Source organism: Pyrus communis, chromosome 10, assembly GCF_041283825.1.
Source record: "Pyrus communis isolate YQ-2024b chromosome 10, ASM4128382v1, whole genome shotgun sequence".
NCBI classification, from domain to species: domain Eukaryota; kingdom Viridiplantae; phylum Streptophyta; class Magnoliopsida; order Rosales; family Rosaceae; genus Pyrus; species Pyrus communis.
Window position 1 is genome coordinate 18,338,867 of NC_142574.1, and position 72,089 is coordinate 18,410,955.

Here is a 72,089-nt window from a genome sequence, read left to right on the forward strand (position 1 = left end):
TCAGGGCTTATGATCTTTTTATGCTGCCTAATCCCGTAACCTACATGGACACACCCACACACACACATACGTAACTCTCACCCTCACCATTTCTCTCGAATTTTTTATCGTTTGCATGACTGAGCCTTCCAACCTTCAAATACCAACGTCATGGATTGAACCCACTGAGGTTATCATCACCCTCATCTTGACTTCATAAGCCTGGTGGTACTGTTGGTTCAAAGAAAGGACTTTAAAAACCTGAGAACACACGAGGTTCTACAAGGTTTTAAGGTTCTAAAGGGTTATAATCAACTCTAATGGGACCCTAGGTTAGTTTTGGAGTGATAGAACATCAGGATAAAAAGGATTCACAGAGTTGCAGGTTTAGCCGGAGGTTTTGAAGGTTTTTCTGACCACTTTTCGTCGGTTTTAGGACTTCAAATAGGTATGGCTGTGTTCTATACTTTAAGAGCTTTGAATCTATATTAAATTTGTGAATTTTGGTTGAGAAATGAGAGAGATATTGAAGTTTTAGATTTTTCCACAAATCGGTGATGCAGCGGCATTGGTGCTGGAATTCGATGAACCACCAGAGAAGAAAGAAGAATATTCTATCAACTTTGACGGAATATACTAACGGCATCAGGTAAATATAATGGTATATGCTTCTATTTAACGGAATATTCCCTAACGCTGTTAGGGATTCTGTTAGTGTGCCAGGCACGTGCTTGCGGGTGGTCGGTGCGTGTGGTCATGCCTTGGCCGGCGCGTGAGGGCACATAGGGCGTCGAAAAATTATTCTAAAAATATGGGGATGCTCGTGATGTTGAGTAGGCCACGATGACATATTCAAATACCCCAATTGAGCAACTAATGAGAAGTTGTTACACGGTTTTGGTTATGTGCTTAAAACTAACGCTAAAATAGTTGTTTCACATATAGGTGAGACGTTTTCGGAGGACGAGTGCAGCCAAGCGAGACTCGGGGGTTACGACCCTGCTACATACGAGTGAGTGGGCTTTTGGTTTATATATATATATATAGATGCATTTCCCAGAATTTGTTTTTAAACAAAATTTTGTTTAAAATGCCATGTCATGTTTGCTTTACATTTTAGCATATGCATTAGTATAGCTTTGCGTAATAATGCATGACGTTGCGGAGGTCCAGGTAAGTTTAGGTGAGTTTATATTGACAGTATGGTTGCATGGTAGTTGATTATGAGTTGATGCACGTAAAGCTCATTGTCCTGTACCCCGGTGTTAATGCTCTGCCCATGGCCAGGGCTTAGCCTTCACGTGATCGTTCACCTTCTGCACCGCATGCTTAGCTTGGATCTAAGTCAGGTGTAAGCCTGTCGTACAAACCACATTAGGTGGTTTCGACTCGTAGGTGACCTACGATTCGTCACACAACCTTTACGTGATCATAGCACTTGAGCGTACTTATTTACACCCAGCCTGTCGTACATACCATATTAGGTGGTTCCGACTCGTGTGTAGGTTTAGTGCCGTACAAGTCACATTAGGTGACTCCGGTTGGATTAATGAGCAATAGGTTCAGTCGTACAGGTCACATTAGGTGACTCCGGCTAGCATATCATTTTTACATTGATTTATATCGCCTAACTTACATATTTACTGCTGAGATAGTGACATGGCATATACTTGGTTTCCATTGCTTTCCTGAATGATTTCTATATACGTATGTAGTATTATTTTATGAGAAATTATAATGGTTTTACAGTGAGAGGTTATTACATTTCTAAAGGCAAAGATGTTTTTAAAAACTTTGCTTTTGCCCACTCACACTTTTTGTTTTGCGCCCTTCCAGGTTCTAGGTAGAAGTTCGTGTTGGTGGTTTACGAGGATTCTACAGCAGTTCTGACAGACTTCAAATAATGTAGGGATTTCTTTCATGTCTTGTATAATTAATACTTTGCCTGCTGGACTGCACTTAGGTTACCTACGCTCTGAGCACTTGCATTAATATTTTAAACACCTTCACTCATACTTTTGTACTTACCTAGTGTAAAGTAGCGAGTTTGGTTTTTATTTACCCACATATTCGTATAACTATCACTTCCGCACTGCGCACATGGCTACGTCACCTTCACGTGACGGCCATCATACCTCGATTAAGGTTGGGGTGTGTCAGTTTGGTATCAGAGCTTAGGTTTGGCAGTCTTGCATATTTTGTGAGTATTCTAATCATTTTGATGTCTTATGTCAGAACCATGCTGCCTTGTAGGGAGCCACGTACCTTTTCTAAGTCTAATTTTCCGGATATTACCTAACTTGGCAAGGCTATTGCTAATGCCATTCAGTCATCACTTCGTCCTCCCCAGGAACTCCCTTGGAGACTGTATATAACTTAAAGTTGAATAATTTCGTGGATAATGAGGGGCCTGAGGAAGCCGAGCAATGGTTTAACCTTGTCGAGAAAACCTATCGAGTGATGCAGTGACAGGGAAATTTCCCTGAGGATAGATGGGTCAAGACGACCACTTGATTTTTGGGTAAGGATGCTACATCTTGGTGAAGACAAGGATCTTTTAAGTTGTCACCGGAAGAAGCTGCAGATTGGGAGGTTTTTAAGTGATTATTCCAGAAGAGATTTGTACCACCAGAGTATTTGGATTCTAGGAGGCAAGAATTCTCGCAATTAAAGCAAGGGAAAATGTCATCTAATGAGTATTATAGAAAGTTTACTGATTTGTCCCGGTATTGTCCGGAGATTGCTGAAAATCCTGTTGAAATGCTTCAATGATTTAAATGGGGGTACTAAAAAAAAGTGGCATTCCATGGCGACTACTACTCCCTGTTCGACATATCAAGAGTTTTATAAAGTTCTACTTCGAGTTGACGATTCTGAAAATGCTCCAGATGATAGTGAGGATGAAGAAGAAAAAGATAATAATCAAAAGAAAAATAGTAATAAAGATAAAGGTCAGTTATTGCAAGGTCCTCGCAAGACACAGAGTTTTAAGAGAAGTGGTACCAGTTCTAGTTCTTCTAGTGGGGGCTCGAGTTCCACTGCACTGTAGAGGGGCGAACGTTCAGGCGGTTTCTGCTTTCAAAGATAGATAGATTTTGGTGGTTCTAGTGGTCTGTTTTGCCGTAGATGTAATAGTTGACATTTTGGGGATTATAGACAAGGCAATAGAGGTAGATGTTTTGTTTGTGGTCAAATGGGACATTGGGCTATCCAGTGCTCACAAAGCCAGCAGAAACCTCAGTCGTCTACCTTGCCACCACCAATTCCTATTCAGTAGGTTCTAGGACCTAGTGGTTATACATAGACAGGTTATGGTAGAGTATATCATTATCAGGGTGATATAGCTCTATATTTTGGGGGATAGTATTAGTATTTACATGATCTATATCATCACAGTGGTTACGCTCAGTATCCAGGAGGTTATGCGCCATATCTGACATATTCGGCTGGTGGATCACAGTGGTATCTTAGAGGGCAGTCCCAGAGCGTTGAGGTTGCTTCCAGCAATGCAGAATCGTCGAGGCAGCCTAATCAGCCTGGTCAGGGACGCGGTACATAAGGACGTGGGAATTAAGTTAACAGGGATTGTGGAGGACGACAATAACCATAGGGACGTGTCCACCATATCATCTTGCAAGATACTCAGAACAATCTTGATCTGATTATAGGTACGTTAAATATTCTTGGTCATTTTGCTAGAGTATTAATTGATTCTGGTGCCACACACTTTGTTATTTCTCATACGTTTGTTCAGACGATGCAAGCCTACCCCACACCTCTCGGTTATGAGTTAGAGTTTTCGATGCCTAGAGGTGAGACATGTTATGTTAGTTGGGTATATCAAGGATGTCCTATTCTGGTGAAGAACATCGTTATGCCAGCTGATCTGGTTCCATTATATATTGTTAACTTTGATGTTATTCTAGGCATGGATTGGTTACACTACAATCATGCCAAGATGGATTGTTATGAAAAGACAATCATTTTTCATTGGCTGGACCTGCATGTGGTTACATTTGTGGGTATACGTAATGGATTGAAACACGGCATCATTTTTGCTGTGAAGGCCAAACGGCTACTGAGGAAAGGTTGCCAGGGTTATTTGGCTCACGTGGTATTGAATGAGGATACTCCTATCTATGTGGAGGATGTTTGAGTAGTTAGGCATATTAACTATTGACAGCTGAATAGGGTAACGATTAAAAACCATTATCTGTTACCTTAAATAGATGATTTATTTGACCAGCTTCGAGATGCTTACGTGTTCTCCAAGATTGATTTGAGATCTGGGTATTATCAATTAAAGATCACAAGTGAAGATGTACCTAGGACGGCTTTTAGGACTCGATATGGTCATTACGAATTCCTTGTGATGCCATTCGGGTTAACAAATGCACCCGCAACTTTTATGGACCCGATGAATCAGGTATTCAAGCCAAACCTCGACATGTTCGTTATTATCTTTATTGACGATATTTTGGTGTATTCTAAGTCTAAGGTAGAGCATACTCCACATCTCAATTTGGTTTTGAAGAAATTAAAGGAGTACCAATTATATGCTAAGTTCAACAAATGGTAGTTTTGGTTAGATCAAGTGGCATTTTTGGGGCATGTAATATCAGCTCAAAGTATTCAGGTGGACCCATACAAAGTAGCTATAGTTGAAAATTGGGAGCAGCCATAAACCGTCATCGAGGTACAGAGTTTTCTTGGCTTAGCAGGTTATTATCGACTGTTTGTTAAAGATTTTTCCACCATAGCCTTACCATTGACGAGGTTAACTAGAAAAGATGTTAGATTCGAGTGGGACGATGATTGTGAACGGACTTTCTAGCAGCTAAATTATTGTCTCACTCACGCACCTGCTTTGGCGCTTCCAGATGACAACGGTAATTTTGAGATTTACAATGATGCTTCCTTAAATTGCTTAGGTTGCGTATTAATGTAGCATGGCAGGGTAATTGCATATGCCTCACGACAGTTGAAGCCATGAATTACCCTTTCCATGATCTCGAGCTAGCAGCCATTATTTTCGCCCTGAAGATTTGGAGGTGTTATTTGTATGAAGAAAAGTGCCGAATTTTCACAGATCATAAAAGCCTCAAGTACCTTTTCACCTAGAAGGATCTTAACCTTCGACAATGGAGGTGGATAGAAATGCTCAGTGATTATGATTGCATGATTGAGTACCACCCTGGTCGTGCAAACTTGGTGGCTAATGCGCTTAGTAGGAAATCACATGGCCAACTTAATGTTTTATATGGTTGGCATATCCCTCTCCTTACGGAATTGAGATCTACTGGAGTTGATTTGGGAATGATAGATCGGGAAGAAGCTTTACTTGCCAGTTTCCAGGTCAGACATATTTTAATTGATCGTGTGCTCGAGGCTCAAATGAATGATGAAGAATCTCAGGAGTTAATTCAGGTAGTGTCAGAAAGGAAGAAGAAGGATCTTTGGATTCGGGAATCTGATAGCATGCTTATGCAGGGAAGTCGGGCGTACGTGCCGAATATTGCAGAACTAAAGAAAGATATTCTCGATGAAGCACATATATCGGCATATGCGATGCATCTTGGGAGTACCATGATGTATCACACTATTCGACCTTTCTAATATTGTCCTGGCATGAAAAGAGAGATTGCTGAATATGTGAGTCGATGTGCAATTTGTTAGCAAGTCAAAGCTGAGAGGAAGAAACCTTTTGGATTAATGCAGCCATTTCCTGTTCCCCAGTGGAAATGGGAAAATATTACCATGGATTTCGTGTATAAGCTTCCTCGTACACGAAATGGTTATGATGGCATCTGGGTAATAGTGGATCGGCTTACTAAGTCAGCACACTTTAGACCAGTTCGATAGAACTATTCTTTAAGCTGATTAGCTAAGTTATTTATATTAGGGATTGTTAAATACCACGGGGTTCCGGTTAGTATTATTTCTGATCGAGATCCTAGGTTCACTTCTAAGTTTTGGGTGGCTTTTCCGGAAGCTCTTGGTACGAGATTACTTTATAGTACGGCGTATCATCCACAAACAGATGGGCAATCTAAGTGAACTATCCAAACACTAGAAGATATGCTGAGATCTTCGGTATTGCAGTTTGGTGACGCTTGGCATAAGCGTTTGGATTTGATTGAGTTTGCCTACAATAACAGTTACCATTCTAGTATTGGTATGTCATCTTTCGAGGCACTCTATGGTAAATCCTGTTATACTTCTCTATGTTGGTCTGAAGTTAGTGAGAGGGTGTTAATGGGCCTAAAGATTTTTGATGAGATTACCCAGAATATTCAGGTAATTAAAGCTAACCTGAAAGCGGCCCAAGATCGACAGAAAAGCCTTGCTGATAAAAACACCATTAATAGCGTGTATAAAGTTGGAGATTGGGTATTTTTGAAGCTATCTCTGTGGAAGGGCGTTGTATGGTTTGATAAGAAAGGTAAGTTAAGTCCTCGCTATATTGGATCGTACCAGATCACTGAGCGAGTTAGTGAAGTTTCCTATAGACTTAAGTTACCCCCAGAGTTATCAAGAGTGCACGATGTTTTTCACGTCTCTATGCTTCGTCATTATGTCTCTGATCCATCACATGTGATACCTCCTTAACCATTAGAAATTAATCCAGACTTAACATATGACGAGGAGCCAGTGAGGATTTTAGACTGGAAGGATAAGGTTCTTAGGAACAAGACTGTGCACATGGTGAAAGTTTTGTGGAGGAACCACTCAGTGGAGGAAGCTACATGGAAGACGGAGGATCGTCTGAGGGATATGTATCCATGCCTATTTTATGAGTATTGATATATTATTATACTAGTGCATAGAAATTTTGGGGACAAAATTTTCTTAAGGGGGGTAGGTTGTGATGACCCATCCCAATTTATGGTTTATATTTCATCCCCGAGTATGTAAAATGATGATTATGCCCTCGTGGGCTTAGTGACATGGATGTATGTTTATAGTTTTAAATTATTTTTCTAGCTGACGTGATTAAATTATATGTGATCTTATGAGAACGTCGATGCGAGTTAGGCTTGAACTGGAATTGTGATGAGGAAGTTACGAACGAATAGGTATAATTGGGTAGAGTTATAGTTTTGGGTTGTCCATAACCTATCCACCAATTATCTTCTTTTCCTACAGCATTGGACCCAACTAGAATTTTAGGCTTGTTTTACTTCTTTTGGACCAATTGTTAGGCCCTAAATCACATAGCCCAATCAGGGCTTATGATCCTTTTATGCTGCCTAATCTTGTAACCTACATGGACACACCCACACACACATGTACGTAACTCTCACCCTCACCAAATCTCTTGAATTTTCTATCGTTCGTATGGCCGAGCCTTCCAACCTTCAAACACCATCAAAACGTCACGGATTGAACCCATTGAGGTTATCATCACCCTCTTATTGACTTCACAAGCCTGGTGGTATCGTTGGTTCAAAGAAAGGACTTAAAAAACGCGAGAACACACGAGCTCCGACGAGGTGGAAGTTTACTCCGACGTGATCGCCGAAGTTCTTCAAGGTTTTAAGGTTCTAAAGGGGTCCTAGGTTAGTTTTGGAGTAATAGAACTTCGGGATAAAAAGGATTCATTGAGTTGCAGGTTTAGCCGGAGGTTTCAAAGGTTTTCCGACCACTTTTTGTTAGTTTTAGGACTTCAAATAGGTGGCTGTGTTCAATACTTGAAGAGCTTTGAATCCATATGAAATTCGTGAATTTTGGTTGAGAAATGAGAGAGATATTGAAGTTTTAGATTTTTCCAGAAACCAACGATGTAGTGGCATCGGTGCAGGAATCCGGTGAACCACTAGAGAATAAATAAGAATTTTCCGTCAACTTTGACGGAATATACTAATGGCATCAGGTAAATATAACAGTATATGCTTCTATTTAACGGAATATTCCCTAACGTCGTTAGGGATTCCATCAGTATGCCAGGCACGTGCCTGCGCGTTGCCAGCGTGTATAGCATTGCCTTGGCCGGTGCCTGAGGGCGCATGGGGCGTCGAAAAATTATTCTAAAAATATGGGGATGCTCATGGTGTTGAGTAGGCCATGATGGCATATTCAAATACCCTAATTGAGCAACGTATGAGAAGTTGTTACACGGTTTTGGTTATGTGCTTAAAATTAACGTTAAAATAGCTGTTTCACATATAGGTGAGACGTTTTTGGAGGACGAGTGTAGCCAGGTGAGACTCGGGGGTTACGACCTTGAGATAGTGACATGGCATATACTTGATTTCCATTGCTTTCGTGAATGATTTCTATATACGTATGTAGTATTATTTTTTGGGAAATTATACGGGTTTTACGGTGTTATTACATTTCTAAAGGCAGAGATGTTATCAAAAACTTTTCTTTTGCTCACTCACACTTTTTGTTTTGTGCCCCTCCAGGTTCTAGGTAGAAGTTCGTGTTGGTGGCTTATGAGGATTGTACAGCGGTTGTGACAGACTTCAAATAATGTAGGGATTTCTTTCATGTCTTGTATAATTAATACTTAGCTTGCTAGATTGCACTTAGATTACCTACGCTCTGAGTACTTGCATTACTATTTTAAACACCTTCACTCGTACTTTTATACTTACTTAGTGTAAAGTAGCTAGTTTGGTTTTTATTTACCTACATATTCGTATCACTATCACTTTCGCACTGTGCACATGGCTACGTCACCCTTACGTGACGACCAACATGCCTCGATTTAGGTCAAGGTGTGTCCATTTTCCTATATCCTTAGTACAACTACTCTTATACTTTTGCTTTGGGTTTTTCATACACGACTGTAGTATGATTTTGAAAGCTATACGGGTTTTACAGCGAGTGCTTACTATGTTTTGAAAATCAAAGGTTTTGATAAATCTTTATTTTGCCCCTCACACTTTCTCTTTTGCGCCCCTCAAGGACTTAGTAGTTAGATTCTGTGGTGGGATGGGTCATTGGTAGATTCTGACATCCATTTCTGACAATGTAGGAAATTTATTTCCAGGTAGTTATGTATTACCATCCTAACTAGGATAGGAGTATACTTCTTTTTGCTGCACTTTTATTTATGCTCAAACACTTCATGCATTTGTAATAAGTGTTATTCCTGCAACGTGCACCCTTACTCTTAGTTTAAATTAGTTCTCGATTTTGGTTTTAATTTATTCGCACTTTTTGCACACTAAATGCATATCATGGCTTTGTCACCTTCTAGTGTCATGTAGCATGCCTCGATTTCAGTGTCCACTTGGATGTCTGGGTCAGAGTGTATCAGATTCTATTATTTGGGCTTTATTTTCTATTTTGGGCCATTTTCCTAGTTTGTGGGGCCTGTTATTTGAATGAAATTTCACTTGACCCAAAAAACATACTCAATTGACTTGATAATGAAGAAAATTCACAATTTAGAATCAATTTGAGAATGACAATACGGGTAGCAAATCACCTTGTGTAATCAAAATAATAGATAAATAATTTCTTCTCTAATTGAACTCTTCAAATACTTGTGTATAAATATTTAGATGTTAAAGTATCTTCTTCTTCTTTTTATTTTTATTTTAATTTTATTCTAGTTTACTATACCCAATTATAGTATGAAATAGGTTACAATCCTTTTACACCCAATGTCAAACCCATGCAAACCATTGCACATTTTTTACTTCGTGTGCACATGAAACTCGGTAGCTATTTAAGCGAAGGAAATCTCATACGTGAGGTGATTTGAAAAAAAAAAAAGCCCAAAGGCGTCCTCCTTATATAGGCTCAAGGCATATCTAATCTTAACCTAGAAATGTACTTGTTTTCTACTATGCAGATCCTTTTTTAAAGTCTATCAGCGTGGACAAACATAGGTTGTTGGATCTAATCTTAACGACTAAAAAATAAATCAATCAAAGCAAGCTTACTGTAAAATCGGGTCATAAATGACCTGTAAATAAAACCCATTACAGCCGACAACAATTTTTTCAACTAAAACAAACCCCTTCCCCGACAACAGTTACTTGCATTAATCATGTCGTCTCCTCAGACCAAAACTCTCCCGTAAACATATTAAAAAATGTCAATCAAGTTCCAAACCCGACATTTGAAACACAGTCGAACTTCTCTATTGTTTGTCGTCTACAGCAAGGCGTTCCACACCAGGAGTTCGAAATTGGCGGCGCCATACCTTGTTTGAACTTCGTTCGGATTTTGTTTTAAGTTTGTCCAGTCGATTCGACACAAAAGAGGCGCATCCTTGAGCCAGAAGATTGGCTATCCACAAATATAAGTTACTAAATATATATATATATATATATATATATATTATGGAGTAACTGACGAAGCTTGGGATCACGTTCTTGTCAATGTCTAATTTAACATTTTTTAGGACGCATCAACACGAGCTTCAAAGCGTTTGGTCAGTGGTGACAACCAATGTGGATGAGTATTTTCTGGTAAAGTAGCAGAATTTGCATTGTAATGCTAGAACAAAATTTTCAATGCTTGTAATGTCAGCCTCACACTGTTTCAGCTTTGTTGTTTAATATGTTATCGTATCTATGATTTCATCTATATGTTATTTGATTTCTTATCCATGTTTTTTCCTTTTATTTTTTTCTCTTTGTGCATGAAACTATCCAGATAGATAGTTAAACATTACCTGTAATCCAAATTCCATTACTGCCATCGCTGGTATTTTTTGGATAAAGTATTGTGACACCCTATGAAATTAACCCTAAACTCTAATGAGGATAAAATAATGTATTAAGTGTAAAATCCTATATAAAACCTCGATTACGAGTTCAAATGAAATATGAGAAGTTCATGTCAAAAAATATCATATTCCAAATCACGTGCCACCCGGCTTCGTAATTTTTGCACTTCTAAATAAATTATTACGAATTATTGCGAACCCTCCCGAAATGCCAAAGCGCAATAGAAATTCATAATAAATTATGTAGAAATAGAAAAAATATAAAAAAATTATGCCGACGTTCAGGATCCCTTCCTCTAGGCTTTGATAATGGTTGGATCATCGTTTGGATTTTTTTAACCCTTCAAACCTTCCTGAATAGTGTTTTGTCTATGACTTGAAAACAAATAAAAATTAGTAATAATTAATTTACAAGTGTGAAAAATGTTAAAAAAAAAATAATCTACAAACGTTCATAATGACAAGGCCTAGAACTTTTGTGAAGGAGTCAACTCCACAACTCGACACCATAATCCATAAACCTTAGTCAGAAACTCTAACTGTCCGATTCTCGTATACACTTAAGCTTTAATTTTTCATCACCGGAAAGAATTTTTCAGAATTACTTTTTTGAAAATATGATCTTGTAGTGGATGCAAAAAGATGAACGATTTAGATCGTTAATATCATGTTCCGATTTTAAGGTTAGTGCAAATACTACTCAATGTTATATAGTGTCAAAAGAGTTTTTAAACATCAAACATAAATCCACGCTAGAGCGTCATTTGTCAGTTAATTCCATCTAGCTTTCGCAGGTGTGACATTTAATCACTTTTACATGATACACCTATAAGAATAAACTAGGCCAAATGAGATAGAGCACTTACATGTTAAAGCTAGGGTTTACTCGCAGCTAGGGTTTAGGTTTCCTTGTTTCTAGGGCTATTTACGTAGTGGTTTAAGTAGCCGTTAATAAACGCTATCTCATCACCTTCATAGATGATTTTAGTCGAAAGACTTGGGTATATTTTTTGATAGAAAAGTCTGAAGCTTTTGACGTCTTTAAGAATTACAAAGCTAGGGTTGAAAAGGAAACCAGAGCATACATAAGGGCACTTCGCACTGATCGAGGAGGGGAATTTACATCACAAGAATTTACAAGTTTTTGTGATGCGCATGGAATTCGAAGACAATTAACAGCTGCCTATACTCCTCAGCAAAACGGAGTTGCTGAGAGGAAGAATAGAACAATTATGAACATGGTTCGTAGCATGCTCTCTGGGAAGCACATCCCAAAGATATTTTGGCCTGAAGCTGTTAATTGGACAATACATGTTCTCAACAGAAGTCCCACGCTTGCCATGAGAAGCACGACACCAGAAGAAGCATGGAGTAGAGTTAAACCATCAGTGAATTATTTCAGAATCTTTGGATGCATCTCACATATGCATGTGCCCGACAAAAGAAGAATCAAGCTTGACAATAAGAGTCTGAAATGTATATTCTTTGGGGTAAGTGACGAGTCAAAAGCTTACAGATTATTTGATCCAATTTCGAAAAAAATAATTGTGAGCCGAGACGTTGTTTTTGAAGAAGATCAATATTGGGATTGGGAAGCTTGCTATAAGGAAGCCATTGTGGCTGACCTTGAATGGGAGACAGATGAAGAGATGGAGACAGGAGCTGGTGAGGGCATGAGCACTGGAGACATTGAAGGCAATGAAAATGAGGATGAATCGGAAGACAGTAGCACTGAGGAAATTGGAGATGCTGAAGAATCTAATCAGGGTGAACCTGATCACGGTGTTCAAGAAGAATCACCCCATGAGGCACGGAGACGAAGACCACCAGCTTGGATGGACGATTACGAAAGTGGGCAAGGTCTCTCTGAGGGCGAGGAGTGGGCCTACTTGGCCTTGTTCCTTGACAGTGATCCAATGTTCTATGAAGATGTAGTAAAAAATGAGAAATGGAAGGCAGCCATGAACGTAGAGATTGAGGCGATAGAAAGAAATGATACGTGGGAACTCACAGAGTTACCAATTGGCAGCAAAGTTATTGGGGTGAAGTGGGTCTACAAGACAAAACTCAACGAGAAAGGAGAAGTAGATAAATACAAGGCGCGACTGGTTGCAAAAGGGTACTGTCAAAAGTATGGGATAAATTACGCTGAGGTCTTTGCACCCGTGGCTAGACTAGACACGATTCGAATTGTGATTTCGTTGGCTGCTCAAAAGCGATGGACGATCTTTCAACTGGATGTCAAGTCTGCCTTTCTACATGGAGAGATTAATGAAGAAGTTTTTGTCGCACAACCACCTGGTTATGAGAAAACGGGGCAAGAACACAAAGTGTACAAGCTTAAGAAAGCCTTATACGGGCTTAAACAGGCTCCACGAGCTTGGTACAGCCGTATAGAGACTTACTTTGCCAACGAAGGATTCAAGAAATGTCCGTATGAACACACATTGTTCATTAAAACAGCGGAGGGAGGTAAACTTTTGATTGTTTGTCTTTATGTTGATGATCTCATATTTACTGGAAATGATGAAGCTATGTTCAACGATTTCAAACGGTCTATGATGTTAGAATTTGATATGACCGATCTGGGTAAGATGAAGTACTTCCTTGGCATTGAGGTGTCGCAGAGGTCTGATGGTATATTCATTGGACAAAGGAAGTATGCGCAGGAAGTGCTCGATAGGTTCAGAATGGACCAGTGCAATCCAGTGAACAATCCAGTAGTCCCTGGTTTCAAACTCATGAAGGATGAAGGTGGGGTTAGAGCAGACAACACTCTTTACAAACAAATAGTAGGGAGTCTTATGTATCTAACTGCTACACGTCTAGATATAACATACATAGTGAGCTTGATCAGTAGGTACATGGAGCGGCCTACTGAAATGCATCTACAAGCGGCAAAAAGGGTATTGAGGTATGTGAAAGGAACTATTGGCTTTGGGGTGTTTTATCAGAAGGGAGGAAATTGTCAAGAGCTTCTGGGATACATGGACAGTGATTACGCAGGTGATCAGGATGACAGGAAAAGCACTTCCGGGTATGTGTTTTTAATGAGTTTAGGAGCTGTGTCCTGGTCTTCGAAGAAACAGCCGGTGGTCACTCTTTCCACCACTGAGGCCGAGTTCATTGCAGCAGCGTCCAGTGCTTGTCAAGCTATCTGGTTAAGAAGGATTTTAAAAGAGCTAGGTCAAGATCAATGCAAATCTACGGTGTTATTTTGTGACAACATATCAGCCATCAAACTCTCAAAGAATCCAATCTTGCATGGTCGTAGCAAACACATTGATGTTCGTTTTCATTTCCTTCGTGATTGGTGCGAGTTTTATACGCACACAAATTAAACCCTATTTGTGACAATTGTAGTAATGATGTAAGTAGGGATCGTTCTAACCGGGGATTAACTAGGGGTGCTAATCTATTTTGAATTGACTTGAAAACACACAAACTAAATGTAAAGACTCTTAACAAAACTACTATGACTTAGAATAACTTTGAAATATTCAACTGCCTAAAACAATCAAATTGACTTAAACAGAAACTAGAACTTGATTTAGACGAATTTGAAAGTGTTTATGACTCCAAATGCTTAAAGACACAAAAATAAAACAAATACGAATGATTAAGACTCAACGAAATATGGGGGAAATGTGTTTGGACGATATTAAATTAAATGGACAGAATATAATTAAGGGCAAAATGTAAATATGAATGTGATGAAAATATGGATGATGGAATAGCCAAGGGGTTCTTCTCCACACATGTTACACTTGCATACAAGATTGATTTTCAGTTGGTCTTTCGATAAGTTATGAAACTCAACACCCCGGGTTAATTAGGTCCGCTTAAATTAACCGTCAAGTTCTCCTTAAGTTAATGAATTGGATGGGTTAGCGCAACGCAATTCACCACATTCTCCAAAAGTCCTTTACGTGAAAAGCACAATAAAGATACAATCAAAGATCATTAAGCATTATGAAAACTATAAGTGTTGACGAGGCATTCGTTACTATGATGAGCATGAAACTAGTGCCAAGAATTCATTTAACGCGATTGTTTATAAGCAACCTCCACTACTTGTGAATATAAGTTCATAACGATTAGGTGAAATTCACTTATATTCTAGCGTCATATTTATGCATGAAAATTAAGCGCGCATTCTTAATAAACATTCATAAATAAGTTATCAATCAAACGGTTAAACAAATTGAATCCACAACTTATGAAATTCCAACAAAAGTTAATCAATTCATATTGCAAATATAAACATAGTTTCGAATCACCCCCTAGCTAAAGGGGGTTTAGTTCCTCATAACTTTGAAATCAAAGAAACACCTAAACATTCCAACAACTCAAACTTGAATTGTATGAACGTTTAGGCCCTCTTATCTTCCATTCCTCATACGTACAAAACAAAGAGAATTAAATTATAACTTTGAAATCAAAGAAACACCCAAACATTCCAACAACTCAAACTTGAATTGTATGAACGTTTAGGCACTCTTCTCTTCCTCTTCGTTGTGGCACAAGGTCTAAGGAGATGTTTAGGGCTTTCGGTGTATGTGGAATGGAGTGGGGAGTGGTTGGAGATGGAAGAATGGATTGATGGGGAAGGCACGGCACAAAAGGGAGTTTGTGTGTGTGAATGGATGATTTTCTGAAATGGAAGAGTGTGTTTTTGTGTATGAATGCATGGGTTTTTATAGGGGGAATGGGAGAATATGTGGATGATTGTTTAAGAGTGAATGTGGCTGTTATGATTGAGAGTGCATGTGGATGAAATAATGATGGAAAAACAGCTAGGTTGTTGGTGGAAAGGCAAGGGAATACACGGCAAGGTGTGTGGAATTGCATGTGAATGCTGTTTTGGTGCTGAAAATGCAAAAGGGAGCTGGAAAGGCAATGGGAGTGCACGGCATTGAGTTATTGTTGGTGTGTGAATGCATGTGTTGAATGATAAAAGTGCATGTGGGTGAATATGTGGCTGAAATGATGAAGTAGGAAGGTGGAAATGCATGTGAAATGCTGGAAAGGGATTGGGAATGCACGGCATTGAGTTGTTGTTGGTGTGTGAATGCATGTGTTGAATTGGTGGTGCAATGATGAAAGAGTAAGTGCATGTGTGTGTGAATGGTGGTAGCTAGGGTGAATTATGATGAATGCATGTGGAATAAAGATGGAGAAGGTGGTGTAATGATGAAGTGGAATGGCTGAAAATGCAAGGGGGAGTGCAAGGCACGGCAATGGGTGTTTCTTGATGTTTTTGGGGTTGTGATGCATGTGAATGCATGTGGCTAAGGGTTGTTGATTGGGCTAGAGGTTTTGCATGGCTCAAAGGATTGTTTGATTGGGCTAGGCCCTTTGTTTTATGTCCAAAGTGCATACAAGGCTTTCAAATTCGTCCAACACTTTGGCTCCAAGCATATGCTATCCATTCGAAGCCCAATTTTGCTCCAAAATGCTCCAAAATGCATCTTTTTGCTTCCTTAGCCATATGAACCTAAAAACACACGAAAATGGCTTAAACTACTAAAACAACTATGAATTAACAACATAGATGCACGAAAACAAGCTAAGTAAGTCGTCTAAATATGCTCCTATCAGTGATCTCACAAAGGAAGGAACTGTGGAACTAGTTCATTGTTCAACCCAGGAGCAAGTCGCAGATATTTTTACAAAGCCCTTGAAGCTTGATGCGTTCGTGAAGCTGTGAACCAGGAATAGATTCCAGGCAGTTGGCTCCAGATCGAAAGACTGACTCCAAGTGCCGGCTGATTGCTTCTTTCACTTTGCCATGCGAGTAAGAACAAGGACAAAGAAAAAGACAAGGAAAGAGCATGATATGACATACTTTTGCTTTTGACCTTGATGATATGAGATACCTTTGCTTTTGAAGAAGCGGTGAATGAATCAGCACATGTATTTGTTGTGCTGTTTCCTCCTGGGTCATCTGTACTCCAGGCATCTGGTATCATCTTTGGGGAAGAAGAAAAAAAAGAGTATTTCGAAAGGCTTTGCGGCCTCAAAGGTGAGGAAGAGCTGGGCATTTTCTTCAGGTTTGCCTTGCCATAAAAGATAAAGGTCGACATATATAGAGATAATAGCAAGTGGTGGTACTGTTCTTTTACCCTTGTCGACAAACGTTTTGATCTCGCAAATCCGGCTTTTTGAAATAGTGGCGCCTCTTCGATTTCTGAGCAGGCGCCCCTTTGCTTTCTGAACGACACGTAGTAGTGCGGATGCGGCTCCTTTTGACAAAGCTGCACGCGTTTTCTGAAAAGCAGAGAAAGCGTCGCCGGACTTTGCGCTTGTCGGCTAAAGATGTGTAGTTGCGATGATGGCCTCCACGTGTTTTCTGAAAAGAAGAAATCTTTTGACAAAGCTGAACACGTCTTCTGAAAAGCCGAGAAAGCGTCGCCAAAATTACGCCGGAAATTCCGGCTTTTTGAATCGGTGGACGCGTTGCCTTGGCTTCTTATAGAGGTATCGATCACCGCCAAGTACAAATGTCAAATACATAGACTAAAACGTAAGATGATCAATTATTATGAAAAAAGATGAATTTTCACATGCTAGGTCAATCACTTTGTGGGCGATGAAGAAGCTCCAAGAAGATTGTGACTCGGCTTTCCATATGGGTTTGAGAAATTTCATTTTTTTTTCCATGGTAATCGCAAGAGCTATGATTGAGATTGCATATTGCCCTCACAAGTGGAAGACATCATCATAAATGGTGGTGAGTACGAGGAGGACGAGCACACAAAGGCTGCTCGTATGGGTCTGCAGGATCCTTAGGGTGGAATCTGCCTTCTTATTACAGTGGTCGAAGTTGCCTCTTTAATATCATCTGATTAAGTGCATCGTAACGTATCTCTTCGAAATCATTTTCAAATCCATATGTATTTTGGTATGCTTGTCTATAAAGTCAATATCTCATTTAAACGTTTATTTAGTGATTGTGTTTATTTTCATTCATAATCTTTCATAACTTGTCACATTTAGCTATATACATTCATCACGAGCTACATGTAGTGTATCACACAATCCATCAGTCTCGTAGCAGAAAGATATATTCTAAACACACAAGTTTGCACATCCCCTTAGACATATTACACTGATTGTAAAAAATATGGCCCACCACAAATGACTTTTCAAACCGTTCTTAATGATTCATACAGTCCACATGGATAGTTCGTGCTAATTGGAACCGAATCCCTTCCTGAGCATGGGGACCGGAGCCTGCTAAGCAGCCTATCTAGGCCCTTGAAATTTAATCCAACGACTGTTATTATTATAACTTTTAGAGGGGCCCCCAGTTTGTAACCATTAGATCAAATTTTAAGGGCCTAGATGGGCTACTCAGTAGGCTTCAGTCCCCATGCTCATGAGGGGATCCCATTCCGCACTAATTGACCACATAATAGACATGCCCAAAAATGTACTTACCAATCATCCATCTTAATACTGGTATGGAAAGGGTATAAGCCCAAAGCCTAACAATCCCATGTCTTTGGCAACCAACCAATTTTAGGGCAATGTGTAGAAGTACTTTTAAAATGATTAAAAGCGTTTTTGATAAAAGTGTTTTTGGAATCAATCCTTATTATGCAAGTGAATCCTGGAAAAAACACTTGCTTCATGCAAAAAACACATAACTGATGCTTGAAAAATGCACTTTAAGTGCTTTTGGAACACAAAAACACTTTTATCAAAAACGCTTTTAGTCATTAGTTAAGGTACCATTTGGTACGTGGGACGGGACATAACACAGTGGGACGGAACGCCCTCATCCCAAGTTTGGTACGCCAAAGACAGTGAGACGTTGTCCCACGGAACAAGTTGTGGCTAAATTTTCGTTCCACCTCCCCTCCCGGAATGACTCGTTCCATCCTTATGGAACACAAAATTATAACATTTTAAGACAAAAATGCCCCTTATCTTTTTTAATATTTACACCATCCAAATCATAAAACAAACCCTAAAATTCTATCATCTTCATTCCATCTTCTCTGCCGTTGTCTTTTCCCATAGCCTTCCTCCTTATCCTCTCCCATAACAGCCGCATCTCTAGGTTCGATCTTGATCTTTTCCCGTAGCCGCTGCATCTCCAGGTTTGAGCTCGATCTTCTTCCGTAGCCGCTGCATCTCCAGGTTCGATCTTGATCTCTATATATCTTTGATTTTGCTTTTTTGATTGTGTTTTACTTTTTCGTTTTCTTGATTTTTCCATATAAAATTTCATTTTTTGGGAAAATAGGATGATTATGAGAAAATAAATTAATTTTCTTGGTTTCTTTGGTTTAACTTTTGCTTAGGAATTGTATTTGATTAGTGGTATGTTCGTGTTTTGGTTGTAAATCTACATAGTGTAAATGACCTAAGAGTACAAACTTAAACTCAACATCCATTCTTTATGGTTTGAACAGGTATTTGTGTTCTGTGTTTTTGTTTCTTGTTTACATATTAATATTTACCAACTACATCCGAGTGTGCATATTTTGAAATGTTAGCGGCTCATTACTCGACGATTTTCTTTCGTAAAAGAACCCCTTATGCTTCACCATGTGTTTCATCATATAATTGCTAGCTGTGAGAAGGAACCCATAGTGAATTATTCTTTTGAACTTGTTGAAATATAGAAGGGTCTTTTTAGTAATCACCAGCATTTTGGTTGTATGACTCAGTTCTCTCTATTTGTAGAGGATGTGTTTATTCGTTTGAGCTAAACATTATGATATGTAGTTGTTGAATGTTTTGAACAACTCTTTATATGTATATAGAGTTGTCAACAACTACTATATATTTATGTAAATACTTAGTACATGTTTATGTAAATAATTTCTCCATATCTACGCACAATGCTTCCAACACATTTAGCCTCTTATTCTGACACTTATAATTCTTATATGCTATACTCATATTTCATTTGATATTCCCGCGGCAACGCACTGGCTAAAAATGCTAGTTGTATTCTATTGGTACTCAGTACTCCACTCCTTTCTCTTCCGTTTTTCTATAGATGGGGGTGTACACTTTTGTATAAGATAAAAGATATACAACCCAAGAGAATTCATCGAGCATAACATATCTTCAATCATGTGCTAGTGTAAAAAATATATCATAGATAAGCATATATGTCTTCAAATATGAACAAGTTCCAAAAAAAAAAAACTGTCTTGTCCCATCTTGTCCCACGCATAAACATTATACCAAACAACAGACAGAACAGGGGTAAGTTAGTCATTTAATCTTTTGGTTTCGTTCCGTCCTGCGCTTACCAAACGCAGAACGGAACAACTGTCCCGTTTCATCCTGCGCGTACCAAATATAGCACGGAACCTCCGTTCCGTTCTATCCCATCCCGTTCCGTTCTGTTGCATCCTGTATGCATACCAAACGGTATCTAAAAGCACTTACAAATGAGCACTTAGCAAAATACACTAAATATGTATTACGTGATTCATCATCAAGAGAGCAGATAATGTATTTTTCCATGTGCCTTGACTTATTTTATGACACGTGAAATAACACTTGAATACTCGGAACTTTGAAAAATTTCGCCATCATCAATCACATGAATTCTTTTATCACATGGTTTAGAAATCGTTTAAGTTTGATTAATGTGGGTAACATGATTTGTCTATATATTTATTCGATAATCATTGGATGACTAATGATTTTAAATTTTCTTAATTTTCTGTAAAGATGATTTTTAAAGAGTAGTGTTAGAAAATAGATGATTCAACTCATTATACAACATTACACGATGAAAAAGAAAGTCAAGAAAATATAATAAGAATGTCCGGATCAACGAATGTGGTTAGTATTCCCAACATGGTTTGCCAGCATATAATTGGGGCTCACAAACCTTTGTGACTTAGTAAGGCACGAGATTTTTAATCAAATTCCTATCTTTATTGTTTTTTTCTTTAAAGAAAAGTTTAGTAAGGCTTATCTCCAGCAGAATTTCCAGCCGGATCATAGTGGCACACAACATAGGAACTTCCGTCGGCACACTCCGCTTTGCCACACCCTACAAGACCTGAGTCACGCCATACCACCTGCGTGTAAAGGCCACACTGCTTGCCCGGGGCACAAGCGTTGGTACTGTAATCATAATCCGCCTTCTCTCTCACCCATCCTTCCACAGCCATGGCAGCGGATAAGTCACCGTCAGGGCTTACTGCAATATTTTCACCAAGACCTATACCGGAATGCTTAAGTTCACAGCCGCTGGTCGCCTATTTGTTTGCATAGTTTTTGGCGCTCTCTGCTAGCCCCTCGTCCCACTTTATTAGCACAACACCCACCTCCGCTCGAGCAGCGTTGTGGGCTTTCACATAGTCATCGGGTGAGTCTTGTGCGCAAATTAATCCTAGCAGGCAAAACAAAAGTAAGGCTAATGAAATACTGTTCTTGCACAAACCTTCCATGTTGACTAATATTTAATCGTAATAATCTTCGGATTATATCTGCTAGAAGAGATTTTGGGGCGATTGATTGATGGGAAATCAATTGAGACGTACGTCTGTGTTGGTGTATTTAGTTATGATAATATTTATAGGGTGAATTTCTTTTTACCCAAAAGTCCACTTGTCGCCTTCATATTTTTCTTGATTATTTTTGGATCCACAAATGCCCCCACACTTATTGGGCTGCTCACTAGAAAGGGCAACAGGTGAAGAGATCTTCTTGTTTTAGGAAACAGAGGATTGTTTCCTATTTTGATGTAGATTCCCTCTTTAATTGGAAATTAGATCCTTCTAGGAAAGGGAAATAAATCACTTCCAAAGTCTATTTAAGTCTACCTTAAGTAGATCAAATCAACTTCAGAGAGCAATTTATTCAACCTTACAAGAGAGAGAACGCTAGAGGATATTTGTTTCCACTCCCCTAGCAATCTTCTACACCTGCCTGTGCAAAGGACCGTTTTTCGTTGCTGTTTTTGTCTTCTCAGCGCCGCACTGAGGTAAGAAAAATTAATTTTCCTTGTCTTCTTCTTGGATAGTACTGTCACGGGGCAGCTGTCAAGGTGGTGCGACATGTTGGCTGGCAAGGGCCAGGAGTCGGATTGATGAGGTGTTGTGGCAGTTGTGCGACTGGGGCTGCATATTAAGGTGCTGGGGCACAGTGCTAGATGAGTCATACGGCTTATGTCCATTGGGCTCTTGGACCTGACGTGGGCCAGGGCGTCGATTGAGAGAAATGTGGAGGTTGCGGGCCTCATGGGCTACTAGAATGTTGGGCATGCATGCCTCTTGCCTACTGGTCCGAGAGAAAAAATGAAAGAAAAGCCAACATGGGTTGAGCGTCCTTACTGAATACCGTGATTGACGTTAACTGCTTAGTCCTCTCTGCCAGGAGAAAAGTGGGCTGCTCTCTCGAGAGAAGAAGAAGAGTATCAAGGCAGATACATTGCCTTGTCCAATCATTGTCGCGGAGCCCACTAGGAATGAAGGTGGAAAGAAGAGGTCTTCCCAGCCTGCTTAAGAGATGTTGGTTGAGAAAAAACTGAAGGCATCCTCCGCTACTCGTGACGATCTGCCTGCTGAAGAAAGGCCTGTGATTAACTTGACTTCTTCCAATTGGAAGAAAAATGAGGCTGATAGATCTGAGCCTGTGATGTCTACCATACCGAAGATGGCTAGTATGATTGATGATAGGATTGCTCAGCATAGAGGTTCTGTCATGCCCTAGTGTCGAAGTTTGTACCTAGACGTCCATTGGAAGCTAAGAATTTTCCCTAAAATGCTTCCATCTTTCCAACACCAAGAAGCTCACAACCTTATTGAAAGTCATTAGTGGGTTATTTGGAATCCAAAATTGAGAACCAACAGCCTATAGAGAAAATACAAACCACCAACTAGACCACAATAGCCGGACCCCAACCCACCACCCAAATCCAAAGATTCATTGAAAGTCATGTGTTGGCGTGGCTAGAGTATAAGAGCAACTCCACCGGGAGCTTCAGCCTGATGGACCGGCCGCATGTCCTACTCAATAACCCCAGCTCCTTGCTCTAGCCCATGCAGACAATTGGTCTAAAAGGGGCTCGAGTGAGAGGCCTGGTTGGAATCAGTGGCCTGAGAGCCTGAGGCCAAATGGTGCATGGCTAACATCAGGATGACGTCAGCCAAGTTATAAAAAAAAAAAATTGTGTCAGGCATGTCACACATGTGCATGTGGCGGCGCATCACGGACAACTTTTAAGTCGGTGGGGCTTGCGGTCTAGAGGTTTGAAATGTTACCATTGGTGGGCCACGTGGCACATTCTCGTTTGTTGGATTTCAACAGATAGTTTTTCTGGACAATTGGATTTCCAACATTAAAAAAAAATTTCAAACCTTCTGCAATATCAGCCGCTAGATTTAAGATCAACAGTCCACGTTATTCTCCTTTAAAAAAAAAAATTCATATATGTTACCATTTGGATTTCAAATTTTTTTTAATCCAACGGCAAAAATTAATCAATTTAATAAAAAATTAACAAAAATGTTAAAAATTAATAAAAAAAATTTGAAAAACAATTTTAAAATTAAAAAAAATAAATTGATTTTACTTTTCTATAAATACCTTCTCATTATCTTTTACCTTACATCACAATTTCATATTTTCTCAAATATTTTCAACCACATTCCAATCTTTCTCTCAAAGCTTCAATCCAATTGGTTTCCAATAAAATGATAAGTGATGCAGGTACGAATTGGACTCTTATTGAAGATGTTAAGTTATGTTCTAGCTAGGTTGAAGTTACTTATGATCTTATTACAGGTAATGAGATGTAGGTGCAAGAAATGTGGAGTCTTATTCGTACCCTTTTTCTTGAGAAAATTGGTGGGAAAAGAACGAAAGAATCATTGTCCAGTCGTTGGAGAATACTTAGCCAATCGTTTAGTTATTAGAGAGATGCCTTGGCACAAGCTATAGTAATATTCGAAGTGCAGAAAATTTCGTGGATCAGGTAACAATATATTATTTATTTGTTTGTACTATACCCAAATTTACATTAGCTACTTTGATTATAATTATTTCTTCTCCCGCATTGTGTAGACACTTCAAGCACAAGCTTGGTATCATGCCAAAAACCAAAAACAAAAACAACTTGAAGTTGAGTGCATTCTGCGACTCAGATTGGGCTGGTTGCCCGAATACTTGGAGGTCAACTACTAGGTTGTGTGTTCCTTGGAAACTCTTTAATTTCATGGAGAACGAAAAGGCAAAAGATTGTTTGTCTTTCCTCAATGGAAGCTGAATATAGAGCAATGATGAGGGAATGTTATAACAACTAAACAACTTTACATATAGCTAGCAGTCCGGTCTTCCATAAGAAAACGCGACAGATTGAAATAGATTGTCATTTCATTCGAGATAACATTCAGGATGGTTCAATTAGTACTAAGTATGTTGCTTTATCCCAACAACTAGCATATGTGTTTACAAAGCCTTTGAGCAAAGATGACTTCTTAGTTATGATAAGCAAGTTGGGAGTTTTCAACATTTACTCTCCAACTTGAGGGGGAGTGTTAGAAGGCTATCTAAATCTTGATGATTAAGCGATTATATTTTCCAAGTGATAGATTGCCATCACCCTCAAGATCTTTTAATCCTAACCATTTAACAGATAATGAACGGTCAAGATTCAAGTCAGAAAAAAAAAATCGCTATCATCTTGCCCGTAGATCGTAATCCCACAACTGCTATCATGTTTGGGCTTCGTCGTCGACTTCTCAAAAACCCATATCGCCACTACACTAGATTTACCTACATCACCTATACCTCACATCGCTGCAACATCCACCTACTAACTTGCGTTCGAATCACTACATCCACCTGCTGCCCTACATCGCCGTAGCACCACATCCGCCATGCCGTCCATCGATATTGGCAATCTGTTGCATCTTTTCAAACACCTCCCATATCAAGGCTATGTACCTACTATACCAGCACTGACAATTTACTTCTCATTCACTCACATACTTGAATCGTGGCCGTTCATAGTGTATTGAATGCTCAGGATTAGAGGATCCCGATGGTAAGGATCCAAAGATGATCCTAGTCCCTATAATGTAGAGTACAATTTGCATTAGGTCGTTTATATAATTTCAACATGCATGATTACTCTTCAATGTGTGCTAGTTTAAGCACACTTTAGAAAAACACTTCAGACATAACAATTGAACAAAAAAAAAAAAAAAAAAAAAACTCAACTTATGTACTTTTTTTTTTTTAACTATTATTCATTTCCTCGCTCGGCCAAACCTAAGAGAAAATACCGAAGACCACATCTAGTAGTGGGCCCTTGCCTTTGACTTTGGGGTTTGGGCACACAACCCTCATCTTTTCTCTTATCTCCTATTCTCTCCCACTTTTCTAGGATTTAGTCTCAACTTCCCTGAGCTTTGTCTCAGCTTTTCTTGGCTTTAGTGTTAGTTCTTCTAAGCTCTGTCTTAGCTGAGCTTTGTCCATATCTCCTCATTTCTCCTGATTTCAAACAAATCATTAGCCCTACAGTTCGTTTTTTCCTTTCCTTCCACCACCTTGATTCTCATCACTCCAATACCCATCCCTCTCACTTCACTCATTTTCCTCAATTCTCACTTGTTCAGTCTTCTATTTCCTCTAATCTCAAACGTGTAATATCACACATTTTTTTGAAAATGTGTAGAATTTAAACTCGGGCGCTGAGGGACTTCATTATGTGCATGGCTTTGTTGGTTCTATTACTTATGGGTTGGTTATTCTCACTGGTTTCCTCTATTTCATGGTTGCAGTACCATTAGTATGATTTTTTAATTGATAAGTGTGGAGTGGTCGGTTGATCTCGAACTGTATCTTTGGAGAGTTTTGGGCTTCTTCTTTTTGGCAATTTTAGGGCTTTGTTTTGGTTGATTTCAAGCTTTGGCAGGAAGTGTTGTGTTGCTTTTTTGGTTGTCTTCTTTTTGTTATGGGTTCATGCAGCTGGTATATGCTTAGTGCTTGATTATTGGTGACAGAAACCACGACGTTCTCAAGTCCTTCGAAGAGATAGTGTTACAATCCGTCCCTAAATTTTGTTGTATTTTATTCCCCAAAGTTTTGAAATGACCAAAATTCCCTTGATCGGACTAAGTGGAAATTTTAAGTGGACATTGTTAGAACCAAATCTGTGCACCTCCTTAAGTGATGGTTGAGCACAAATTCATGTAGTCCGGAACAACTTGCAAAATAGTAAACAACCGTAAGTAAACACTTGGCTAGGGAGGAGGGTGTGTATCCCGGTCAAAGGCTCTCCGACGGTCAAGTTAGTAAATGATTTGAGACTCAAGCAGTGGGCAAGAGAATTTAAGCGTACATATTGCATTAGCGAAGTTGAACCCTAGATGGGTATATTTATATTGTGGGAAAGAGACATTTTTAGGATAGAATCCTTGTTCTAAGCTGGGAAAATCCGTGAGGATATCTTGTAGTAGATATTGCATCCTCTTAAAAGTGTAATTACTTGTGGCCCACTCCTATCCCTAGATTGTAAAAACTCCATGACTTATAGGATTTGATTGAGTCCATAATCAAATCAAATTGCATGTCTTGGACTCCGCCTATTGCCCTAGAGTAGGATGATGGTGACATCTTGCTCTGTCTGACATAGCTCCTCCTAGAGCTGATGCGTTCATGACCGGGCTTCTGAAGTAATAGTATTCGGATCAACCTTACTCCGGCCCTTGAAAATCATGGTCCCATAATTGCTTGTAACTATTTATCTAACAGACAACATGTTCCCCTTCAGGATGGATAGTTACCAAAAACCACGCCTTTCGAAGTAAGCTAGAATACGTACCGTTTGGACTTCATGAATGCGAGGTGACTTTAACTTTGATGTGCCATCATTTTGGATTTGGGTGTGTATCTTCATGTAGAGTGCCATAAAATTTGCAATGATGAAACGTTGTGTTTGAAGTCTGCTCACGGGACACAAGAAAATTCTTTTGAAATTCTTTGCCTCTCAACCCATTTCAGCCGACAACAGTTTTTTTAACTAAAATGAGCCCCTTCCCTAACAACAGTTAAAAAATGTCTTAAAAAATGTATTTAAAAATGTCAATCACGTTCCAAACCCGACATTCGAAATACAGTCGAACTTCTCTATTGTTTGTCTTCTACAACAAGGCGTTCCATGCCGGGCATTCGAAATTGGCGGCGCCATACCTTGTTTGAACTTCGTTTGGATTTTGTTTTGAGCTTGTCCAATCGATTTGACACAAAGGATGCGCATCCTCGAGCCAGAAGGTTGGCTACCCACAAATATAAGTTACTAATTTATATATATATATATATATATATATATAATGGAGTGACTGACGAAGCTTTGGGATCACGTTCTTGTCAATGTCTAATTTAACATTTTTTAGGAAGCATCAACACGAGCTTCAGCGTTTGGTCAGTGGTGAAAACCAATGTGGATGACTAGTTTCTGGTAAAGTAGCAGAATTTGCATTGTAATGCTAGAACAAAATTTTCAATGCTTGTAATATGTCAGCCTCATACTGTTTTAGGTGTGTTGTTTAATATGTTATCGTATCTATGATTTCCGCTATATGTTATTTGATTTCTTATTCATGTTTTTTCCTTTTATTTTTTTTCTCTTTGTGCATGAAAACTATCTAGATAGATGGTTAAACATTACACCATCCATTTACTGTCGAATGTCGATATCTAAATATCCGAATATGTTCACCGCTTCATTATTATTTCGCATGCTGAGCATTATCCTCCAGAATTATAGCTTTTTTGGATGATGCCTTCTGTAATCCAAATTCCATTACTTCCATCGCTGGTGTTTTTTGGATGAAGCATTGTGACACCCTTTGAAATTAACCCTAAACTCTAATGAGGATAAAATAATGTATTAAGTGTAAAATCCTATATAAAACCTCGATTACGACTTCAAATGAAATATGAGAAGTTCATTTCAAAAATATCATATTCCAAATCACGTGCCACCCGGCTTCGTATTTTTTGCACTTCTAAATAAATTATTACGAATTATTGCAAAGCCTTCCTAAATACCAGAGCGCAATAGAAGTTCATAATAAATTACGTAGAAATAGAAAAAATATGAAAAAAATTATGCCGATGTTTAGGATCCCTTCCTCTAGGCTTTGATGATGGTTGGATCATCGTTTGGATTTTTTAAACCCTCCAAACCCTCGTGAGTAGTGTTTTTTATATGAGTTAAGAACAAATAAAAAGTTAGAAATAATTAATTTACAATTGTGAAAAATGTTTTAAAAAAAATATACAAACATTCATAATGACAAGGCCTAGAATTTTTGTGAATGAGTCAACTCCACAACTCGACACCATAATAATCCATAAATCTTAGCCAGAAACTCTAACTGTCCGATTCTCATTACAGTTACGCTTTTATTTTTCATCACCAGAAAGCATTTTTCAGAATTTCTTTTTTGAAAATATGATGTTGTAGTGGATGCAAAAAGATGAACGGTTTAGATCGTTAATATCATGTTCCGATTTTAAGGTTAGTGCAAATATTACTCGATGTTATATAGTGTCAAAAGAGTTTATAAACATCAAACATAAATCCACGCTAGAGCATCATTTGTCAGTTAATTCCATCTAGCTTTTGCAGGTGTGACATTTAATCACTTTTACATGATACACCTATAAGAATAAACTGGGCCAACTGAGAAAGAGCACTTACATTGGAAGCAACTAGTTCACAAACCCATAACAAAAATTCACTTGTTCAAAACTCCTGTGGAAAACTTCATAAATCACACTCTTATCACCACGCCAAGCTTATATGTCATATGTGATTTGGGAAGTGATTATGATTACAATGATCCGATCAATAAAATTGCTTAGTGAAGAACAAATTTTGTGCGAATTCATTTGTCGTAAGTGTCTAGCATCAAAAGTGCATGAAAGAAGAGTCCACATTGGTTACGTTAAAAAATAAGTTGAACGAGGTGTAGCAGAAATCAGCCAAGTACAAATGCCAAATACATAGACTAAAACGTAAGTATAATCAATTATTATGAAAGAAAAGGAATTTTCAAGTGCTAGGTCAATCACTTTATGGGCGGTAAAGAAGCTCCAAGAAGATTGTGACTCGGCTTTCCATATGGGTTTGAGAAATTTCGTTTGCTTTTCCATGGTAACCACAAGGGCTATGATTGAGATTGCATTTTGCCTTCACAAGTGGTAGACATCATTATAAATGGTGGTGAGTATGTGAGTATGAGGAGCATGAGCACACAGAGGCTGCTCGTATAGGCCTCCAGGATCCTCAAGGTGGAATCTGCCTTCCTATTACAGTGGTCGAAGTTGCCTCTTTAATTTGTACATTTTATCATCCGATTAAGTCTATCGTAACATATCTATTCGAAATCATTTTCAAATCCATATGTATTTTGGTATGCTTGTCTATAAAGTCAGTATCTCATTTAAACGTTTATTTAGTGATTGTGTTTATTTTCATTCATAATCTTTCATAACTTGTCACATTTAGTTATATACATTCATCACGAGCCACATTTAGTGTATCACACAATCCATTAGTCTCGTAGCAGAAAGATATATTCTAAACATACAAGTTTGCAAGTTTGCCCACTGCAAACCAAAAGTTCATCCCCTTAGACATATTACACTGACTATAAAAAATATAGCCGACTACAAATGACTTTTCGAACCATTCTTAATGATTCATACGGTCCACACGGATGGTCCGCGCCAATTGGAACTGGATCCCCTCCTGAGCATGGGGACCGAAGCCTGCTAAGCAGCCCATCTGGGCCCTTAAAATTTAATCCAACAGTTGTAATTATTGTAACTTTTAGAGGGGCCACTTGTTTGTAACCGTTGGATCAAATTTCAAGGGTCCAGATGGGTTGCTCAGCAGGCTCCAGTCCCCATGCTTAGGAGGGGATTCTGTTCCGCGCTAATTGACTGCAAAATAGACGCGCCCAAAAATGTACTGACCATTCATCCATCTTAATACTGGTATGGAAAAGGTATAAGCCCAAAGCCTAACGATCCCATGTCTTTGGCAACCAACCAATTTTAGGGCAATGTGTAGAAGTACTTTTAAAATGATTAAAAGCACTTTTGATAAAAATGTTTTTGGAATCAATCCTTATTATGCAAGTGAATCTTGGAAAAAACACTTGCTTCATGCAAGAAGCACATAATTGATGCTTGAAAAAAGCACTTTAAGTGCTTTTGGAACACAAAAACACTTTTATCCAAAACGCTTTCAATCATTAGTTAAGGTACCATTTGGTACATGGGACGGGACAGAACGCAGTGAGACGGAACTCCTTCGTCCCATGTTTGGTACGCCAGGAGCTGTCATCGAAGCTCGCCAGATAGGATCACCCTTAAACTATCATGGTTAAGTATATGCCTTGCGTAGGTGGGAGTTGGGCGCCGGACAGGATCACCCTTGCCAGTGGAAGCTATATACAAATGATCGGTCATTGCTTCTTAGTTCATTTTATTCTTAATAACATATAGCTTATCTTCTTAGATATAATTGTTGTTTAAAATATCAATATCGATAAAAATTTTGATGTGCAAATTTGTGTAAATATCGACGGATATATCGAATATCAACATCGAAAGCGGTTGCTTTAAAGGGAAATAATGAAAATTTAAAAGGAAACTTTAGAAACTGTTAAACATTGATTTGGACAAAATATGAGAGTTTCTCTGATATTGAATAAATTTTTTAGAAATAACAACAATATCTGTCGATTTCTTTATTTTTCTCACATTTTTTAAGAGATTTCCATAAAAATATGGATCGTATCGAATAATTTCTAATTAATAGATATATTAATCAGCAAAAACTGCCAGAGTGGTTGTTGATTCTTCCATGATTAGTAAGGCTTCTCATCTTGATAGTTGCCGGGGGGATCATAGTTACACCCAATGAAGGTACCCCCATTATTGCACCTTACTTTTGCACACCCTACACGAACTGTCGTATTCCAAACCACCTGCCTATAATGCCCACACATCTTGCCATCAACACACGAGTTTGACTCATAATTGTAGTCAACCTTCTCCGCCACCCACCTGTCCACAGCCTCCGCTCCCGGCAAGTCAGCCGTGCTTGTGGAAAGGTTTTCGCCGTATTGCCCATAGGTGTGTGTGAGATTGCAGTCGCCAGTACGTTGGTTGGCGTGGTTTTGTGCAAAGCGTGCTATATTGTCCTCCCATATCAAGGGACCGACGCCTACTGCTGCGCGAGCGGAATTGTGGGAATTGAGGAAGTCTTGGGGTGTGTCTTGGGCATGAGTCGATTGGATTAGGGCTGAGCCTAAAATGTAAAGGAGGGATAAGGAAATCTTGCACAACCCCATGTTAATAGTTTGTTCCTTTTGCTATACTGAATTATTAGGTTGTGGATGGGAAGATGAGATGTTATGGTGTGTGAGTATTTATGATAGCAATGAATGGGAAAATTAGATGCTATATATGGTACCGTGGAGCATTTATAGTAGCGATGAATATGGAAATTTATTTGCATGACCAGCAAAGTTGGACGTTCACACATGACTCCTTGACTTTTTCTTTTATTTATTTTTTCTTTATTTTTTATTTTTTGTTTATCTATAGTAGCGGTGAATATGGAAATTTATTTGCATGACCAACAAAGTTGGACGTTCACACATGACTCCTTGATGTTTTCTTTTCTTTTTTCTTTTTTTATTTTTTTTTTAATTTTTAACAAACGATATTTTCTACACTAAGGGGAAGATGGTGAAAAACTCTGCTTGCAGATAGTGATTGTTAATTTGTCACACACATAAACCCCTACTTTATTAATTACTAAAATTTTGAAACAAAAATCAAAACATAATTTAAAATAATAAATAAATAGTGGTGGGAGGGGTGTGATATTTGTGGTGGAGAGACTGGGAAAGATTGGGCTACAATCCATAGAAAGGTTAGAGGAAGGAATAAGTGTGTCCTAGACGGAGGTGAGAAACTTCAATGAAGGAGAAAGAGACTTGGCAGTGAGATATTCGGGTTTGATAGAAAAGGAAGAAGAAGAGTGGTTTGGGATCTGAGGTCTTTGTAGAGCGACGATAAGTGTGAATACTGGGCTTTCTGAAGATGTTGGATGTCTAAGTCTTGCATTTTTTTCCTTTTTATTTATTTATTTAAATATTATTAAACATATTGGAGTTATTTAAAACAAAATATATCAGGGTTATTTTGGACATTTTGTTGTAGGACTATTTTATTGAACAATTATAGAGGATAGATAGGGGGTGACCAGTGGCACAGAAAGAGAGAGACAAGAGATTTAATTGTGAGGTGTGTTATCTCATCCCATTGTGCCTTTATTCATAGTAGTCGAGAAGGCAATTTCCTTACCCGATTAGGATTAGAACTCTAATAGGATAATATCTAGTCTAAGAGATATGTTAGAATCCCATAAGGATATCCCAAATATGAAATGATTTATACAATCATATTCCCAAACTAATAGGACTGTATCACTCCCCTTTGAGTGTGTAAATACTCAAAGAAAGCATCGCATCAGGTCTTTAGCAAATGAAGTAGATTAGTAGATGAAGTCGTCAGCACAACGAGCGAATGTGAGTTTGAGATCAATGGAAAAATGCATAAAAAGTAAAACGCATAAAATCTCGCTATGGTAAAACCCAAGGTGGGATAAAAGCCTATAAACTAAGGAGTAAAGTGAGAAGTTGCATCAAGTCAAAACTAAACATCTTCTGGACGTAAGTAGAAGAGCTCACAAGGATAAGATCAGGCCCATGATGGGTGCCTTGTCAAAACCTAGTTAGGTAGCAAAAACCCAGTGGGTAAAGTGATCTTAATCATAGGGAAAAAAGTACATTGAGATTAAGTGAGTATACTTTTGGATGCTTTCCTTGAGTTTGACAAAACTTCTAAATGAGGACTACAGGCATTGGATATGAAAATTTAGGCATACAGATTCCTCGGACGAGCTTCTGAAAAGTTAACTTCGGCAATAACTTTGTGTAGAGGTTGCAAGGTTGTTTGGGATCGACTTGCATGACTTCAATCTCCTGATGCTTTGCTGATGTGATAATGAAGGCGTAATATGTCTTCGCGTTGACTTCGTTGATGTATCATGTCTTTGTTGGGTTGATACATATGGCAAAGTCTTCATGGATCGTCGTTGAGACTCAACGATGGATGAAAGTATGTTAAAGATTTTTGGTCACTTTGCTAGAGTTTTAATTGATTGTGGTGCTACGTATTCTGTCATTTCTCATACATTTGCTCAAGTGACGCAACCTCATCCTACACCTCTAGGGTCTGATTTAGAGTTTGCTATGCCTGGAGGGGAAAGATGTTATGTTGATTGTGTATATCCAGGATGTCTAGTGATGTTGGAGGATATAGTTATGCCAACTAACCTTATCACGTTAGATATTGTTGATTTTGATGTGATTTTGGGCACATATTGGTTGCATTATAATCGTGCCAATATAGATTGCTACGGGAAAACAGTTACTTTCCATCATCCTGGATTACCTATGGTTACTTTTATGGTTGAGCAGAGTGGGGTGAGGCATGGCGTTATTTCTGCTGTGAAAGCAAAAAGGTTATTATCAAAAGGTTGCCAGGGATATTTAGCTCATGTGGTGTTGAATGATCTTGCTCCTAGTAGTGTGGAGGATGTAAAAATAGTCAGGCATTTTCCTGATGTATTCCCTGATGATTTACCTGGATTGCCACCAGACCGAGATGTGGAATTCACTATTGATTTGTTTCCAGGTACGGATCCTATATCTTTGACTCCATATAGAATGGCTCCTGCTGAATTGAGGGAATTGAAGATTCAGTTGCAAGAATTAGTTAATAAAGGTTTTATTCGGCCTAGTACTTCACCCTGGGGAACTCCAGTGTTATTTATGAGGAAGAAAGATGGGACTTTGAGGCTACGCATTGATTATAGGCAATTGAATCGGGTAACAATTAAAAACCGGTATCCATTGCCACGTATAGATGATTTATTTGAGCAGCTTCGAGGCGCCTACATATTTTCTAAGATTGATTTGAGGTCTGGTCACTATCAGTTGAAGATTGAAAGTGAGGGCGTTCCTAAGACAGCTTTTAGGACTCGATATATTCATTATGAGTTTCTTGTGATGCCATTCGGATTAGCTAATGCACCTTCAGTTTTTATGGATTTGATGAATCGAGCATTTCAGCCATATTTAGACAGGTTTGTCATTGTCTTTATTGACGATATTCTGGTACACTCTAAGTCTAAATCAGACCATGTTCGACATCTCACTTTGGTGTTGAAGAGATTGAAGGAACACCAATTGTATGCTAAGTTTAGCAAATGTCAATTTTGGTTAGATCAAGTGGCATTTTTGGGACATGTTATATCCGCCCAAGGTATTCTGGTGGATCCTCAAAAGGTAGCAGCCATTAAGAATTGGGAGTAGCCACGAACCGTCACGGAGGTACAAGGTTTCCTTGGTCTAGCAGGTTATTATCGACGGTTTGTTAAAGATTTTTCAGTTATTGCTTTACCACTAACGAGGTTGACAAGGAAAGATGTTAAATTTGAGTGAGATGATAATTGTGAGCGGAGCTTCCAGCAGTTGAAGTATTGTCTCACTCATGCACCTGTTTTGGCACTTCCAGATGATAGCGGTAATTTTGAGATCTATAGTGACGCTTCCTTGAATGGTTTGGGATGTGTGTTGGTGCAACATGGTAGGGTGATTGCTTATGCTTCATGACAATTAAAGCCTCATGAGATGAATTACCCTATTCATAATCTGGAATTAGCAGCCATTATCTTTGCTTTGAAGATTTGGACACATTATCTTTATGGTGAAAAATGTAAGATTCATACAGATCATAAAAGTCTCCAGTATCTTTTTACTCAGAAGGATCTTAATCTTCGGCAGCAGAGGTGAATTAAGTTGCTAAGTGATTATGATTGTATGATTGAGTATCACCTTAGTCGTGCAAATATGGTGGCTGATGCACTTAGTAGGAAGACTCTAGTTAGACTTAATGCTTTATATGCTTATCATTTTCCTCTTTTCGCTGATTTGAGGTCCACTGGAGTGAAGTTAGGGGTGGAAGAACGAGAAGAAGCTTTACTTGCTAATTTCCAAGTTAGACCAATTTTAATTGATCGTGTGCTCGAGGCTCAGATGAATGATGAAGAAATCCAGGAGTTAATTGAAGCAAGAAGTCGGGGGAAAAAGAAAGATGTCAGAGTTCGGGAGACTGATGGCATGCTTATGCAGGAGAGTAGAATGTACGTGCCGAATAATGCAGAATTAAAGAAAGAAATTTTGGATAAAGCGAACTGTTTGGCTTATGCAATGCATACTGGATGTACTAAAATGTATCATACCATTCGTCCATTTTATTATTGGCCGGGTATGAAAAGAGAAATTGTTGAGTATATGAGTAGGTGTGCCATTTGTCAGCAGGTTAAAGCTGAAAGGAAGAAGTATTTTGGGTTGATGCAGCCACTTCTCATTCCACAGTGGAAATAGGAAAATTATTACTATGGATTTTGTGTACAAGCTTCCTCATACACATAATGGTTATGACGACATTTGGGTGATAATTGATCGGCTTACTAAGTCAGCACATTTTATTCCAGTGAGGGAAAAGTATTCTTTAAGTCGATTAGCTGAATTATTTATGTCGAAGATTGTGAAGTATCATGGAGTTCCAATTAGTATTGTCTCGGATCGTGATCCTAGATTTACTTCTAAGTTCTGGCTAGCATTCCAAGAAGTTCTTGGTTCGAGATTACTTTACAGTACATAATATCATCCTCAGACAGATGGACAATCAAAGAGGAATATTCAGACGTTAGAGGATATGTTGAGATCTTTAGTTTTACAGTTTGGTGACGCTTGGCATAAGCGGTTGGATTTGATGGAATTTGCTTATAACAATAGTTTTCATTCAAATATTGGTATGGCACCATTTGAGGCAATTTATGGCAAGTCTTATCGTACACCTTTATGTTGGTCTGAGGTTGGTGAAAAGGTTTTGGAGGGCCCTGAGATAGTGGAGGAGACTACTCAGAATATTCAGGTGATTAAGTCTAACCTGAAAATGGCCCAGGATCAAAAGAAGAACTTAGTTGATAAACATGCCACTGACAAGGTGTATAAAGTGGGTAATTGGGTATTTTTAAAGCTTTCACTGTGGAGAGGTGTGGTAAGGTTCGGGAAGAAAGGTAAGCTAAATCCTAGGTACATCAGACTGTATGTGATCACTGAGAGAGTCAGTGAAGTCGTTTACAAGCTTGAGTTGCCTCCAGAGTTGTCTAAAGTGCATGATGTGTTCCATGTTTCCATGCTTCGTCATTATGCTTCAAATCTGTCGCATGTGATACCTCTTCAACCTTTGGAAATTAATCCAGATTTGACTTATGATGAGGAGCCAGTGACTATTCTGGATTGGAAATATAAAGTTATGGGGAATAAGACTGTGCATTTAGGGAAAGTTTTGTGGAGAAATCACTCAGTGGAAGAAGCTACTTGGGAGACTGAGGAGCGTATGAAAGAGTTGTATCCACCCTTGTTTTATGATTATTGGTGGTTTGTATTTATTGTGTGAATTTCGAGGACAAAATTTCCTTAAGGAGGGTAGGTTGTGACAGCCCGTCCCGAAATTTATTTCAATAGCGTGAGATGACAATTTTTCTTTTGAACGTTGTGTGGTTGTGTGTGTAAATGGGCTAAGCTTTTGGACCAATCTATTTTTTCTTCCTAAGTTTTTGGACTTAATTGGAAGTAAGATTTTGTTTAGTTGCCAATAGGACCACACTCACACATGCACACCCTCAACCCATGTACATTCTCTTTCCTCCTTTTAGAATTTTCTGCAAATTCCATACAGTTGTACGGACAAACCTTGGACCAATAATTTCATGCATAGATCGAAGCTTTGAAGGTTGGCTTTGGACTTCTAGCAAGCCCAGGAACTCATCCATACCCTTGGTTGGACGTGAAGCCTTCAAAAACCCGAGAACCAAGAATTCCCGATTTGGTGCACTGTTCATGCAAATGTGACCGTGAAGTTTTCAGGGAGTTATAAGGTTCTAGGAAGCTTTAGGACATCTTCACGAAGCTCGGAGAAGAATTTTGAAGTGTTTTAGACGTCGGGAAGCTCGAGTTCATTGAGTTGCAGAGGTTACCAGAGTGTTCGAGGTTTTCCTGGCGAGATTTCGTTTGTTTTCGGGCTCCAAAGTGGTAAGATCATGTTCTCCTAGTTGAGAGCATCATTTTGGTGAAAATTTCATGAATTTTGGTGTTGAAATGAGTGAGTTATCAAGATTTAAAGTTTTTCCAGAAACCGACGACGCAGTTGCGACCGGCGCCAGACTCCGGCGAAGCAAGGAAGGAGAAGGAGAATATTCCATCAACTTTGAGGGAATATTCCTAACAACGATTAACAGTGTCAGATATATTTAACGGTATATTCCATCATTTAACGGAATATTCCCTAACATCGTTAGGGATTCCATCCAACGTGCTAGGCACGTGCCTACGTGTGGCCGTGCCTTGGCCGGCGCGTGGGTCGTCCAAAAATTATTTTAAAAATATGGGGATGTTTGGGGTGTTGAGTAGATCACGTTGTTATTTTCAAACACCCCATTTGAGTAATGTATGAGAAGTTATTAGCTAGTTTTGTTTAGGTGCTTGAAATTAATGTTTATATAGTGGTTTGCATATAGGTGAGACCTATCCTCAGGACGAGAGCAGTTAATTGAGACTTGGGGGCTACGACCCTTTGACATACCAGTGAGTGGGCTTTTGGTTTTCCATGTATACCTATATACTTGAGTTTTTCCCAGAAAATCGATTTAAATGAAATTATGTGTAGAAATGCCATGCATATTGATTTATACGTACATCATCACTGAATTTGTATGTTATGTGCATATTGTGATTTGACATGGTGGACACTCAAGTAAGTACCAGGTGAGTTGTAGATTGTTTATGTAATTAATGATTATGTGAGATGCGTTGAGAGCTCATAAACCTGCAACCTGGTGTTAGTGCTCCCGCCTGTGGTTAAGGCATAATCCTTCACGTGATGTTCACCTCCCGCACCATACGCTCACCTTGGATCCAAGTTAGGTGCACATTCCTGTCGTACAAAACACTATAGGTGGTTCCGACTCGTAGGTGACTCGCGATTATTCGTACAGTTTTCACGTGATCGTAGTACTTGAGCGTATTTATTTATACCCAGTCCTGTCGTACAGACCACTTTAGGTGGTTCCGACTCGTGTGCAGGTATATTTGTTGAGATGTGGATTTGAGCCGTACAGGTCACATTAGGTGACTTTGGCAAGATGGATGAGTTCTAGATTCATCCGTACATGTCACGTTAGGTGACTCCTGTTGACATATCATTTTGCATTAATTTATATCACATGGCTTACATATTTTTATGCTGAGATATTTAACATGGCATATTTGTGAATTTTGTTATTCTGAGCATGGTTGTGGTTTATGTATATATTCTATTTTCTAGAAAATTATACAGGTTTTACGACAAGGGGTTACTATCTTTGATAATTGAGATGGTTTTGAAAAGCTTTGTTTTTGCCTACTCACTTTCTTTTTTGCGCCCCTCTAGGTTCTAGTTAGGAGTGCTTTTGGTGACTTGTGAGGAATCCACGGCAACTCTAACAGATTATCACCATTGTAGGATTACCTTTGGTGTTGTATAATTAGTATTTGTCCTGCTGGACTGCACCTAGGCTACTTATTCTCTGGTTGTGAATTCACACTTAATTCGTATTGCAACTTATCTTATCTAGTGCTTTAGTTAGTTTGGTTTTTATTTATTCGTATTTCTTATATTATTATTGCTTCCACACTGTGCACATGGCTACGTCACCCTCACGTGACGGGCAGCACGCCTTGATTTCGATCGGGGTGTGTCATATACAATATATATCGGAAGGTAAAAGTAAATGTAAGGGTTCATGCTTCATAGTTGTTTCAAATATCTTCCCTTATTTTAAGTGTACCTGATTGGCAGAAAACGATAAAAGCCTTCAAATTCGTAGAAGACCCTTATTTTAAATATCTTCAAATATCTTCCCTTATTTTAATGCGTTGTATCATGTTCAACATAGAAAAACTAAATTGAATCAATAACATGTAGATGAATTCATTAAAATAATAAAGTAATCATATAAAAAGAATGATTAAAAACGTAATACTTTCCTGATTGAAGATCAAACTCTCTATAGCGCAGCGTCAAGAGTGTGCTGATGTCGTATTATAGGCCTATTTTACTAAATAATTATAGAGGACAGAGAGGGGGCGGCCGAGAGAGGAGAGAGATTTAATTGTGAGGTAAATTTCTTACCCCATTGTAACTTTATTTACAGTAGGCCAAATATGATAGGATTTACACAATCACATTCCTAAATTATCATGTGGTGGGAAAATACGACACTTGGGTGGGTCCAATAGCACTAATTTCTTTTGGTGAAAAAAAAAAAAAAAAAAAAACCACGTCACTTTTAATAGCTGAAAATATAACTTTAGACTCTACAAGCTGAAACCAAAAAAAAAAAAAAAAAAAAAAAAAAAAAAAAAAGAAGATAGAAACCCACCTCCCTCCAATGTCTTATAATTACAAGAAAGTGCTTTTAATGCCAAAACAAGAAATCGTGATTTATAGGGTTCGAATTTGAATTCCATAGATAATATGGAAGGTCTTGTCTATAATGATAGGCAAATAAAAGACTTTATCAAAAAATTTATTTATACACAATGTTTTGAAAATTTGGTTGAATTTTTCAAGTCTGAAATTGAATAAGTAAACAATTGAATTGGATTCAGTTGGATCGTACCAACAAAATCGAGCGCTAACACAAGAAAGAAGTAATGGCGGCCAACAAGAGCAAAGAAAAGAAGAGCAAACCCCTCTTAGCTAACAAATATGAACCCCCTTCGAGTACCCCTATCATAGAAATAGAAAACAAAACATGAATTTTTATGATCCGCTAAAGAATCAAATCTATATCAATGTTCCTGCTATTCTATATTTCCTTGAAAAAGGTGCTCAACCTACAAAAACTGTTCATGATATTTCAAAAAGGGCGGGGGAATCGAGAATGAAGTTTTCATTATGTAAATGCTAACTCATGAATTAGTAACTACATCCAATCTTCAAAAAAATTCAATTTTTTCAAACTTTCTCTATTTCGAATCAAAGAATTTGTAGATCTATTACGCCAAAAATGGGAGTGGTCTAGGGTTATGAACTTATAAGCTATAATATGATGATCAAGTCTACTAGGATCTCCTATAAAAAAATAAAAGATCATTCATACATAGCATAGTCCAAGTGATCCCACTTAAAATCTTTACTGAACTATGACTGGCCATCATATTAGCAAATAAACGTATTCCTGGGCTTAATGCGCCAAAACAATGAAAAATTAGCTCAAGGAGTACTAAAAAGGGTAGGGCAGGGTGCCCCTGATTTAAAAGAAGGGTCGAGCTAATGTTCGAGTACCAGGCACCACGGCGCTGAAGTAACTCATGCCAGCCTACGAGGAAAAGCTCGAATGACCTTCAACAAAAGTGTACATGTACAATGTAGACATCGAAATTTCAGTAAAATAAATGTTAACCAATGTATTAAAATTACAACATTTATTTACTTCACCAACCTCACACACACTTACTTCACCTACAACATCCACTTACTTCACCTACAACCTCCACTTACCTCACCTACAACATCCACTTACTTCACCTACAACCTCCACTTACCTCACCTACAACCTCCACTCACTTCACCAAAAAAATGAATGGTGGTGATTCACTCTCAAAACCTATAAATAGGCTTCTCCATCAAGAGGAATAGGGGAACCAATTCACAAATACATTTCTCTACTCCCAAAATGGAAGAGAATACTCCCCACACATCCAAAATCCTTGAAGCTTTGAAACTCTAAAGCTCTCAAGCATCCAACCCCCAAATTCCCAAGAATCCCGAAGAATGGAGAAAGCATTCTTCATTCTTCGTCAAATCCTCCTTCAAGATCAAGCCCCGACGGCCCTTGAAGAACTTCCACCAACTCAAGATCAAGCCCCGACAGCCCTTGAAGAAAGTGTTCATCGTTCATCCTAAGATCAAGCCCCAACGGCCATTTGGATCAACAGCACAAACAAATCCACACATCCAATCGTTCTTCAAGATTAAGCCCAAAAGCCCTTGAAGATCCGCTCATCCATCAACCTTCAAGATCAAGCCCAAAAGCCCTTGAAGAAATCCACACAACCATTATTCAAGATCAAGCCCCGACGGCCCTTGAAGAAAGTATTCATCATTCATCATCCGTTCATCCTAAGATCAAGCCCCAACGGCCCTTTGGATCAATAACCTCAACAAACCCATACACCCATTCTTCAAGATCAAGCCCAAACGCCCCTTGAAGATTCATTCATCATCCGTTCATCCTAAGATCAAGCCCCAACGGCCCTTTGGATCAACGACCTTAACAAACCTATACACCCATTCTTCAAGAACAAGCCCAACCCCCCTTGAAGACCCGTTCATCCAAGATCAAGCTCCGACGGCCCTTGGATCAACAAACAAATCCACACATCTATTCTTCAAGATCAAGCCCAAAAGCCCCCCTTGAAGAAAACCAACTGTTCATTCAAGATCAAGCCTCAACGGCCCTTGAAGAAAACCAACCGTTCTTCAAGATCAAGCCCAAAAGCACTTGAAGATCCGCTCATCCATCAACATTCAAGATCAAGCCCTGAAGGCCCTTGAAGAAACTTCCATCAACCTTCAAGATCAAAGCCACGAAGGCCCTTGAAGAAACTTACAACTGTTCATCCAAGATCAAGCCTCGACGGCCCTTGGATCAACAAATCTACATCTTACGGAGATAGAATCAGAGGACCAAATTTGAGAGAGATCGTAACCCCAAAATCATTAAACACAAAAATATTATTTTTGTACACGTTATCTTGTTTCTTGTTTCAAGAAATTTTTCGTGTTCACAAACTTGGCATGCCCAGTGGGACAATCTTTACCTCTCATCTCTGTCTCTGTTCAAGATATTCACGCACACTCCATGGTTTCAAACAAAGAACAAGTCATGACCATCGGCGCTACCTCCATTGAAAAACAACTGGTTCAGATGAAGGAAACAATTACAAGGCTGATAAAGACTGCGGAGGAGAAAAACTTACAAACCACCAGACTCATTAACCGTCTGGAGGCGCAGCATGGCGTCAAAGTGAAACCAAGTTCTCTTCCAACTAAGAGGACCGAAGAAGGCTTCAACCCAAACGCCTACAAACTCATGTCAAAGGCCGGGTATGACTTCGCTTCTTCTGAGGCGGCTGGAAAGAAGGTTTCAAACACTGTCAATGACAAAGAACGTAACCTCACCAAAACTCAAAAGAAGTTGAAGGAGCATGGTTACGGAGTTGACAACAACAAAGCCGGACTTGGCTTCACACCAAATGCACCCGTGAAGATTTCAAGCAAAGTGAAGAAAGCTAGCGCTCAACACATCAGCGTGAGCATTTAACAAGACCAAAAAGAGCCTAAACCCGCCCCTTGGACGTCGGTCTTCGATAGGATGAGCCATTCAAGCTCCAGAATTTCAGTGCTTAATCGCATTGGTAGTCGAGACCGAACCTCTGTCTTCAAGAGGTTTAACGCGCCAACATCCCAAAGCTCTGTTTTTTAAAGGTTGTTAAAGCCTAAGAAACAAAGCAACACAGCTATCTCTCCTCTGCGACGATCAGCTTCGGAAAGATTTGAAGATAATGAGAAGCCTTTTGGAAAGAGGAAGACAACACCAAAGGAAGAAAAGTTCGATGGGTTAGTAGAAAAAGACGACGTTCGAAGCTTGATTCCTTCAAGGATGAAGTGCCAAGCAATCCTAGAGGTCGACACAAAAGGACCACTGAAGGTAAGGAGGTGCATCATCGTCCACACTGGCAAATCTTCATGCCAACAAACCCAAGAGAACGGCACTGAAGATGAAATCCCTAAGAAAGATGTCACTTCTGGCTCTTTCGACTCAAAGTCTTCACCTCGACTGTTGGGGGCATGCTCCAAGTCAAGTGAAATTGAAGGATGGACTCATGTCACTCCGAAGAAACTGCACGAGAAACATATGTCTTCTCCACAAGTGCACCAATCAGAAAGGAGGGAAATCAGCTTTCGCCAACCTCCAAAGCAATGTGAAAATGTTGAAGATAAGAAAATTTCAACACAAAGATCGTTCATGCGGGATCTTTTCTTCCTCGAAGACTTATTCAATTTCTCGATCAAGGCTCCTTGCTATGAAGATTGTGAGGAATGCATTTCGAAGATCGCTTCGAAGAAATTGGACAAGCAGCAACCATCTTGTCCACAAGTTTATCAGTCGAAAAGGGGGCAAAACAACTCTTGTCAACCTCCAGAACAATGTGAAAGTGTTGGAGATAATGAAATTTCGACACAAAGATCGTCCATCCCCATCACAATGTGCGACCTCTTCCCAGAAGACTTCTTCAATTACTCGGTCAAGGCTCCTTCCTATGAAGATTGCGAGGAACGCCTCTCCCAGATCGCTTGACAAATCCACAACAACAACCAAAGCTCCTTGTCCGCACGAGCATAAAAGGCGACAACAAATGCTCCTTGCCTGCATGAGCTGAAACTGCAAATGGCACCAAAAGCTCCTTGTCTGCACGAGTTGAAACTGCAAACGACACCAAAAGCTCCTCGCTCGTACAAGCCTAAAAGGCGACAACAAACGCTCCTTGCCTGCATGAGCTGAAACTGCAAACGGCACCAAAAGCTCCTTGCCTGCACGAGCTGAAACTGCAAACGGCACCAAAAGCTCATCGTTCGCACGAGCCTAAAAGGTGACAACCAAACGCTCATTGCCTGCATGAGCTAAAACTGCAAATGGCACCAAAAGCTCCTTGTCTGCACGAGTTGAAACTGCAAACGACACCAAAAGCTCCTCGCTCGCACGAGCCTAAAAGGCGACAACAAACGCTCCTTGCCTGCATGAGCTGAAACTGCAAACGGCACCAAAAGCTCCTTGTCTGCACGAGTTGAAACTGCAAACGACACCAAAAGCTCCTCGTTCGCACGAGCCTAAAAGGTGACAACAAACGCTCCTTGCCTGCATGAGCTGAAACTGCAAACGGCACCAAAAGCTCCTTGTCTGCACGAGTTGAAACTGCAAACAACAACCAAAGCTCCTCGTTCGCACGAGCCTAAAAGGTGACAACAAACGCTTCTGGCCCGCAAGAGCATAAACTGTGTACGGCAAAATCATTATCAAAATCACCAAAAAAAAAAAAAAAAAAAAGGAAATAACACATCTTGGTGATATATATGTTTTATCTATATTTAGCACAATACACTGAATAAAATAAAGCATGTCCATTGATCTCCGAGAAATTACAAGTGCGTACAAAAAAAAAAAAAAAAAAAAAAAAGGAGCTTTCACAAAGGTTGTTCACGTGAAGCCCCACTACTTGGCAAAACTCCAGGAGCGGGAGGCATCGAAGATAGATCATTTGAGGCCTCAATACTTGGTGGAATGCTAGATGACGCAGGAAAAAGGTGCCTCTGGAAGAAAGCCGCAAGCCTTTGACGGTCACTTTGAATTCGACCTTCAGATTCTTGCAGCTGATCAAGCTTCCTCTTCATGCTCGTCGAATAATTATTTGCAAGCACGTACAAACCTCTATTCTCGCGCTTAAGCTGTTGGATCTCTTGTTTAAGATTTTCCACCTCCGCCATCAATGATTCAACTTGACGGGATCGAGCAAGTAGGCGTTGGCCCATGTTGGACACGGAGCCCGCACACTGAACACTGAGAGCTAGGGACTTTTGAACGGCCAACTCATCGGACCGTCCTGAAAGCAGCCTACTATCTCTAGGAGTGAGGAGGTTCCTAGCTACTATTGTAGCTGTTGTTGCATCCTTCATCACGGAGTCTTCACCTGTAAGAGGGCCACTAGAAGATAAGAAAGACGGGCACCATACATTACCCTGACGCGGCGCACCCGTATCACTGCTGAGACTCAAATCTAAGCAAATGTTAGATGAGTTAGCCATTTTCAAAGGTGTTAAAAGAGAAGGGTTGGATGGAGTAAAATCTCAAAGGGCCGTTAAAACAAAATACACCGGAGACGATTTTCATGAATGGGCAATCTTCAAAGTGTGCATGTTGGAGGTGATCGATACCTCTATAAAAGGAGATGCGACACAACCACCGATTCAAAAAAAAAATTGAAGAGACACCACTCTTCAAATCTTAAAAGCCGGATTTTCCTGCGTAAAGTTCGGCAACGCTCTTCAGACACAATCTCGGCTTTTCAGATAACACGTGCAACTTTGTCAAAGATCTCTGACAAAGTTGAAAATGCGTGGAGGTCATTATCCCAACTACCACACTTTTGCCGACGAGCGTGGGTGACAAAGCCGCATCCGCACTACTACTTGCCATTAAAATTTCTATATATGTCAACATTCATGGCAAGGCATACATCCAAAAACGCATGACTCTTCTTCTCGGCCGAGAATGTAGCTGCAACCAAACCTCTCAACATGGCTGTTTATTCATAAATTGAAGAGGCATTTGCTCAAAAAATCGAAGAAGCGTTTGTTCAGAAATCAAAGAGGTAACACCCTCCGAACCTCAAAAGCTGGGCCGCTTATTCAAGGATCGAAGAGTCATCACTCTTTGAATTTCAAAAAACGGATTTGCTGGATCAAAACTTGTCAGTACCTTTCACATGTAACCTCAACTTTGCAGACATTACAAGCAACTTTGTCAAAGATTTCTGACAAAGTTGAGAACGCGTAAATCTTACTGTTTCAATTACCCAACAGTTGTCGACAATGGTAAAGGAACAGTACCACCACTTGCTATTGGGAAATCCCTATATATGTCGACCTTCATCTTTTATGGCAAGGCAGACCTGCAAAAAATGCCCAACTCTTCCTCACCTCTGAGGGCGCACTCCCAGCAAAGCCTCTCGAAATACTCAATTTTCTTCTTCCCCAAAGAAGATACAAGATGCCTGGACTACAGATGAGGCAGGAGGAAACAGTAGATCGAAGCATGTGGAGACAAGCACAACAAATATATGTGCTGATTCATTCGCTGCTTCTTCAAAAGCAAAAGTATCTCATATCATCAAGGGCGAAAGCAAAGGTATCTCATATCATGCATTTTCCCTATCTTTTCCTTTGCCTTTGTTCTCCTTTGCCTTTGTTCTTGCCTCCAAGGTAAGGAGAAAGAAAGCAATCAGTCGGAACCCGAAATCAAACTTCCGATCTGGAACTGATTGCCCAGAACCTTTGCCTGGTTGCTTACCTAGCGTTGCTCTCGAGTGCTCGTCTTCAACTGTTGGTGAGTCTTGAATTCCCTCAGCGCAGACTTCAGGACAGGCGACGAAGTGTCGGCTCTTTACACTGAAGCTGCTAAGCATAGATGAATTGCTGAGAAGTGATGCCTTGAAAGACCATTTAAAGGCAAAGGGTTGCGCACCACCTCGGCTATGTAAAAGAAACAAGCAGAGAAGAATGCGGTAGGAGCTGGAACAAACTGCTGGAGCACGACGCCTTCCCCTGCAGCACCATCCAGGTAAAAGGAGTTAAGTTCAGACCTTCGGAGGAGACCAAAAGAATCCTCCAGCCCAGTTCAAGATTAAGCCTGTGGAAAATCAACGATTGGAGGAAACCAGAAAATCTTCCAGTCGAACTCAAGATCAAGCCTCGATGGCCCTTGAAGAAATCACAAGTCCGATCCAAAATCAAGTGTTCACCACCCTTGAATCAAATTCAACTCTAGATAAAAGGAGTTAAATTCAGACCTTCGGAGGAGACCAAAAGAATCCTCCAGCCTAGTTCAAGATTAAGCCTGTGGAAAATCAACGATTGGAGGAAACCAGAAAATCTTCCAGTCGAACTCAAGATCAAGCCTCGATGGCCCTTGAAGAAATCACAAGTCCGATTCAAAATCAAGTGTTCACCACCCTTGAATCAAATTCAACTCCAGATAAAAGGAGTAAGTTCAGACCTTCGGGGGAGACCAAAAGAATCCTCCAGCCCAGTTCAAGATTAAGCCTGTGGAAAATCAACGATTGGAGGAAACCAGAAAATCTTCCAGTCGAACTCAAGATCAAGCCTCAATGGCCCTTGAAGAAATTTCCAGCCCAATTCAAGATCAAGCCTCGACGGCCCTTGGGTTGACATCTACATTAAGGGACTTCAAAACGCATCTTCTACACGTGACAAACACATGTCTACGACGCGCCTTGAAGTGGGGGCATTTGTAGACATCGAAATTTCAGTAAAATAAATGTTAACCAATGTATTAAAATTACAACATTTATTTACTTCACCAACCTCACACACTTACTTCACCTACAACATCCACTTACTTCACCTACAACCTCCACTTACCTCACCTACAACCTCCACTCACTTCACCAAAAAAATGAATGGTGGTGATTCACTCTCAAAACCTATAAATAGGCTTCTCCATCAAGAGGAATAGGGGAACCAATTCACAAATACATTTCTCTACTCCCAAAATGGAAGAGAATACTCCCCACACATCCAAAATCCTTAAAGCTTTGAAACTCTAAAGCTCTCAAGCATCCAACCCCCATATTCCCAAGAATCCCGAAGAATGGAGAAAGCACTCTTCATTCTTCGTCAAATCCTCCTTCAAGATCAAGCCCCGACGGCCCTTGAAGAACTTCCACCAACTCAAGATCAAGCCCCGACGGCCCTTGAAGAAAGTGTTCATCGTTCATCCTAAGATCAAGCCCCAACGACCCTTTGGATCAACAGCACAAACAAATCCACACATCCAATCGTTCTTCAAGATTAAGCCCAAAAGCCCTTGAAGAAATCCACACAACCATTATTCAAGATCAAGCCCCGACGGCCCTTGAAGAAAGTGTTCATCATTCATCATCCGTTCATCCTAAGATCAAGCCCCAACGGCCCTTTGGATCAACAACCTCAACAAACCCATACACCCATTCTTCAAGATCAAGCCCAAACGCCCCTTGAAGATTCATTCATCATCCGTTCATCCTAAGATCAAGCCCCAACGGCCCTTTGGATCAACGACCTCAACAAACCTATACACCCATTCTTCAAGAACAAGCCTAACCCCCCTTGAAGACCCGTTCATCCAAGATCAAGCCCCGACGGCCCTTGGATCAACAAACAAATCCACACATCTATTCTTCAAGATCAAGCCCAAAAGCCCCCCTTGAAGAAAACCAACTGTTCATTCAAGATCAAGCCTCAACGGCCCTTGAAGAAAACCAACCGTTCTTCAAGATCAAGCCCAAAAGCCCTTGAAGATCCGCTCATCCATCAACATTCAAGATCAAGCCCTGAAGGCCCTTGAAGAAACTTCCATCAACCTTCAAGATCAAAGCCACGAAGGCCCTTGAAGAAACTTACAACTGTTCATCCAAGATCAAGCCTCGATGGCCCTTGGATCAACAAATCTACATCTTACGGAGATAGAATCAGAGGACCAAATTTGAGAGAGATCGTAACCCCAAAATCATTAAACAAAAAAAATATTATTTTTGTACACGTTATTCCTGTTTCTTGTTTCAGGAATCTTTCGTGTTCACATACTCGAAATCAACACAAGTGGGTAGGTAGAGAATACCTAGGAGTGCGAGACAAACTTAGCAAAATAGCCCCGTAACTTTAGGATATTGTAATTGTAAGATGGTGATTGTAATAAATACATATATTCACATAAACTATGTCTGATCGTCAGATGATGATTATCATTTTTTTTAACACACAATATTATCTGCATTAAGACGATCTCCAACCCTTGGAGTAAAACTCAAATTCTAGGTTCTAAACTTACCCCAACTTACTCCAACCCTTGGGGCAAATATGAGTTTACCCTTGGGGCAAATATGAGTTTTTTTGTCAAAACTCATTTCTGAGACAAATTTAGCCTAGAATCCCCCCCCCCCCCAACTTAATGGGGCTGGCCATCATATATGTGTACTTTTTTTAGTTTTATTTTTATAAATCAATTGAATTCAACGGCTAAAATCTAATATGATTAAATCCAAAGGTAAAAAAAATAAAAAATCTATCGGTATAAATTTAAATTCAACGGCTAAAGTAATTAAAAAAAATTATTTTATGTGTTTTATATTCTTTCATAGTGTTTCACCAGTTTCATGGTGTTAGTTTAGTAATTTTTCAATATTTATCAGAATCTAAATATTTTTAGGTTATAATATTCATAAAATTAAATTAGGAAAGTCTACATATTTTTTTTTAAAGTAACTTTAAGAAGAAAAAAAATATTCTAAATTCATTCTTTAATAATCTCGGATTAAAAATTTAACTCATAAGGATTGGAGGAGAAAAATCATTTATGGGTTAAAATTTTTAAGTTTAAGTGTAGGCTTAGCCTCATAAAAAACTGACAATAATGTGATTCAAATTTACCTTGGATGAGAATCAAAACTAAAACTCTAACTTACAAGTAAAATAATATCATAAAATCGTAGTACTAAGTGATTTAAATACATATAATAGTGAAGGGATTATGTCTTACAATCGCAAAACTCATGACTTTTGACCATTTGACCATTTGACCATTTGACCATTTTACCATATCATGAAAACAATAGTAAAATTATGTGAGCGCCAAATCCCATAGTATAGCCTATAGTTTTCAATAACCATCTGTCTCTCTAGTAAAAGGGCTATTTTCTAGTTAACAGGCAAGGGGCTACAAATTATGGACCCGGCTTCTCTACCCTCTCATTTCTCATACACTTCTATCTCCTCTTATTTTGTATTGTCATGATTAAATCACGTCAATATTTTATACTGATTTTTTTTTATAGAGATAATAAGACAAAAAACAATAATAATATAGAATGTTGACGTAGCTTAACCGTGACCGCACAAATAGAAGGAATGAAAGTGTATGAGAAGTAGAAAGACAGAAAAGCCAGGTCCACAAAGTATAGCGTTCGAGTTCACTACTTGTAGCCCTAGAGCGAGCTATATTTAGCCCTTTCACAAAGCTTTTTTGTGAAGCATGAGGGAGATTCTATCTTTTTCTTCTCTCCTCACTTTTTATACACAAAAATACAAATATTTAGCCTTATATTGATAGAGATGAAAAAAATAGCCAATGAAAAAAATAGCCGACACTACATATTGAAAAAGGAAATAAGAATTACAGGACCAAAATATAGCCTTCCACTGTTACAGATGATTTCATCAGAGGGCATATAAAGTTTGAAGGAATGAACTTTCATTTATCTTTACTATAAAAAAAGTTTGATTCTCACCTTTCTCCCAATAAGGTAGAATAAAAAAGAGAACATAAAAACTAAATCTTCTACCTTTTATTTTCATATATTTTTAATTAATGAAAAGGCAAAAAAAGTTTCATTCTCACTTTTCTCCCATTAAGGTAGAAAAAAAAAAGAGAACATAAAAACAAAATCTTCTACTTTTTTTTTTTTTCATTTATATTTAATTAATGAAGAGGTATTCGAAGTTGAAATATCTTGAAATAATATAAAAAAAAGAAGAATCCGAAAGTTGATTGGCGTATCATTTTTCCTCGGTAATTATTGGCACTTTTAGCTGTCTATTGTGATATCCAAATGATCTATTGCGTCCATTGATTTCAGTTTCGCTACCCGCTGAAATTCTAATGCTCATAGTATTTCATAAGAAAATGAGGTTATTGTTGGCAAAACATATGAGTTTGACTCCTGTCATTGATAAATCACACAATGATTACTAGATAGAGGCTAAAATATCTCTGTGAATCTCGGCTTTCTAAAAGATGGACTATCGTGACTAAACCATCGACTGATCCTTTTAAAAAAAAAAAAAAAAAAAAACAACTTAACAGCGTCAGTCGAAAAATACATCTCAACGTGATAATGTGGTCCAATTAACTTTGGTTTTTATTATGAACAAACATTAACTTCGGTTAACTACATTCTTCATAAGGTAATGAGATTAATTAATTTGCACGTTTAGTAAGAACCGGAAGAGTTAACAAATTCACAGAAAACAGGGGGTTGATTAAGGCGGACTTAGCCACTTTCTGTCATCTTACCAAAAACCTCATCCTTTCGCCCTCAGCATGCATTGATACCACCAAAGCAAACTTCCTTAAAGAATGTGCACCCAAGATCACCTCATATTCACCGTCAGATCAAATCCAACGGCAGATACCTGCCAATATAAACAGGCGTGAACAAATGCACACTACCAACTCCTTCCCTTTGTCTTCCAAAACCAAAACAACGAACGATACCGCAGTAATCAGAAACGAAGAGTGAAGACTGAAGATCTCTGTCCCTTCGTTTCCGCCCAGAACTTTACCAAAATTACACTAACGCACCCGAACGACGGACAATAATGCACCAAAAGTCGGATTCGGATGTGACGATGAGCGTGGAGCAGTCGACGCCCCCGCGGTCGCCTCGCCGCCCGATTTACTACGTCCAGAGCCCCTCCAACCACGACGTCGATAAGATGTCTTACGGTTCGAGCCCCATCGGCTCGCCGCAGCACCACTACTACCACTGCTCCCCTGTGCACCACTCCCGCGAGTCCTCCACGTCGAGATTCTCCGCCTCCCTGAAAAACCCCCGCAGCATGTCCGCCTGGCGGAAGCTGCAGCGCGGCGACGAAGTGGAATTGTCCGAAGACGACGAAAGTGACTCCGCAGGCGACGACGGCGGCCCCGCGCGTAATATTAGGTTGTACTTCTGCTTCGCGCTGCTGTTCGTTGTACTCTTCACGGTGTTTTCTTTGATCTTGTGGGGCGCCAGCAAGGCTTACGAGCCTCGAGTCATTGTTAAGGTAATTACCGATAAATGATTTTCGCACTCTAGTTTTCTTTAACGTTTTCTTGTTACTTAATTTTCTGTAATTTATTTAATTAAAATAACAAAAATAAACATGAATAATGTGCTAAAAAGATGTTCTATTTATTTATGTTACTTGATTATCTTTTAATTTATTTAATCAATATAAGAAAAATATATTTTTTTATTTAACAAGAACTTAAATAAGACGATTAGTTGTTTGATTTTCTTTTAATTTATTTAATTAAAATATTCAAAAATTAACAGAGTGTGAACGTAGAGAAAAGAAAGCATGCCGGAATCACTTTGTTTAATTTTTTTACACGGTAATGGACCGAGTTGACTCGCTTGACGGGGATTTGATTTGATTTGACTGACGGCCTTTTGTTTTGGGGCGAGCAGAATATTGTGTTCGAGAGTTTCAATATACAGGCGGGGAGCGACAGGACGGGGGTGTCGACGGAATTGCTGTCGTTGAATTCGACGGTTAGGATGTCTTACAGGAATCCGGCGACATTCTTCGGCGTCCACGTCACTTCTACTCCATTGGAGCTCCACTATTACCAGCTCAAGGTTGCGTCCGGGCAGGTGCGTAATGTCCATTTTTACCGTCGATAACTAAGGGGAATATGAATAAATGCATGTTTGTGGATGGGTAATCTGGTCATTTTAACTTAACTTTAGATATGATTGAGTTCCAACGTTAATGGGTTTTGTACTTTGCTGGTTATATATTATGAGAATATTTTGTTAACTATAACCAGGTGGTGTTGATTTTTACTGTTTACTTATGTTAGCTGAGTTTATTTTTTGATATTTATATTGATAGATATAAATAAAGTAACGAACATTGTAACTGCATTCTGCTAAAAAAATTTAAAATTTTAATATATGTAGAGTAAACTGACAGAAACTTTAAAATTTAAACTATTGTAATGGAAATAATAGAAAATAGATCATCACTGAATTTCTTCTACAAAGATTATCAAATTAAATGATTCAGGTTTTTCAAATTTTATTCATCGGTTCATCTGTTTTGATTTTTTTTAAAATTATTATAATTTTTTATTCTTGAATATAATTTGAAAGATTTGAATTATTTGATCGGATAACTTTGATAACTTTGATGGAAAAAAGCATCTCTTTCCGAAATAATACGGTTCGAGTTTTATGGGGGGTGTGGGTGTGGGGTCAAAACAGCAGACGTCGGGAGTTGGGACAGCAGTTGAAGGTTTAATCGTCTTTATTGGGGTGACTGAAAAGCTGTGTGTTCTGCCAGAGCATGAAAGCCCCAACACCTTTAATACAAACATCTCTGTGGGGACGCGTGGGCTCAATGTTGTTAGGTTAAATGTGAAAATGGTTTGACCAAAAACAATGAATATATGAAAATGGTTGTATTGTGAGTCTAGAGTGATCCGAGTTGTTATGTGATGTTACTGATTAAAGATTCACGACGTTATACTCATAGTGTAGATGTAAATTGTAAACGTGAATATATGACACTAATAGTCACACTAAAAAAATTCATAGATATGAGATATAATGTTTATAAATATATTGTTATAGGTCAGACAATAAAAAAGAATGACATGTAGAGTATGTGTTCGTCTTGAAAAAAATCATTGAAGCAAATTCTTTATGAGGTGGGTTGTTTAGGGCTTAATGTTATTGCATCTGTGAGTTGGTAACAACACATGGCGATATAGTGTTCACGTCAAAAACCTACTAAAGTAGAGTTTTCTTCATTTGGGATAACCATGATCAAAACTACTCGATTAGTTTGAAATTTTCATATTTCTATGCAATATCTATATGCATTACTATATATGCTCTTGCAATCACACATAAGAGTAGGTTAAATTCCAAAGATTGACGGATTTCAATGGAGATTGGAGAATCAGAATCCACTTTTTAGCTATTTGTTCATCTTTTAATTGGTAAAAGTCTTCAAGGACCACCAAAAGCCGGGTGATGATTCCAACTTCTGAAGACATGGCCTTTTTTTATCTTGTAGCTCAAGTCATTTGATAGTTCGGCATTGCCAAAAAGATACCCCCGTTTATTATTTATTTTTTTGGTGGTCAATAAACTGGATGGAAGGTAATGCAAGTAATGTACATGAAAACATAGGAATTAGTACATAAATCAAGAAATTAAAAGGGTTAACTGGAAGTACTGCTTTTAGTGATCGCCATTTATGTTCAGAACTGATAACAAGATCACTACCTAGCTTGAAGCATTTTTTTGGTCAGTTTGCAGCAAGTTTGGACGTCCTTATGACCCTTATTGATTATTTAACTGAGACCCTTTTTTCCGATGAAATGAAACAGATTGAAAACTTCTACCAAGCAAGGAAGACGCATCGAACAATAAGGACGGTTGTGCTAGGGTACCAAGTGGCTCTTTACGGTGGAATTTCAGATATTCAACATGTTAAAGAGGATCAGCAGAGAGTGGTAATACCACTAAATCTGACGTTCGTTGTGAGGTCAAGAGCCGACATTTTGGGAAAACTAGTGAAGTCCAAGTTTTATGAGAGAATCAGATGTTCTGTCACCCTTAGAGGAAGCACACTAGGCAAGCACTCTAATTTGACAGACTATTGTGTGTACGACTGAATGATATACTATACTCTGTTTATCACTTGTAATTTTTTAGGGGATCTCTTAGTGTGGATTAATTGTACCAATTCAACTGCTTAGATTATCTTGATGTCTCAAGCCGCATCTCTTTCTCGATGAAGTTCTGCATGATTTGGTTAGTTCAGAAGTAAGCCTGAACTTTAAAATCTTTGCTCAGCCCGAGCATTCCTACCTTACCTTGACTTGAGCGCTAGGGAATTATCCAGTGGCCAAGCTCACTATGCGGCAACAACATCCATCCAACAAGCTATTCTTCTTGTTAGCGAAGGCTTCTCGAAAATGAGTTGGTGGGATTAATAGGAGCGGAAGATGCTAGACACTGGAAGGACTTTGGAAAGAACCGAAATGAGCAGCTACAGGGGCCAAAATGGAAAAGGTACGAAGCAAAGTAACTAGCTAGTTAATTTAAAATGAAAACTAATAAAAAAAGGGCTTGAAAACTTTGAGTTTTAACGATATAGACAAAATAAAAGGTAAAATGAATAATACCAAAATTGATTTTTTTAGTGTGAAAGTATGATTTTTCGTTAAAGCAAATAGTACCGGAAGCTCTTCATTAAAGTTTTTTAATTTAAAATACACTCCTCTGGTCAGTTAGAAAAGCAATAAAGTCAAGATAAGACTATAAAGAAAAGGATTTTTAATGTACCCTCAATACATCTTGCAATAAAGTCAAGATAAGACTATAAAGAAAAGGATTTTTAATGTACCCTCAATACATCTTGCTAGCATGCATATAGTCTCATTTAAAAATAAAAATAAAAATTTCCCCAATTAATTAGAATTGAATCCAATAGGCCCCTCGTTACTGCCTAGAGGAGAAGTCATACGTAGGAATTACAAGATCAGGACCCGTGGTTTCCAAGCCAATTGGCCAGACGACGACGACTTCACTTATTAGATTAGTAGTATTAGCCGTGCCGCATGCTCGTTTTGATCGGGAGAGCGGTGGGCACTACATAGAGGTGTTCTCCACCAATCAAGTAACCACCAACACAACATCAAAGTACGTTGCCCAATTATGCAATCATGTCCAGGGTTCTTCGCACCTGGATAGTACAAGGACCCTTGTGCCTTGGCCCTTGATCAGATAAAGTTGTCATCCCTATGATCCACAATTAAAAATGAGAGGAAGATTTTTATAAAGAAGTGAGTTTATATTGATGGCCTTTGTTAAACAGAGAGCAAACGGGCGACAAGTTATTTAATTTGGTGGTCGATAAATTTACCAGTCATAGCCTATGGCTTCATCTTTCACTCCTGCCTGGTAAAGGAATTACTTGCTTGCAACCAAACAAGCGCATTCGATTCTTAGAATATGTCACTTGTTTTTTGATATATGTATTATGTGCAAAAGCATGCGAAGAAAACAACGGGCAAGAAAAGCCCTTTACTGATAACAAGACTTCGAACTGGAATAACTTTGCTTTATCATTCCAAGGCGTGATCCATCGCCTTGTATGCATAGGATCGCATTAGATTCCGTTCTGCCTCATCCTCAAGTTGGTTCTAGCACATCTTGGGAAACTTGAAGGAGGGTAAGGGGGAAGGGTCCTAGGGGTAGAGGAAACTAGTTCCCAAAACCATAATGTCTCAAAATGAAAAGGTCATAGAGAAACTCTTTTCATTCTTTTGTCTCAAACTTCGTGAAGAACTTCATTCTTTCTCTCCCTCGTTATGAACAAAAAAGTGGTGGTGTTGTATACCAGCGAGTAAAGTTTAGAAACTGGGAAGCCCGTCATTGAGCAAGGACTAGAAGTAAAAGATTCTTGGCATGAGAAAAGGCAGCCTTTCTCGAAAAACATGGTCCAGTTTCTCTTATTTTCCTTTCTTTTTTTTTTTGGGTTTCTATATTTTATTAGGGGCCCATAACGCTAAGGGGTAAGGGAAAAACAAGCCAAACCTTTGATAGATCTGGACTCAAAAAATTATTGGCGTGGAAACTTTCAAGAGTAGCCTACTGACGTGATAGTCCACTTAAGACGCCACTACTCTCATGACAATTTAAACTAAGGCAATCTTTTAGTGGGTTGTTGGCTCTACCTATTATCTTCTTCTGCAACATGTTGCTCCCTTCCTATATCCACTAGCACTCTTGCCCAAAATGAAGATAAGGCGAAAAATCACGCTAAAGTTGCACGAGTAGGTTTCTATTGCTAAGTGCTTTGTCAGTTGAATGTGTTCTTGTGTAGGTTGGATTTGTCCCTCACACAGCTCCCCGTGGCTCTTGCCTGTCGAGCAAGAACTTTTACTCATAATATTGTATGTCTAAAATGAAGAGGGTTCAAGGCCTTTCCAACCATTCTTTTGATTACAGTTAACACTTAAAGACGTAAAGTTAATTAGTTTGGCCATATTGATCACATATGAGACTTTGAACGAAAGATAGTTGAAAGTGATTTGAAAACATAATGGAATATGCATTAAACAATAGATCTACTTTATGTAAGTAGAAACAAAAAAGACTCGGGCAAGATATTAACTTTGTCGGGCAAGGTTTAACTTCTTGCAACCACTTCTCTTTGTGTTTACAGGGGTTTGTAGACTCTGGAAAATGAAATGTAAATAAGGTTTCCTAAAGGGATTCAATACTACAATACTCAGGGAAGGTAGCAAAGCTTCCAAAATTGACAAGAGATGGCTTTTTATGGGGGATTTATGACTAAAAAGGCAGAGTCTGGAAGAAATGCAGCATTTTGGTTTCTTTCTTGTTTGAGAGCAAAGTTTAGATGTCTTTTGATTGATTGGTTGAGTGTCTTTGTCTCTAATGTCTCTTACTGCTTTTATAGATGTTTTAGCCCGACATTCCAAGCTTTGCCTTTTGCTGATAGCCTTTGGAGAATGGTGAGTCACCATGTATTTACCCATCTATGCCTTTGAAAAGTGCTTTTTGCTGACGGTGAGCTGCCCCCATGTCGCTTATCATTTCTCACATAGGCATGTTGCCTATGCCTTGTTCAAATGGTTTTTAATTCTTCTTAGGCCATCAATTTGTCTGAGCCTAGTCCTCTCTTTGTTTTTGTGTTCTTGGGCCTCCATTGTCACAAAGCCTATTGTTAAATATCCACCCAAACAATGCCCCTTTAATCATTGTTAAGTATGCTAAACAAGACATTGATAATGATTAAAATTAATTGCATGTTGAAACTGGGTATTAGCACCACTTAATTAGCCGTTTTGAATAAACCTTTGCAATAACTCATGATATCTAAAATTTAACTACCTGCCCGTTAAATAACTTCCACTTCACTTTTCTCGGTCATCTTCTTCAACCAACTCGACTTTCTAAGCTCTCAAATCTCTTGCATGCTCAGCTCTTTCTAGCCTTAATTTCTAGTGACCCTTTATTCCTTCATCTCGATTTCAACAATGGCTCCCAAATCGTGCCCTGCATGCGAGTTTGGAGAAGGAATCGTCAACTTGCACTGTCAGCTCAATGACCTCCATCGTCCTCGGGCTGGCCTGAATTTGTCTATCTTCTTCGAGGAAGAAGGTACACTCACTATGGCTCGCTGGACTGCCCGAGTCCCTATTGCAATGGAAGGTAACATGCTCGCTGTTAACTGGTTTACTCCTAACCTCTCTGCTGAGGTTGGACTCTCTACCTCCAAGTGGTCTAACTTCAAGAGGGGTTTTCCTTTGATGAAGGATGAAGCATGGTCGCAGTGGGTGGATGAATTGGAGCCTATTTGGATGCAGAAGTGGATGACAAATGACATCTATGAGCTTATCATGATGTCTAAGACCACTGTCTGTATCAACGACGAGTTTCTCTCAATAACTCTTTTTTTTTTCTTCTGGAACAATGGGACCAATACTTTTGACTTCAAAGTGGGTTCCATAACTCCCACCATCCTGGATATGGCTTAAGTTTTTGGTCTGAGGCCATCGGGTAGGTGTGTGGACATCACACACGACTAGTCCTCCCCTCTCGCCCGACTACTGAAAGCTCAGAGGCCTCCAAGTCCATCACCAATTTGGAGTACAACTCCACTACCTTCAAGAGCTATAAGACCTCCTTTACAGGCTTTATCCTATTTGCTAAGAAGATGTTTAGTCCACCCTCTTTCAGTATTGACCCTACTCAGGAACACATGTACTTTCTCCTTTATTGGTTAAATAAGCATATGTTCCTCAATAAATCCAAAGGAGTAAAGCTGGAGTGGATCCTTTTAGTGAAGGCGCTGCACTTTTTGGATGATATTGCCATTGGGCCCTTCATTCTGGCGCAACTCTACCATCTCCTTTATGAGATGACAAAAGCCCAGCCCTTCGAGATAAATTCTAATGAAGATACCTAGATGGTGCAGCTCTAGCTTCAATGGTATTTCCCAAAGTTTCAGGCTGCCAATTTGGAGTTCCTTGAGGGAGCACTTCCTGCCCGAATTTTGGCTGAGGCTTTTACTACTAACCACTCCACTTTAGTCTGTCTCTACTTCTTCAAAATCTGTCAAACTCGCGCTGATTTAGAGTAGGGTGCCTTCACGCTCAGGAGATACCCTTGGTTCTCAGACTAACTCTTCCAAGACTTATTTGGGGAGGATGTCAGTAGCTCTTGCAAGGAGAAATTCATCAACTGCATCCAGCAATAAGACTTGGCCTGGGGATTCCAGAGCAACCGAGCGGACTACGAGCGCAGGCTGGAAGTTTATCATCCCAATTTCTATGGTATGCAACTAAGATTCAGGCAGGCAATCCTAGTCCCCTCCTTTAACTTTGTCCAGTGTGGGACTTCTTACCACCTCCGTTCTCCCTCTTAAGCTACATTTCAAGCAAGCAGACGTAGCTTGGAAGTGATGAGTAAGATAGCTCATAAACATGTAGCTCTCAACTTCGTAGATAGCTCACCAACCTGTAACTCTCAACTTCGAGTGTACGTCCATGTTCACCATTTGGTGGGAGGCTAAGTGATCAAAAAAGTATGATAAAGATCTCAGGGAAGCCCATGATAGGCTATTCGGGCAGGTCTTCTTCAAGTCTCTCCCAAAGAAAAAAGAATTCAAAAGCTAGAAAGAGGCCATCAACTAGAAAAACCAACTCTTGCTCATAGTTAACCTACATTGCTACCTCTTTCCCCTTCTCCACATTATATTTTATAGTTTTGTAGTTGCTAACTCTATTCTTGATTTTGCAGCCTAAGGCAACTCTGATGAAGTGGATGTTGGGCAAGAAGTAGAGGCTGCTAATGCCTTGGTTTTTCAAGATGCTATCAAGAGGCTGCTGCAGAAGCAGCTAGGCAATGAGTGCGTTCCATCCATGCTTCTACGGATGATGAGGACATCTCTGAGATGTTCAAGGAGTTAGAAACAAAAGTTGGGCCTGAAGTAGAGACTAGAGCTTCTCGTCGAGCAAGGCCTTCTGTTGTGGAATCATCAAAGTCTGAACTCGAGGAAAGGCCTCAGGCTTAACTTGCCCTTCCTGCTCCAAAAGCCACTCTTACTAAGAAGAGAACCAGGTCTCAAACCTCCTTAGCCTCCAGACCTTTCTCTATTCTCCCAACTGAAGTAGGCAGGAAGAAACAGAAGTCTACCAGTAAATGATTCAGGCTTGACTTTCTTTTATTTAACTTGGTACCCTTAAGTTTTGAGCTAATCCTATTTTTCCTTGTGACTATGACATGTTGTCAACAAGAAGTTCGATCATTCCCATTAAGGCACGCAGACAAACGAAGAAGTGCAGCAAAGCGACAAAGATGTCTTTACTAAGATTCTGGAAGAGTTGAAGGTATCATTCTTATATTTTAGCCCTTTATTCATTCTAAAGTTCACCTCTCTTGTTTTTAGCTAGTTTTGTTACTTTTTTGAAATAGGTTTCCAAGACAAAAGGAACTTCACAAACTGAGCCTCCTTCACCTCCAGCCCAACCTGTGCATCTTTCTCCTCCTCGAGTTGAGCTTTCAGGGTAAAATTATCCTTCTCAACACTTGTCAATGTTGTATTTCTGAGTTTTCAATACTAACTTTACTTCTGCTATTTTCTAGGTAAGAGGAGGTACGCCAGCACCTCAAGTCGGGCAAGAACCAGATATTCTTTTTTCCTTAATTACTCTAGCAATGGTGATGACGTCCACTTCCCAATTCAATCTAACCACTGGAGATATGCTCCACTTTGTAGAGGGTGACAATGTCTCTATAAGTCTCCTTTATCTTAAACCTTTTTCTAGCTTTTCTTAATGTTTCTTTATTTTGAACTTATATTATGCATGTTGTCTTTTCCAGTCTTCTCCCTAGCCAGAGACCGCTACTTAACCACCTTCAATCGTTGAGGAGCCTATAGTTCTTGAGATACCAGTTGTCTAAGAGGTAACCAATCCCAAGGTTCCTTCTTGGGTAAGCCAGCCTACCTCATCCAATGTAGCTGCAACAACACAACCTCCTCCCAATACTCAAGGTTCTTCTCAAGTATAAACATGTTTTTGCTCTTGCCCTTTTCTTATTTGGGTCAAGGCCACCTCATTAACTTGTTTTCTTTAATTTTGATAGGCCTCTGATGAGGGTTCAGGCAAGTCTCCTTAGCCCACAGTAAGTAACGGAGTTCTTCCTCGGCCTCCACGAGCTTCTGGAGTCATAGAGATCCTCATCCCTTAGCTAGAAAGGCTGAAATTGCTACTGAGCCTTCTTCTTCCATTTCTATTGAGGCTGCCACTGCTGCTGCCTTTAGTAGTGCTGGTGTGAAGCCTTCCTCTTTAGCCTCTCTTCCTGCCATGACCTCTTTGCCCAAATTAGTTAAAGAGTTCGGGCAAATCAAGAGAAAGTTGAGATCTCCAAGGCGTCCCTCTGAGCCTCAGCATATTTAAGATTTGTTTAAAGTCTTCAAGGAATGGATGCAGAGGGACTTCTTGGTCTCCTTCAGTCTCAAGGCACTTCAAGAGGCTGAGAAACCTCTTATTGAATTATACTATGCCCAAAAGATGACGAAGGTGCAATATGAGTCTTTCATATCCTTTTTCAAGAATTTGAGGGCTCTGAGGGACCAGCATCTCAGGGCCGAGAGACAGGTCAATAGGGTGGAATGCTATAAGGAGAAGCACACTAGAACCTCCACTACCTTGCAGCAATTAGTGGAAGAGAGCTCAGCCATGGAAGATGGAATCATGGCGGTAGCTATTGAGATTCAAAAGCTAGAAGAGCAACTTTCTGCTTTGAAGGCTGAGCAGATGACTTTCTCAAGCATGCTATACCAGAAAATGAGGAAGTGAAGAGGTTCAACCATGAAGTAAAGGATTTTGAAGCCCAGTTAGCCAATAACAATATAGCCTTAAAAAAGCCGAGTCGCATTTTCACCATCATGTAGACCTATCAGTCTAAGATAGCTGCCTTGGCTAAGGATGTAAACTTATTAAGCTAGGGTCCCTGTACTTCTCCCCATTTATGACATGAAAAGATTGCTTATTTCTTCAATACTTTATCCACTTATTTACATTTCTCAAATGAAAAGATTACATATCAGTCTAAGATAGCTGCCTTGGCTAAAGATGTAAACTTATTAGCCCAGTTAGCCAATAACAATATAGCACTTAACTGCTTTAAACACACAAGAAGGGATCCCCCACCACTTTTCTGAGCATTTAGACTTCATCAATATAACAATCTCTAACATCCCAAAGAGTTAAGTGGTACTTCTTCAGAAATTTACCATCGACTGGATGTCTCTGCAAGTTTCCCTCTAAATCTGCAAGTAGTGCACTCTTTTATCTAACACCCCTCCTTTATCTAACACTTTGGTAATTGCAAAATGGCCTTCTCAAGTGGGACTCCACTTCCCAAAACCTCTAACTTGAGCTCCTAAAGGCAGAATTGTTTTCCATACCAATTCTCATTCTTTGAAAGTCTTCAGTTTTACGATTTTGTTGTAGGCTCGAACAATGGCCACTTCCCTTCTTGATTCTTATTTAGAGCCTTAACTCAGACAACATCCAAATCTTCAATTCCTTGACACATGGCCTGAATGAATTCATCACTATGTAGGCCAAATTGGTTCTGAAGCCTCGCAAAACTCACATTGATCTCCATATGAAGCACTGCATCTTGCCTAAATGTCAATGCATAAGGATTAATCCAATTCCAGCTCTTTTTGAGGTTTTGTAAGCCCAATGAGTATCTCCTAACTTCTTATGCCACCTTTTTTGGATATTTGCCACCATTCTTTTGATAATATTTACCAATATATTGTTGCTAGCTTCTGCCTGACCATTAGATTGGGGATAATAAATGCTAAACTGGATCATCTTTATCTTGAATTTAGCTGCAAACTCCTCCACTTCTTTTGAGATAAATGATGGCCCTTTGTCTGTAACAATTGTCTCAGGCACCCCATATATGTATAGGATTTTGGTTTCAATGAAATTTTTCACAGCAGCTGAATTAATGGTTCTCACAGCTGAAGCCCCCACCGATTTAGTAAAGTAATCAGTTGCTACAATTATGAAGGTGTGCCCCTTGCTAGAAGCAGGGTATATTTGCCCGATGAAGTCCATTACCCATTCTCTAAAAAGCCATGGCTTTACTACTAGATTCAAAGGTACTGATGGTGTGTGATGAAGAAGTCCATGCATTTGACCTTCTTCACACCCTCTAGCATAAGCTTTACAATCTTTCTCCATGTCGGGTTAGAAGTAGCCGTATCTTCTTACCAACCATCTCATCTTTGTCCCTGCTTAGTGTGCTCCACATTTGCCTTCATGCACCTTAGTCATAACCCTCATTGATTCTTTCAAACCTAAGCATTTCAACAAAAACCCATATAGAGTTTTTCTTAGCAAAGTTTTTTCCACATAACAAACTTAGTTGCCTATCATTTGATCTTCTTACTTATGGGAAGAGAAAGGTCTTTCAAGTACTAGATGATAGATGTTCTCTAGTCCTCTATCTTAGGTTCTTCGATCATTACATCCAAGTTAAATCCTTTCTCAAAGATAGAAAGGAGATTTCCCTTTAATATTTCTACCTTCATTTCAAGCCCTCTCTCATGAACCTATGCTCCAGAAGCCCTCTGTGCCATTTCATGGGCAATCAAATTTGATTCTCTAGGAACATGGCTAATTGTCACTTCATTGCCCCAATAATTTAACAATTGATTAACTGCCAAGTAATACCCTGCCATTGTGATATGCATACGCTTGTACTTTCCATTTAATTGATTAATCACCAACTCAAAATCACAATATACCTCTATTTCATCAGCCCCAACTTTATCAGAATTTCTAAGCCAATAATCAATGCCTCATATTCTACTCTGTTGTTCGTAGTACCTTTGTAATCCAGAAGGAATGAATAACAATGATGAATCCCCTTCGAATCAATCATGACAATTCCAGCTCTTGCAGCATGTTGTGTGCCAAATCCATCAAAATATAATCTTTAAGGGGTGACCAACAAGCTGATTATTCTTTTTACTTATTGCTAAATCCATTCCTCCTTGCCCGAATGAGCCTTACTAGGTGGGATCCAAAGGGTAGCCACTTCCAGAGTTTCAGGGATGTTGACAAGTTCTTCCTTGGATTCTTAGTGTTTAGCTAGGAAGTCTGCAATTACTTGTCCTTTTATTGCCCTCTGAGGTACATACTGAAAACTGAACTTTGATTGTGCTATGACCCATTTCCCAATTCTTCCAGTTAGCATTGGTTTAGACAACATGTACTTGATCACATCAGTTTTGGCAATCATGTGGATATGGCAAGGCAACATGTAATGCCTCAGTAGTGAAGTACAAAGCTAAGCATAGCTTCTCAACTAGGGTATATCTTGTTTCTACCTCAATAAGGATCCTATTGAGGTAGTATATTACCTGCTCTTTCCCCCTTCGTTATTTTGATCCATAAACTCCCTATTGATTTCTCAGATACAAAAATGTAGAGTTTCAAAGGTTTCCCCCTTTGGGGAGGCATGAGCACTGGTGGAGAGGCTAGACAAGTCTTCACTTTGTCAAATGCTTTTTGGTGTTGAGAGCCCTACTCAAACTTGTCCTGATTCTTCAACCTCAACTAAGGAGTCAATGGTTGGATCTTGCCTGCAAGATTAGCGATGAATCTTCTCAAAAAGTTAATCTTCTCTAGCAGCCTCTGTAATTGCACTTTATTGGTGGGGGAAGGTGATTCCATTATAGCCCAAGCTTTATTCTTGTCTATCTCCATACATCTAAGATTGACCAGGAACCCTAGAAAGTTGCTCGATCTAACCCCAAAAACACATTTCCTGGGATTCATTTTCAACTTATGGGTTCTCACCCTCAGCAAGGCTTGCCTGAGGTTTTCTAGGTGCTGATTTTCAGTTCTGGACTTCACCATGATGTCATCAATATATACCTTCATGCTATGCCCGATTAAATCATGAAAAATAACATTCATTGCCCTTTGATAAGTAGCGCCAACATTTTTCAGCCCGTATGGCATGACTACATACTCATAAGTTTCTATATGTCCTGGGCATCTAAATGTTGTCTTATATCTGTCTTCTTTAGCCATTTTTATCTGATTATATCTAGCATTCCCATCCATAAAAGATAAAACTTTATGTATTGCAACTACATCAATAGACAAGTCAGCCATAAACATAGGGTATTCATCTTTGGGAGTTGCTTTGTTAATGTTTCAATAGTCAACACAACATCGAATGACATTAGTTACAACTTTTAATACAGGTACAATGTTGACCAACCACTCTACATACTTTGTAGGTTTAATAAAGCCTGCCTTTACTAGCCTTTCGATTTCCTTTTGACTTTCCCTTATCTCTTTCAACATCCTCCTTTGCGCTTGCTTCCCAAATTTATACCCCTCCTTAATAGGCATTATGTTCTCCACTAAACTGGAGTCTAATCTAGGCATCTCTGTGTAGTGTCATGCAAAATAGTCATTGAACTCGTGCAAAAGATCATCTTTGCCCGATCTCCAGCGTCCAGCAGGCCACTGAGTTGTATGCACATCCTTAAGGTTACTCTTGAAATGCAGTTCAATGACATAAACTATCTATTTTAAGCTCTCCTTCAATGGTTATCCATTGTCATCTAAAACGTGCCAAAACGCAGTTCGTTTAATAAAACTAAACTACGAATATCAAATAGCTCAACAGTTATTAGTTGGCTAATTTTTTATATGAATGATTCTTAAGAAAGGAATTCAAAAGCTGAACGGTTTTGATCACTGGATTACTTCCCGAAAATAAAATGTCCTTATTTAAGAGCATAAATAAATAATTTTTAATGGAGAAACGAGCGAGAAGGTAAATATATAGAACATAGAAGACTTGCATGTAGAAATTTAACTAAATGCTAAAAGCGTATGAAGAGCCACTTAATAATATGGTCTAGTGGTATTCCTCTTCACTTGTAAGTGAGAGGTCTTAGGTTCGATTCTCGCCTAAGACGAATTTGTACCATATGTTGCTAGCCCATTGTGAAATCAAGCCAACCTCCTCCCCTTCATGTAGTTAATATTTCTTATCCAAAAAAGAAAAAAAAAACCACCAAACACTTTTACTAGTACAAAGGATGAAGGATCATAAATATAAAACACATTACAAGTAAACATACAAGTACAAAAACCCTAAAAACAGAAGACAAAACAAGCAAACAATTGTACAAGTACAGAAGACCCTAAAACCCTAAAACAAACACATTACAGGCAAACATCAAAGCTACTGCATCTTTTATTGGTTGCATGATGCATGCTAATACTCCTTGTGCTTCTCCTCTTCTTTCTTGTGACCTCCAGGTAGCTTGTCCTTAATCTTTTCCAAGACCCCTTTCTTTGGCTCGCTGTCGTGGGAATGCCCATCCGGAGCGTGATACTCCGCATGAGCGCCATGTCCAGCTTCCTTGTGCTGTCCCGGAAGCTTTTCTTTGATCTTCTCGACGAATCCCTTCTCCCTCGCACCATGCTCAGCCACTTTGTGCTGTCCCGGAAGCTTGTCCTTGATTTTCTCTACAAATCCTTTCTCCTCAGCAACATTTTCAGCCTCCTTGTGCTGTCCCGGAAGCTTGTCTTTAATTTTCTCTACAAATCCCTTCTCACCACTGTGTCCCTTCTTTGCTGGAACGGATGCATGGTAAGCATCTCCCTCTTCCTTGTTGCCTGATACCTTCTCCTTGATCTTACCCTTAAGTCCCTTCTTTTTATTCTCTCCACCTTCTCCGTCACTGCTAGACTGGGAAAATAAGCAACATATAGTTTATCAGTAAAGATTGGAAATCAGATTCTTGAAAGAAAGAAAAATGACTAAGCATGTGCTGCATTTGAAGCTAAAAAAGAAGTGAACCTTTTGATAAGCTTTGGATACACTAATTCTAGGTTCAGAAAGAACCAAAACATCACGGAGAATCAATGCACGAAAACATTGGGAGAAGTGTAGATGGAGAAAACTGAGTGAAAATATCTACCGAAAAAATGCTTATATGGTGCATCAAACAGTTAGTCATGATACTAATTGTTTGAGAGTATAGTTTTATGATAACAAAATCAACGACAGCTCACCGAGCTAGAGTCACCGCCATGGTGGTGGAGCTTTTCAGCTGGAGTAGTGTGCTTGTGCTGCTCTTGCTCCTGGTGGGGTTTCTCTTCACTGTCCTTCTTCAAGAAATCAAATATCCCACAACCTTGAGCTTCTTCTTCTGCTCCCTTTGATTGCGTCTGACTTGCTTTCGGGTACTGATCTGCCATACTTGTTGACGCTAGCAAACACGAAAGTGTAATCGAATGGAAAGAAAGCTTTGAACTTTATCTAAAGTTGGAAATGGCGATTAGTTAACACTGCTCTTTCACGCATGTTTTAAGAGCAGATGGGTGTTGGTATTTATAAAGAAATGCTTCAAGATTTGTTAGCAACTATGAAATGTACCAAGACTCCTTACGTGATTAAAAAACGAAAAGAAACGTAACATTTGCATTGGAGAGGAGAAAACTCAGAAGGTCCGTGTGGACGGTGTGCAGGATTCTGCAGTTATCAAGAGTTTCGTGCATGGTTTTTGAGATCAGGAGATTAAAACGGATTAATGGTACGCTTAACATAATCACATGCATGTTTTGGTCGGTGTTTGGGTTGGGAAGCTAACTTTTTAGACTAAAATAGTCATATTTAATTTTGTTAATCATGATTTAGCTAATCAAAGCATATTGCCGAACTCTTTTCCAAACTGAACATGCGTCAAACCTCCAATCCAAGTGAATCTCAATTTTCTTAAACTTTGGTCTGAAATCCAAGACAAGAAAAAATTTATACGTCTCAAGCTCTCTTAGAGTACACTTAAATTGCTGGAATTAACATGGGTCTTACTCAGGTTAGAAAATTTTCGTATTACATGAATTATGGATAGGAAAATACATGTCAACAAGTACTTTTCTCTTTATAGACAAATCACAGTTTAACATGTGTGTATAAACTTATCTTTTGTACTTTTAAAAAGTCAATTATCAAGAAATTTTTGGTGATTGTCACATTGTGCTACCAATCCATACTATACTTGAGTCCATGATATACCAATCATGTTGCCCAACCATATTATAACATGTGGATTGGTAACAACACTTGATTTTGATACCTTCTTGTTTGCAGCATATAACTAATTAGGGTATTGGCTTTAATACTTACATGTATTTGTTAATGTTCAAAACTAGAAGTCAACAAAAACCAGTATGGTCAACTCTTAGTAGGCTTGGAATGTAAAGCTAGATTATGAAAAAAAATAATTTAAGTAGTTCACCTCTAAAAATGGGCTAGGTGCACTATAGTGATCTGACATATATGTGATGTGAATTGTAAGAGCACTTTACAACAATGTAATGAAATTTTCGTCTCGTGGATCAGACCACTTATAAGGGGTCCTTGGCCTCTTTATATAGACTCTAAGTGAGCCCTAAAAATCCTCGGCTCTTAACTTTCTCATCGCCCTACCATTTAATGGGCCGAACACACAAATGGGACTTATAAGCTATTCCTCCACTATCCACTTGACATGTGAAGTGGAAGTGACATTTACACAAAGCTCCTACATGATTTCCCAGGTTGACGCTTGACAAGCACAAAGCTCGTTAGAGAATGGTTGAAAAACACTTGACTTGAGCACTAGGTCTGGCAATATTTATGACTCTTCATAGACTTCTGTTCATGTCGATGACCAACATATAACTCTTAGTTGACGCTTAAATAGACCTATCTCTGGATCTCTGGTTAAAAAGTTGTCGAGTCTGCCAATTGGATTGAGCAGTCAGAAACTACTTTAAGCTCTGTGCTCGTCTCTTCTTCTTTATTGATAATCTAGGGCTCTGAGTGGTCGTTTGATGGTGGTCGTCTTTCTTTCTCTTGGTGGCGCTTTGTCATCAGGACTCCCCTATGTTAGTGTCCTGATCTTCTTATTCTAGTGGGCTCTTTCCAGGCCCATCTCTTCGGCCCAAAAAATAATTATATATTATATTATTTTAATAGATGTTAAAAGACCCTGCGTTAATAGTGTTTGATACAGTAATGGTCAGATATAATTCATGTCAATTCGCATACCAGGAAATACCAATCATATTAAAAAGACAGTTTATTGCATGGATGATGCAAGCAAAGTAGTTGTCAATTACTTGAGTTGGTAAAATTTAGCAAAAAGACTTACAAAATTTTCTTAGGAAGGCTAGAAGAAGTTGGCATTTAGGCCATTAACACCTAAACTCCACGCTGCTGCAGCAACAAAAAGAAGGCTCAAAAGAAGACCAGAGCATCCAAGTGCCATGTTTGTAGGACGTGGTTTCTGTCAAAGGTACTGATACAAACCCTCCAATGAGAGGTAATAGGTATCCCAGGAATGTAAATGCTACTGATATTAAAAAAAAAGTCAGTCCTCCGAAGAGAAGGCGAATAAATATCTGAAGCCATCTCAGGCATCTCTCCTTCTTCCAACTGGCCGTGTACTTGATATTCATAATGTCAAAAGCTACCAAGCCGTAGATTTGGTACGTCATTAAGCAGCTGATGATGGCTACTATGTAAATTAGCCCAATCACACGTTGTGAGGTGTCATGTCCATGAAATTGTGATATTGCTTTTAGCATAGCTCCATTTGTGTAGGGTATCTGTATAAATCAGAACACACTAATAATTTGAGTTTGAGATAATTGGAGTTTGAGATATTTTGCAGTTAACGAAGAAAAGAAAACGTAATGTGGTCTCACCAAGCCCAAAGTCCAACTATATATGGCTAGAGGAAACATATATTCACTTGGCTATGTGTACATATGCCATTGTCCCCACACTCCACATTCTCTTATGAGATGGGTATTTTGGGCTTGTGGGTAATGTCCATCACAGTCGAGAGGAAGTTTCCCTTACATCGCATTACAAAATCAAACTACAACAACTTTGTACTGACAATAAGTTCAGGGTTAATATTTTGGCTCCTAATTTTCAATGTCCATCTTTTGTTAATAAATTAATTTCTTTTTAGTAATGTGACTATCGCATCAATAATGTCAATATCGGTATTGATACTACATTGTTACATTTTGTTATTGAAATGTTATCTACCAATATTATTGATGGTATATTGACAGTACTTTAAAACAGACATCCTGTCCAAGAAAACTCACCTGCGGGCTACATCTCAAGGATAACATTGTGGCCTATGAATGGGAGAACAATGATACCAAAAGCATTCAGAATCCTTAAAAAAAAAAAAAAAAAGGGTAAAGTACAAAAAACTGCATCAACTATTGGTGTCACGACACTTTCATACTTTATCTTTTAAAATTGACAATGTCATACCTCATCTTTAGAATTTGTATCAATGTTATACCTTATGTTAGCTTGGCCGTTTATTTCTCAGTTAAATGTTGACGTGGCTTGATCCGGAACCCATTTTTTATTAAAAAATTAATAAAATATTATTAAAAACAAAAAAAATCATTTAATATTATTTAAATATTAAAATAATTAAAAATAATTAAAAAAAGTACATAAAAAATATAAAAAATAAACCTCTCCTTTCGTCCCTCCCTCCTCTCTCTTCCCCATCTTCCTGCAACCCAGAAAGAAGAAGAAGAGGAAGAAGAAGAAGAAGAAGAAGAAGAAGGAAAAAAAAAACCCCAAACCAAACCCAGTTCGTCCCCCCTCCCCCACCACAAACCCAACCCCCTGCAACCCAGAAAGAAGGAGGAGGAAGAAGAAGAAAAAAAAAAAAAAAAAAAACCTCAACCCAACCCGAAGGAGGAAGAAGAAGCTAAGACAAAAAAAAAAATAGGAAACCCAGTTCGTCCTCCCTCCCCCCCCCCCCCCCAACCCACCCAACCTGCAAAAGAAGAACAAGAAGAAGAAGAGAGAAGGAAAAAAAAAAAAAAAAACCCAGTTCGTCCATCCCCCCCCCCCCAGCACCCACCTTCTTCCCTCCACACCTATTCCCCCCATTTTATCCGCGCCCAAGTTCTCAACCTTCAGAATCGGCCTGACGAAGGTTTCTCGATTCCACCTCAATGGGATCAAGGTTTCTTTTTTCCTTTTTTTTGGGTTGCAGGTAATGGGAGCGAGGTTGGGTGCAGAGGGTGGGTGCGAAGGTGGGGAGGTTGGGTGTGGGGAGAAGAGGGGGTGGGGAGCGGGGAAAATAAATTGGTTTTTTTTTTTTTTTTTTTTTTTCTCTTCTATTTTTTCTGGGTTGCAGTTGCAGAAAGGGGGAAGAAGATGAAGATGGGGAGAAGGGGGGCAAAGGGACGAACTGATGTTGGTTTTTTTAATAACTTTTCTTTATTATTTTAATATTTAAAATATTAAATGATTTTTTTTAGTTTTTAATAATTTTTTAATAAAAAATGGGTCTCGAATCAAGTCACATTAGCATTTAACTGAGAAATAAACGGCCAAGCTAGCGGAAGGTATAACATTGACACAAATTCATAAGATGAGGTATGACATTGTCAATTTTAAAAAATGAGGTATGAAAGTGTCGTGACACCAATAGTTGAGGTAGTTTTTTGTACTTTACCCAAAAAAAAACTATCCAGTTTGTCGTCCATCTCCGGTGGGTTGCATGAAAGGCTACCAGGCCTGCCAGCCCAAATCAAAGTACAATATGCAATAGCTGTGGTAGCACCAATCCATGAAACCCAAGCTATGTAGTTCAAGTTGGGAACAATAGCCATGCACATGAGCAACAAGAAGCACTCTACATTAGTCAATGACTTGGAACAAGAAGCACTCTACATTAGTCAATAACTTGGCATCACAGTTTACCACATCGTTGCACACCGTTTTGATGAAAAGCTTTATGGTTTCACCTCCTATGATAATTAGCTGGACGCATGTACCAGCTGATAGGTAAATTACTGGGACTAGTGCTAAAACCTTCCCTAGCTTTTGACCTAAAAAAACAAAAATCATAGGTATTTAGTGCATTATATAATATGAAATATGAATAATCTGTATAAATACAAGTATGCGCTCCATTTGTGTTATTACTAACCGATGGCCGTCATTGCGAGGTCAATGTACATATACTACAACGAGTTCCAAATTTGTGCTGTACAAGCAACCATATCGTGTAGAGCTGCCATTTAAATGCCAGTGACAAGCAATGATTCCCCATGCCCTCCAATGTAATACAACCATTGAAAGATGTTGGGAAATTAAACTAAGAGCTAAGGTTGTGTTGACTGACAAACATACAATTTCTTACATATATGTATTCAACTATGCATATGTAACTTTCTAGTTTCGACCCAAATGAGGCTGTCAAATTGGCTTTTGCTTGTTATAAATAATAACATTGTTATAAAAGCAGTGTGAATGCTCACTAAAAAAACAATATGAAAGAAGATCTCGAAAGATGATTAAAGTTTACTATTCACTTGATGATTTTAGTTCCCATTAATGTATTAAAATAACCCATATTT

The 72,089-nt window shown here is 39.1% G+C and overlaps 4 protein-coding genes and 4 pseudogenes across 4 annotated transcripts; 4 read left to right on the forward strand and 4 right to left on the reverse strand.

Moving 5' to 3' along the window:
- Positions 1 to 13,359: 13,359 nt before the first annotated feature.
- Positions 13,360 to 16,379, forward strand: LOC148693632 (secreted RxLR effector protein 161 pseudogene; annotated as a pseudogene).
- Positions 16,380 to 20,541: 4,162 nt separating this feature from the next.
- On the reverse strand, positions 20,542 to 21,099 carry LOC137727633 (pathogenesis-related leaf protein 4-like; annotated as a pseudogene).
- A 9,250-nt stretch (positions 21,100 to 30,349) lies between these two features.
- On the reverse strand, positions 30,350 to 31,112 carry LOC137730096 (pathogenesis-related protein 1-like). The gene has a single exon (XM_068469159.2). It carries the CDS (start codon positions 31,027 to 31,029, stop codon positions 30,544 to 30,546), a length of 486 nt encoding a protein of 161 aa, XP_068325260.2. The 5' UTR covers positions 31,030 to 31,112; the 3' UTR covers positions 30,350 to 30,543.
- A 4,520-nt stretch (positions 31,113 to 35,632) lies between these two features.
- LOC137728266 (uncharacterized) lies at positions 35,633 to 36,280 on the forward strand. Its single transcript, XM_068467102.2, has one exon. It carries the CDS (start codon positions 35,633 to 35,635, stop codon positions 36,278 to 36,280), a length of 648 nt encoding a protein of 215 aa, XP_068323203.2.
- Positions 36,281 to 50,865: 14,585 nt separating this feature from the next.
- Positions 50,866 to 54,355, forward strand: LOC137727337 (uncharacterized). Its single transcript, XM_068466204.2, has 3 exons — positions 50,866 to 51,586; positions 51,994 to 52,179; positions 53,925 to 54,355. The coding sequence occupies exons 1-3, from the start codon at positions 51,140 to 51,142 to the stop codon at positions 54,210 to 54,212; spliced, it is 921 nt and encodes a 306-aa protein (XP_068322305.2). The 5' UTR covers positions 50,866 to 51,139; the 3' UTR covers positions 54,213 to 54,355.
- Positions 54,356 to 57,605: 3,250 nt separating this feature from the next.
- LOC148693633 (uncharacterized) lies at positions 57,606 to 61,582 on the forward strand (annotated as a pseudogene).
- A 4,167-nt stretch (positions 61,583 to 65,749) lies between these two features.
- LOC137727786 (uncharacterized) lies at positions 65,750 to 66,983 on the reverse strand. Its single transcript, XM_088678755.1, has 2 exons — positions 66,705 to 66,983; positions 65,750 to 66,378 (listed from the first exon to the last, which is right to left on the reverse strand). Exons 1-2 carry the CDS (start codon positions 66,888 to 66,890, stop codon positions 65,902 to 65,904), a joined length of 663 nt encoding a protein of 220 aa, XP_088534881.1. The 5' UTR covers positions 66,891 to 66,983; the 3' UTR covers positions 65,750 to 65,901.
- Positions 66,984 to 68,845: 1,862 nt separating this feature from the next.
- On the reverse strand, positions 68,846 to 69,507 carry LOC148693634 (lysine histidine transporter-like 8; annotated as a pseudogene).
- Between the last annotated feature and the right edge of the window lie 2,582 nt (positions 69,508 to 72,089).

What these genes read in the sequence shown, in the direction of transcription:
- LOC137727786 (XM_088678755.1), bottom strand. Translation starts at nt 66,890, where the DNA reads ATGGCAGATCAGTACCCGAAAGCAAGTCAGACGCAATCAAAGGGAGCA. An exon ending in ATGGCGGTGACTCTAGCTCG is followed by an intron (nt 66,379 to 66,704) that starts GTGAGCTGTCGT and finishes TTATTTTCCCAG; the next exon opens with TCTAGCAGTGACGGAGAAGG.
- LOC137728266 (XM_068467102.2), top strand. Translation starts at nt 35,633, where the DNA reads ATGGCACCATTTGAGGCAATTTATGGCAAGTCTTATCGTACACCTTTA.
- LOC137730096 (XM_068469159.2), bottom strand. Translation starts at nt 31,029, where the DNA reads ATGGGGTTGTGCAAGATTTCCTTATCCCTCCTTTACATTTTAGGCTCA.
- LOC137727337 (XM_068466204.2), top strand. Translation starts at nt 51,140, where the DNA reads ATGCACCAAAAGTCGGATTCGGATGTGACGATGAGCGTGGAGCAGTCG. An exon ending in AGCCTCGAGTCATTGTTAAG is followed by an intron (nt 51,587 to 51,993) that starts GTAATTACCGAT and finishes TGGGGCGAGCAG; the next exon opens with AATATTGTGTTCGAGAGTTT. An exon ending in TCAAGGTTGCGTCCGGGCAG is followed by an intron (nt 52,180 to 53,924) that starts GTGCGTAATGTC and finishes GAAATGAAACAG; the next exon opens with ATTGAAAACTTCTACCAAGC.